Source organism: Helianthus annuus, chromosome 8, assembly GCF_002127325.2.
Source record: "Helianthus annuus cultivar XRQ/B chromosome 8, HanXRQr2.0-SUNRISE, whole genome shotgun sequence".
Classification (NCBI taxonomy): Eukaryota; Viridiplantae; Streptophyta; class Magnoliopsida; order Asterales; family Asteraceae; genus Helianthus; species Helianthus annuus.
The window spans coordinates 132,312,260-132,384,348 of NC_035440.2; the positions used below are offsets into that span (position 1 = coordinate 132,312,260).

The 72,089-nt window shown below is 38.7% G+C and overlaps 2 protein-coding genes, 2 long non-coding RNA genes and 1 other non-coding gene across 5 annotated transcripts; 2 read left to right on the top strand and 3 right to left on the bottom strand.

Annotated features, from left to right (window-relative positions):
• Positions 1–5,910: 5,910 nt before the first annotated feature.
• LOC118481595 lies at positions 5,911–6,017 on the bottom strand. Its single transcript, XR_004865805.1, has one exon. It is a non-coding gene; the product is annotated as a small nucleolar RNA R71 (small nucleolar RNA).
• Positions 6,018–22,891: 16,874 nt separating this feature from the next.
• Positions 22,892–32,585, top strand: LOC110881463 (WRKY transcription factor 72A). The gene is made up of 4 exons (XM_022129711.2): positions 22,892–23,055; positions 30,330–30,863; positions 30,963–31,076; positions 31,580–32,585. The coding sequence occupies exons 1-4, from the start codon at positions 22,978–22,980 to the stop codon at positions 32,453–32,455; spliced, it is 1,602 nt and encodes a 533-aa protein (XP_021985403.2). The 5' UTR covers positions 22,892–22,977; the 3' UTR covers positions 32,456–32,585.
• LOC110884710 lies at positions 23,071–28,641 on the top strand. The gene is made up of 7 exons (XM_022132425.2): positions 23,071–23,628; positions 25,532–25,634; positions 25,726–25,967; positions 26,054–26,388; positions 26,450–26,533; positions 26,810–27,046; positions 28,462–28,641. The coding sequence occupies exons 4-7, from the start codon at positions 26,134–26,136 to the stop codon at positions 28,576–28,578; spliced, it is 693 nt and encodes a 230-aa protein (XP_021988117.1). The 5' UTR covers positions 23,071–23,628; positions 25,532–25,634; positions 25,726–25,967; positions 26,054–26,133; the 3' UTR covers positions 28,579–28,641.
• Positions 32,586–34,515: 1,930 nt separating the features above from the next.
• On the bottom strand, positions 34,516–35,738 carry LOC110881462. Its single transcript, XR_002559743.2, has 3 exons — positions 35,712–35,738; positions 35,045–35,123; positions 34,516–34,660 (listed from the first exon to the last, which is right to left on the bottom strand). It is a non-coding gene; the product is annotated as an uncharacterized LOC110881462 (long non-coding RNA).
• A 24,822-nt stretch (positions 35,739–60,560) lies between these two features.
• LOC110881460 lies at positions 60,561–61,853 on the bottom strand. The gene is made up of 2 exons (XR_002559742.2): positions 61,608–61,853; positions 60,561–60,844 (listed from the first exon to the last, which is right to left on the bottom strand). It is a non-coding gene; the product is annotated as an uncharacterized LOC110881460 (long non-coding RNA).
• Positions 61,854–72,089: the final 10,236 nt, after the last annotated feature.

The following is a 72,089-nucleotide window of genomic DNA, read 5'->3' on the forward strand; positions in this document are numbered from 1 at the left end:
GCGCAATAGGCGCAACGGGTAACCGTAGGAGTCCTACACTGTTTTCCTAAGTCAATATACTTTAAAGAGGTTGTGGTATCTGTAGGATACCTTCCATAATGCCCGTAACGAGTTTTAGTTCATTATACGCCCCGTAGTGGTTTTCCGGTCATTTTAAAGACTTTTAAAGGGATTTCTGAGTTCTACCGGAAACCTGAGTTTCCCGATCAGTTTGATAAGTCTAAAATATCTTATTTAATATTTAAAATCAGTAGCAACTGGAATCGGGTCAAAAGACCTTGTAGAACTCAAGTTTTGGCCGAAAAGGGCATATTCGGTATTTACCGAACCGTAGCCATAACCGCAGGTTATGAGCAGGTTAAAATTAATTAAAAATCTTTAAAAATCCCAAAATATTATTTTAATACAGTGGGTAAAAGTTTTGGAGACGAAATCTTGGTTTAGGTAGGCGTTATGCTAATTGCGCCGTTTATTACAAAAGTTTCTTATAAATGCGCTATTTAGCATAACTCCCATTCTAGACCTCGGATTGGCGTGAAACTTTAGGGACATGCTTAGAATTTAGTAAGCAAGGTTATGGTCCCTTCACGTGTCCGAAATACTCGTTTTATTTTAAAAAGGGCGTTACGGTCAACTTTTAAGTAATTAACGGAAATGCGTAAAAGACTCGGACAAACGACGAACCGGTCACAGAGGGTGATACCATCACGTGACCTGGTCCTAAGAGAGTCCTAAGGCATATCTACATTGTACTAAAACGGGTCAGAACTGAAGTCAAAGCAAAATTCAAACTTTTGCGACATTCGGCTCCGAACCGGGTTAATATAGCAAATGGCCGAATCAAACGAGTCTCGACAAGTTTATATACTCAATATCATGTTTTATAAGTGCCAAAACAGGTTTCATATCATCTACATTACAAATTATACAAGAATCGCTAAAATAGCTTCCTATTGACTTTTTAAGCATTCGTTTGACTCGAAATTTGAACTAGTTAGAGTGGTGATCATGGGGAACCCTTTCAGAGGTTTATTACCCACATAAACACCAACACATAACTACCTTTGATTCGACATGAGACTGAGCCATTAAGGATTTATCTTGAAGTCAAACCGTAGTTAGGACGGTTTGATTTCTAGCTATATTACTAAGTAAAACTAAACCACAAAGGATCTAAATGACTTACAGAAGCTTGAACACGAAATAGGATGCTAGAATAAAGCTTGGAAGCTCCAGAGATGATCAAGAGAAGTGTTTGTGGTGTGGTGAAACTTATGTACACAACATGCCTATTTATAGTGCAAGACAAGCTCCTAGATCATCACACATTGGTCTACAAGTGATCATGGATGATGGGCAGGTGTCCTAAGGTGTTATGGGTCGAGTAGGGGGCACCCATGCTTCACTTATTGCCCATTTGATCCTTCACAAGTTCAAAAGGCATGCAAGTCCAAGGTTTCTGCATCTGGGCGTCTCACGCGGCCCGCATGGAAGAACCATGCATTTTGTACGCGGGCCGCCTAAAGGTTTAAATCGGACGCGTGAAAACAGAAGGCTCGCGGCCCGCTTCAACTTAACCCAAAATGTAACGCGGCCCACGAGAGGTCAAGATTTTCAGATTTTTAAATCTTTTGTAATCATGATCAGAATCTGGTAATTAATAACGAAATATTTCGTAATTATTAACCTGACCTTTCGGGTTTGAAGGGGTAACTTTGCGGTTTGGCCCTCATTTATTTACAACTAAGGGCCTCATGTTATTTACCCGCATTGTTAAGTCCCCGGTTAGTTTATTAATTATTTGGAAAGCCTTAACTTTCAGTGTTGACGCTTTTAACCCTTCTCGTACGAATTTGATCATAACTTTCTCGTTTTAAAACGGAACTTCGCGGAATTTATACAGTATATTCTAGTGAGCGTATTTTACTGTTACAAAGCGTCGGGTACGTCAAAGGGTCACTCAGAGGTATATTTAAACATGTTGACACAGTTAACCCCCGCAGCTTGTAAACTCCCACTTTCTTCCGCGTTTCGCTTCCGTACGATCCATGATTTATTCATTTGAAGGTACGAGCACCATTTAGGGTTACTATACAGTATACTTACCCTTGTTTGACATTTATAACCCTCGAATTTATATACTTTCAAGGTTTGTCAACATTAGTCCTTTATTAAATATAATACGCCATGTGTAACTTAAGACACGTGTCAATACATTATTGGACACAAAATTTCGAGGTGTTACATCCTCACCCCCTTAAAATAAATCTCGACCCGAGATTTACTCAAATAAATAAGGGTATTTTTCTTTCATCGTGGCTTCAACTTCCCACGTGTATTCGGGACCTCTACGGGCATCCCATTTAACTTTAACTATCGGCACATGTTTTCTTCGGAGCTCTTTCACCTGTCGGTCTTCAATCGACAAAGGCTTCTCCACAAACTTCAAGCTCTCATCTATATGCACATCCGTGTGTGGGATCACCAATGATTCATCGGCGAAGCACTTCTTTAGATTGCAGATGTGGAACACATTATGAATTCCATTGAGCTCTTCCGGTAAGTTTAATTTATAGGCAACTGACCCGACCCGTTCGATAACCTCAAAAGGTCCTATATATCGCGGGCTTAGTTTACCCTTCTTACCAAAACGCATCAGCCCCTTCCAGGGCGATACTTTTAGTAACACTTTTTCACCTACTTCAAAGTGAAAATCTTTACGCTTCGGATCAACGTAACTTATCTGCCTATCACGGGCAGCCTTGAGACGTTCCCGGATCTGGACAATCTTGTCCGTTGTCTCGAAAACTATCTCTGGTCCCGATAATTGGACCTCTCCCACTTCCGCCCAACAAACAGGCGATCTACACTTCCTACCGTATAATGCCTCGAAAGGCGCAGCCTTTATGCTGGTATGGTAGCTATTGTTGTAGGAGAATTCGATTAGGGGTAAGTTCTTATCCCAACTACCACCTAAATCGATAGCACATGTTCGCAGCATGTCTTCTAACGTTTGAATGGTACGCTCACTCTGACCGTCCGTCTGTGGATGGTAAGCCGTACTGAAGTTCAAACGCGTGCCCAAAGATTGTTGGAAACTCTTCCAGAAATGTGACGTGTACCTAGTATCCCTATCAGAGATAATAGATACAGGTATGCCATGTAAGGTGACAATCTTATCAACATATAACTGGGCCAAGGTATCGGAGCTATAAGTCTCCTTGATGGGTAAGAAATGAGCTGACTTAGTCAGTCGATCGACTATAACCCATATTGTGTCGTTTCCTTTGCTCGTTTTTGGTAACTTGGTGATAAAGTCCATATGATGTGTGTAAAATGCAACATATAAAACACATCAATTAAGGCATAAAACTAACCCTTTTTAAGTACTAATGTTGGAAAAAGAGTGTTTTTGTCTTCCTTTTGTATTTTCAGGATGAAATGAGCTCAAAATCACAAAAGAAGCAAAAAGACCCCTAATTCTATCATAATTACAAGAAAAGGAACAAAAGCGAACTGCCCGGACCCTCAACGGCACCTCCCAAGACAAAGAGAAGAGAACAGATGTCTGAACACGCCCCGTGTCCAGTGAACACGGGGGCGTGCCCAGGAAGCAGCAGAAAAGACAAACCAGTAGAAGCTTCCATTGCTCACCACGGGGCCGTGCCCAGCGGACACGGGGGCGTGTTGAAAGTACAGCAGGCGCATTAATTGTAATTCGCAATTACAATTAATGAAGAGAGAGAATGTCAGACGGGCACGGGGCCGTGTTCAGCGAACACGGGGCCGTGTCCAGCGTTCTGTTCAGCCTATAAATAGAGGAGCTTGGCTTCATTCTCTCTCATCCCTTGGCACACCACCTCTCTCACACTTCATCCACCACCCACCACCACCATAACACCATCATCCACCACCATCATCCATTGTCCATCATAGAGTGTGTGAGTCGTCTCGGGATCCAAGATTGATCGTAAGAGTTCTTGACAATCAAGGCCATGTTTGCCTAAGTCTCTTACATCACTTGGTGAAGACAAGTGTTTAGTATAATACTTTTTATTTTTAATCTTTTGCACTTTTTATTTGGTTTTGTATTAATGACTTTAATAACTAGTTACTTATGTTGAAGGTGATCTTTCCTTATCGTTTGTCCGTGGTGTCTTGGCGTTATTTTACTGTCTATATAAAATAAAAGATTTTCACCATTCATATCTCCACGGTCTATATGGAGGTATGTTGGCTACCTGGTCGGGGGTTAAGGGAACGGTTTGGTAAAGGTCTTGCCCTTGTTCAGCGTTTAGAGGTCCTGCTTGGGACCTGGGTCAAATTTAGTAGGATCTCCTTCAATGCCCATAGGTATTGGATGGCGGGGATCCAAACTCTTTGACCCCCTCATAAGCTAACTACTATTAATACTATAACCCGGCTATTTAGGACTGTATCCCTGCTGACTCAGACTACTTAGCCGAGGGTAACGTCACCGCCAAAAGCGGGGCCTACCATAATTTGCATTAATAACTTAATTCATTATCTTTCAATAATCCGACCCTTTAGGATTGTATCCTTGCTGACTCAAACTACTGGGTTGAGGGTAACGTCACCTCCGAAAAAGGGGCCTACTACAATAACTAAGATAATCTCTTAAACAAGTGCAAAAGTGCGAAAATAATCAAAGGTTATACTAATACACGTGTCGGATCCAAGTGATTCATCTTGTCTATCTGTTTTTATTTTATTTTATTTTTCAGCATTTAGTTAGTTTTTATTTTTCTTAGTTTAAAACATTTTTCTAACTTTTTGATTTGATTAGACGTTGAGGATAAACCGGTATTAAAAGCTCTTGTGTCCTTGGACGACCTCGGTATCTTACCAACACTATACTACGTCCACGATGGGTGCACTTGCCCATATGTGTGTTTAGTGTTAGTAAATATCGTGTTTTATAAATTTAAAACTTGGCTAAAAGTGTAAAAAGGGCTTAAATATATATCTAAAAATATAACACACTTCACGCACTTCAAGTTTTTGGCGCCGTTGCCGGGGACACAAGGATTTTAAGAAAGTTAGGAATCAACGGCCTAATCATCTTTTTATTTTTCTTTAATTTTTAGGATTTTTTTTAGACTTTTCAGCTTCTGCAGAGCTCAGCACGGGGCCGTGCCTGGTCGGACACGGGCCGTGCTCAGCAACGTCACTGGCAGTTTTTGTTTTTCAAGTTAACAGGAGGCTGACCACGGGGCCGTGTCGGTGCAACACGGGGTCGTGTCCAACGTCCAGTAACTGGGATCTGAAAAACAAACACTGTATCTCCGACCACGGGGCCGTGTTCGCTCGACACGGGGCCGTGGTGAACCTTCTGACCAACATTCTTTTTTGTTTTTATTGCAGGACTTGGAACCCGACGCCAACCTCGCGTAGTGTATGAGCTCCAGTTCCAATAAAGACATAAAGGAACCATTAGAAGAACCCGAACGCTTTCTCAGAAAAAGGTTAAAAGCCAAAAACCAAGAGAAAGTTTCGGGTGACCCACCCCCAATGGCGGACCAACGTACCCTCATGGATTACTTACGGCCCACCGTAGGTAATCTCGGCGCCGCTATCAATGCCCCGAATGTCGAAGCTAATAACTTCGAACTTCGACCGCACTTGATACAAATGCTCCAAAACTCCGCAACCTTTCACGGGCTCGCGGACGAGGATCCCCATCTACATATAACTAATTTCTTAGAAATATGTGATACATTTCGGATCAATGGAGCATCAAACGACGCCATCCGCCTTCGTATGTTTCCATTCTCACTAAAAGACCGAGCAAAAGCTTGGCTCAACACCCTCCCAGCTGGATCGGTGAACACCTGGGATGAACTAGCCCAAAAATTTCTATATAAGTATTTCCCTCCTTCTAAAACTGCTAAATTAATGGCTGAAATTAACACATACTCACAAGAGGACGGGGAATCCTTATATGAAACTTGGGAGAGGTTCAAGGAGCTACTACGCAAGTGTCCCCATCACGGCCTCGCGATATGGCAACAAGTATCCACTTTCTATAATGGATTGTTGCCACATACTAGACAGACACTTGATTCTAGCTCCGGGGGACTTTTAGGTAATCGACGCCCACACGAAATATATAATCAGATTGAGGAAATTGCTCAAACCAATTTTCAGTGGCACACCCCCCGGGGAAATAAAACTATTGCCCCGGGCGCCCATAAGGTAGACGAAAACACCTCTTTACAAGCCCAAATCGAGGCCCTTTCTTCAAAAATAAAAAAATTAGAAATGACAAAAACAGTCTCGGTCATGGCTTGTGAGGGGTGTGGTGGGTCACATGAAAATTGGAGTTGCATGAAAGAAACGGACGATCAACAAGAAATGGTAAACTACATTGATAATAGACCTAGGCCGTCGGGTCCTCCAACAGGGACCTACAACCAAGGATGGCGAAACCACCCAAACCTTGGTTGGAGGGAGCCCGGCAATAGTAGTAACCAACAACCACAACGAACAAACTTTCAGCAATCAAGAAATGAGTCACAAAATTTCACTCAACAACAAAGTGGGAGAGAAAGGCTCGAAGATACTATATCTCGCCTCGTCTCTGACACTGACAAGAAAAATTCGGAAAGATTCCTACAATTAGAATCAAACTTTAGGAATCAACAAGCTAGCATTCAAAATATAGAAAAACAAATAAATCAACTAGCTCAAAATTTTTCCGAAAGACCACAAGGCGCGTTACCTAGCAATACCGAAACCAACCCGAAGGCACAAGTTCACCTCATCACGCTACGAAACCGAACCGTAGGGCCTGCAGAAGTACCTCCAACCGCGGAAGAATCAACGCCAACACATCTGCAGGAGAAGGACCCTCCCCCATCAACAGAGCCTACCAAGGCTCCTCGAGTTCCGTACCCCGGTAGGTTAATTCGTCAAAAAACCAACGAGCAATTCGCAAAGTTCGAAAGTTTGCTAAAACAATTGCATGTCAATATTCCTTTTATCGAAGTCCTAACCCAAATGCCCAAATACTCTAAATTTATGAGGGACTTCCTTACGCATAAAAAGAAAATTGAGAATTTGCAATTAGTTAATTTAGGCGAAGAGTGCTCTGCCCTCGTACTCAATAAACTACCCCAAAAGAAGATCGATCCCGGAAGCTTCACGATTCCGTGCTCAATAGGGGAATCTCCCGTTCGCAATGCCTTGGCCGACTTAGGGGCAAGCATTAACCTCATGCCCTCTTCAATGTTTAAAAGGCTTGGCTTGGGAACCACAAGCCCCACAAAAATAAGCATACAACTCGCGGATCGATCGGTCAAGTTCCCGCAAGGTGTCATCGAGAATGTCTTGGTAAGGGTAAGCAGGTTTGTTTATCCTGTTGACTTTGTCATACTCGACATGGAGGAAGACAACGAGGTCCCCCTTATTCTAGGGAGGCCTTTCCTTGCCACCGCACAAGCAGTAGTGGACATGAATGAAGGGACACTAACGTTGAGGTATGGGGACGATGAGGTAAAGTTCGGAGTTGGGAAAAGAATAGAGGATGACGACCCGGTCCACTACATGAAGGTTATCGACTCAAGCTTGGATGCCGCTCTCCGACGGTGTAACTTGGGAAGCAAGGCACCCCAATCAAATGACGTGTGACCGGGAATTGGGTCTAGCCAAGGACCCTTATAAACGTGGCGCACCACGGAGGCATTCCGCGGACCTATCCTTAGTTTAAGTTTAATCTTTTAGTTTTTGCAGAATAAAACACACTCATGGTGGTAATGGATGAAAAAGGGAACGAGAAAAAATGGAACCATGCAGAAGAACAGAACAAACCGACAAAAATCTCCAAAACAGAAGGCTCCACACGGGCCGTGCCCAACCAACACGGCCCCGTGCTGAGCCCCCTGCAAGAAATCACCCAGTTCAGGTAACTGGACACGGGCCGTGTTCAGCGAACACGCCCCCGTGTCCAGGCTTCTGTTTCAATTCTATAATTTTTGTTACTGGCACTTGACCACGGGGCCGTGCCCGGTCAACACGGGGCCGTGTCCAGAGCGCCAGTAACACAAATCTTTGTTTTTAAACACGCTTTTACATATTCTAATCAACCAAAAACTCTAATTTTGGACACATTGAGGACAATGTGTAATTTAAGTGTGGGGGGGATGCTAAAACCTTGGAATTTTGCAAAATCCTAAAACAAGCCTTACACAAAACTCTATTGGAACTGCTAAACACCCCAAATTTTTTCAAAAACTTTTTCATTTTTTTATTTACTTGTCTTAGTTTAAGTTGGGAATAACAAGTTATAAAAGGGTTATATTTTTACAAACTTACAACCGATAGCGTCGTGATAAAAAGAACTAACATAAGAAAATTATGAAACGGTATAACAAGTCTAGCTAAAATTCGATTATATATGCTTGGTCACATTAAAAAACCCATTCCCACAAAAAGTGAGTTTTGAGCCTTTATTGAGCATAAAAATACACATATTTAGATTAAATGCTCATTTTTCGTTTCTTGTGTGAATAGCCGCTCGGTTTTTACAAATCTAGAACTTGCCACGATGATACATTCCCGGTCCTTACCAACTTAAACCCAAGTAAGTAAATGATGGAGGCATTAGGACTAACTATTTTTCTTTCAAAACCATTATTTTTCATTTTTTTTACCTACCCAAAATCCCCCTAGAAAACCCCTTTGAGCCTAAACCTTTCATTTCATTACCCCCAAAAACAATTTTTTACCCACCAAAAACCTTTTTCATTTTTTCACCTTTATTTTAGTAACAAACTCGGTTTTTCATAAACATACCCTTTACGTGACGAAAAAAAAAAAAAAAAATATATATATATATATATATATGAAGTCAAAAACAAACATAAGCTACAAAAAGCTTGTTTGAAGAAATACTTCAAAAATAAATGTCACAAAAAAAAAAAAAAAAAAATAAGGTATTTCACGAAAAACCGACACTTGTTACAATTTTCACCCTTTTTACTAACCACTAACCAACCACCCACCTTTAAACCCAAGCCTTCACCCCAAAAAAGACCTCTTGATATTTACAAAGGTAAAAGTTAAAAAGGAGGAGGATTGATCGCTTGGCAAGCATATGGAAAATGTAAATCCGTGCCGCTCTCGAGCGATTCACTTAAATATACACCTTCGGCCGAGTGATTGAGTGATCTCCCGTGAGGTATGTGAACTTGTATATAAATGGAATTTTAATAAGGCATGCTATGCCAAATTAAGTAGTTTATCTTATGAAAAGTTCAAAATAAACCATGACGAATAAGATTGTAAATAAAATAAAAATAGAACCTATACAAACCTTGGATTCCCGACACTCTAGGACAAGTTAAAAAAAAAACTTCTCTTCTACCTATTCCATTTGGGAGTGTAAGCCACATTAAAAGAGTTTTGCTTGAGGACAAGCAAAAGTTCAAGTGTGGGGGTATTTGATGTGTGTAAAATGCAACATATAAAACACATCAATTAAGGCATAAAACTAACCCTTTTTAAGTACTAATGTTGGAAAAAGAGTGTTTTTGTCTTCCTTTTGTATTTTCAGGATGAAATGAGCTCAAAATCACAAAAGAAGCAAAAAGACCCCTAATTCTATCATAATTACAAGAAAAGGAACAAAAGCGAACTGCCCGGACCCTCAACGGCACCTCCCAAGACAAAGAGAAGAGAACAGATGTCTGAACACGCCCCGTGTCCAGTGAACACGGGGGCGTGCCCAGGAAGCAGCAGAAAAGACAAACCAGTAGAAGCTTCCATTGCTCACCACGGGGCCGTGCCCAGCGGACACGGGGGCGTGTTGAAAGTACAGCAGGCGCATTAATTGTAATTCGCAATTACAATTAATGAAGAGAGAGAATGTCAGACGGGCACGGGGCCGTGTTCAGCGAACACGGGGCCGTGTCCAGCGTTCTGTTCAGCCTATAAATAGAGGAGCTTGGCTTCATTCTCTCTCATCCCTTGGCACACCACCTCTCTCACACTTCATCCACCACCCACCACCACCATAACACCATCATCCACCACCATCATCCATTGTCCATCATAGAGTGTGTGAGTCGTCTCGGGATCCAAGATTGATCGTAAGAGTTCTTGACAATCAAGGCCATGTTTGCCTAAGTCTCTTACATCACTTGGTGAAGACAAGTGTTTAGTATAATACTTTTTATTTTTAATCTTTTGCACTTTTTATTTGGTTTTGTATTAATGACTTTAATAACTAGTTACTTATGTTGAAGGTGATCTTTCCTTATCGTTTGTCCGTGGTGTCTTGGCGTTATTTTACTGTCTATATAAAATAAAAGATTTTCACCATTCATATCTCCACGGTCTATATGGAGGTATGTTGGCTACCTGGTCGGGGGTTAAGGGAACGGTTTGGTAAAGGTCTTGCCCTTGTTCAGCGTTTAGAGGTCCTGCTTGGGACCTGGGTCAAATTTAGTAGGATCTCCTTCAATGCCCATAGGTATTGGATGGCGGGGATCCAAACTCTTTGACCCCCTCATAAGCTAACTACTATTAATACTATAACCCGGCTATTTAGGACTGTATCCCTGCTGACTCAGACTACTTAGCCGAGGGTAACGTCACCGCCAAAAGCGGGGCCTACCATAATTTGCATTAATAACTTAATTCATTATCTTTCAATAATCCGACCCTTTAGGATTGTATCCTTGCTGACTCAAACTACTGGGTTGAGGGTAACGTCACCTCCGAAAAAGGGGCCTACTACAATAACTAAGATAATCTCTTAAACAAGTGCAAAAGTGCGAAAATAATCAAAGGTTATACTAATACACGTGTCGGATCCAAGTGATTCATCTTGTCTATCTGTTTTTATTTTATTTTATTTTTCAGCATTTAGTTAGTTTTTATTTTTCTTAGTTTAAAACATTTTTCTAACTTTTTGATTTGATTAGACGTTGAGGATAAACCGGTATTAAAAGCTCTTGTGTCCTTGGACGACCTCGGTATCTTACCAACACTATACTACGTCCACGATGGGTGCACTTGCCCATATGTGTGTTTAGTGTTAGTAAATATCGTGTTTTATAAATTTAAAACTTGGCTAAAAGTGTAAAAAGGGCTTAAATATATATCTAAAAATATAACACACTTCACGCACATCACCATAGTTACACACTCCCATTTCCATTCAGGAAGTTCAGGCTGTTGTAGCAAACCAGATGGTTTTTGATGCTCAGCTTTGACTTGCGCACAAGTCAAGCATTTGGCTACATAGGCGGCTACAGACTTTTTCAAGCCTATCCACCAATAGTTTGCCTTTAAATCCTGATACATTTTGTCTGCTCCAGGATGGACAGAATATTTGGAGCTATGGGCTTCCTGGAGGATAACATCTCGTAGTCCTCCATAAATAGGAACCCATATCCGCCCATTCAATCTCAAAAGTCCATCCTTGTGAAGAGTTAACTGCTCCTCAGTTACTCCCAACTTTTCCTTAGGATAATTAGCTTCCAACACAGCCTCTCGCTGTGCAGCTGATATCCTTTCAATCAAGTTATTCTTTACTTCCATCCTCCTCGCATTGATGCGGATGGGTTTCATCCTTTCTTTCTGGCTCAAGGCATCAGCGACTACATTCGCTTTGCCGGGATGGTACCTGATCTCACAATCATAATCATTCAAGGTTTCCATCCAACGGCGTTGCCTCATGTTTAGCTCTTTTTTGTTGAATAGATGTTGAAGGCTTTTGTGATCTGAATAGATCACAAACTTGATTCCATATAGATAATGCCTCCACAGTTTTAGTGCGAATACAACGGCACCCAGCTCCAAGTCATGGGTGGTGTAATTCTTTTCGTGCACCTTCAACTGTCTTGAAGCATAGGCAATCACTTTGCCTTTCTGCATGAGCACACACCCCATGCCGGTGTGTGACGCGTCGCAGTAGACTACGAACTCTTCAGTACCTTCTGGTAGCGTCAACACAGGAGCGTTGCTCAGCCTTTGTTTCAAAATATCAAAGGATTCTTGCTGCTTAAGGCCCCAAATAAACTTTTCCTTCTTCTTGGTTAGGGAAGTTAAGGGTGCAGCAATCCTTGAGAAATTCTCAATGAATCTTCGGTAGTATCCTGCCAATCCTAGGAAACTACGGATCTCTGTGGGCGTCTTTGGCTCTTGCCAATTCATGACCGCCTCTACCTTAGCGGGATCCACTTGGAGACCGTTCTCACTTACGACATGTCCAAGAAATTGGACTTCTCGTAGCCAGAATTCACATTTAGAGAATTTGGCATAGAGTTTCTCGCGATGTAGCAATTCGAGAATACATCGTAGGTGTTTCTCATGGTCAGCTTCGTTCTTTGAATAGATGAGAATGTCGTCGATGAATACGATGACGAATTTGTCTAAATACGGCTTGCAGACGCGATTCATGAGATCCATGAACGCAGCCGGTGCATTTGTGAGCCCAAAAGGCATCACTAGGAACTCGTAGTGACCGTAGCGAGTCCTAAATGCTGTTTTGTGTACGTCTTCATCTCGGACTTTCAACTGGTGGTAGCCCGACCTCAAGTCGATCTTCGAGAAATAGCTAGCCCCTTGCAATTGATCGAACAAATCGTCGATCCTTGGCAATGGGTATCTATTCTTTATCGTGACTTTATTAAGTTCACGACAATCGATGCACAGACGCATCGATCCGTCCTTTTTCTTCACAAACAGGACAGGTGCTCCCCAGGGAGACGAACTAGGCTTGATGAAACCTTTTGCTAACAGTTCATCTAGCTGGGTCCTCAGTTCCTTCATTTCAGTCGGTGCTAGTCTGTAGGGTGCTCTAGCGATGGGAGCTGCTCCAGGGATGAAATCTATTCTGAATTCCACCTGCCTATCTGGTGGCAACCCAGGTAGGTCTTCAGGGAAAACTTCTGGATACTCCGAAATGACAGGAATGTCCTCTATCCTTTGTTTGGGTTCTTCAATAATCACTTGTGCCACGTAGATGACACAGCCTCTTTTTAAGCACCTTGAAGCTTTGAGCATGGTTACGTCCTCGGGTAATCCATACTGTGTATCCCCTCGAATGGTGAGTGATTCACCAGTCGGGGTCTTTAGCAAAATTTGTTTTCTATTGCAGACGATTTGGGCTTGGTTGTGTGACAACCAGTCCATGCCCAGAACAATGTCAAAACCAGCTAGGTTAAAGGGAAGTAGAGATAGAGGAAAAGAATGGTTCTTAATGGATATCATACATCCCTCTAATATATTGGAGACGGTTTCTACAGTGCCGTCTGCTAGCTCTACTTCGTATTTCACATTTAGGGTTTTAATAGGTATGTTCAGCAACTTGCAAAATTTTTGGTCTACGAAGGATTTATCAGCTCCTGAATCGAACAGTACTCTTGCAAAAATATTATTCACGAGAAAAGTACCTGTTATTACGTTGTCGTCTTGCAGGGCTTCCTTCACATCCATTTTGAAGACTCTAGCGTTATTCTTTTTGGGTTCTTCAGTCTTCTTGGCGAGTTTGGGGCAGTTGCTCCTGATGTGCCCCTTCTCACTACAGTTGTAGCAGGTTGCGTCCTTGATCTTCTTACAGTCCACAGTTTTGTGGTCTTTGGACTTGCACAGTCCACAAGCATACGTCTTTGACTGCGACTGTGAGTTCGACCCAAGCCTGCACTTCCCGAAGTGAAATTTCTGGCAGTTCTTGCATTTGGGCTTCTCTCCCGATTGTTGCCCATTCTTTCTCGACTCGCCCCCTCTCTTGCCATCACCGTTTCCACGGTGTTTCTTTCCTGACCTTCGCGAGGTATCATCCTCACGCTTTCTCTTTTCGGCCTCTTTGTTCCTCTGCGATCTCAATCGGACCGCGTCCATCGTGAGGGACAAAGAGAGGTCAGTCACGGACCTGAAGGTCGTTGGCCGAGAGGCCTTCACACTAGCCTCTATCGCGGGTTCTAACCCCCCGATAAAACGAGCAATCCTCCTTGGTTTCGGGGTGACTAGATAAGGAACCAGGCGAGACATCGTATTGAAGCTCGTCAAGTAGGCCTGGCAGTCCAGATTCGTCATCACCAATGACACAAAATCGGACTCTATTTTCTCCACCTCATGCTGAGGGCAGTAATTTTCCCTGATGAGAGAAACGAATTCCTCCCACGTCATGCTGTAAAGCACAGCTTTCCCTGAGGCCTGAACCAGCGCCCTCCACCAAGCTAGGGCCTCGCCCTTAAATGACTGTGACACAAACTTCACAACATCCCTTTCAGCGCAGCCACTGATGTCCACCACTGTGTCCACCTCGTCCAACCATGTCATACATTCGACAGCACCCTTCTCCCCCGTAAAGTCTCGGGGTTTACAAGATACGAAGTACTTGTATGTGCAGCCCCTAGCACGGGAAGCATCAGTATACTCCCGTTCGCGACGAACACTATTTTCATTCGACGAGTGATTGTCGTCGTCTTTCTTGGGCTTGGACGAGTGTTTATCGTCGTCCTTCTTAGGTTTGGATAGTGGTTTGCTGTGGGATTTTGATTGTGTCTTGGGCTTTGATGGTGGTTTGGAAACTGTTCTGCTTCGGGATTCTGTATATTGTCGATCTAGAGCTGCTTGCACAGCATTGTCGACAAGGGCCTTGAGTTGAGCGCCCGTCAGGTTTATTTGGGCATTATCATACTCATCTTCATTTGTATGACTACTTCCTTCATTGGGATTTGCCATAGTAGCTTGTATCTGCTGCAGAAGATAACGAAAATTCTATTTAGGAGTTTATCATTGAATTGTCTTTTATGGCAATTCATTAACCATGGTATTGAAAACCATATTTGGTTAATTTGTTACTCACTTTACATTTAGGATTTGAACATACTTATCCTAATCACAATTAATATTGCTAGTGGCATAAAAGCCTAGTCACGAGGACGTTATTATAATATTAGCTAAGATTTCAGAGAATCACGGTATTAAGGTTTGAACCGTAGTCCTTTTACTCCTTCTGACAGGGAGTCATAGACCACCACTGTCTTTTGTCTTATTATGACAACAATTATGGCCCGTAGGCACTACATCACTAACGGATGTTTGATAATTTGGCCCTTAGGCACTACATCACTAACGGATGTTTGATAATTTGGCCCTTTGGCACTACATCACTTATGGATGTTTAATAATTTGGCCCTTAGGCACTACATCACTTATGGATGTTTAATAAGTGATCATCTTTATTGATGATTTATCCCATGATTTATTATATCATTAATTTGGGCTTTGGAATCCTTTAAAGGATTCTTGTATAAGAATGACGTGTGTGACTTTAACGAATCACATCTGTCATTATTTGTTAACATGCTTACAGAGGTTAACAGGGAATCAGAATCTTTTCAATTAGGTCTTACCATCTTGGTCGGATCTTAAAAGACACCTGGCTAGGTTTTACTCTAAGATTCTTTATTTAGGCAGATCAAATTAAAAGGAATGGTTTTGATTTATTTCATATATAGTGATAACAAAATGAAATTCATAATATAACATTCCAAGATTTTAATACGATTACACACCGCCCTAAACAGGACTTTTAAACAGTACATACCTACATAGAGGTTTAAAATAAGTGACAAGTCCACGCAGGGACTAATATAAGATAAGTATCCATGCAAGGACTAAAAGATAAGTCCACGTAGGGACTCAAATACTATAAATGTCCACGCAGGGACTTCTTTTAAATAACATTACATTAGAACATACATAAGGACTAATGGTCACGTTTCTTCTTTTTGCCCTTTAGTAGGTTCGCTAAGCCCTTGAGGAATCCTCGGTGGCTCTTACGTTCTTCCTCGAAGTCTCTTTCCACACGACTCAAACGGTGGAGTATTTCTTCTTGTTCAGGAGGAGAGAAACGTGGTTGTGGCGCCTGTTGCGGAACTGGAGGTCTGGGAGGTGCTGGATACCCATGTGCTGAGTAGTCCGGTACTCCCATGTTCCCATGAGCTCCGTCGGGATAGCGTGCATTATACCTTGCCGACACCACATATGGGTCGCGCTCATAATTGTAGTTGTAATGTGCTTGTGATGACGGTTCGAACGGGTTGTAAGCCGTTGGACCCGTATAAGCAGGTATGGGTTGGTCATACCCAAATGGTGGCGAATTTGGTGCAGCTGGTGCGGAGTTCGCCTCCTGTACAGGACTTGAAGGTCCTTCTTCTTGTAGTGGCGGATAGTGGTTACTACTAGAGTGTCGAGGGGCGCTGAAGTGGAAATCCCCTCCTCCTCGTGTGGACATACGAGCATTTGTCCTCCTACGCCTTGGCGGATCAGGAATTACTGGCTGTACCGGTGGCGGAGGTGGTGGCGTAACTGCCACGAAGCGTGAATCCTCGGAAGGATCTTGTGGATGCCGCGGTTGTTGTGATGTCTGCTGAGGTGGTGTGTAGTACCACTCATGTCGGTCGAACAATGCTTGGAAACTATCTGGTCCCTGATAGGGTGTGCCATGGAAGGATGACCCATCAGAGACTTCTATTGGATGCGTGGGCGTACCACGAGCAAGTTCTGTCGGATCAGTATCCTCGTCCATATGATCTTCGGAGAAATGATCTTGTGGCCCTAACGGAACAAAGCCTGAAGGTTCCTGGATGTAGTCAGCTGGATTAAACTGACCTCTGAAGTATGGAGTAGGGTCGTCAAAATTTCGGTGCGATACCGAACGTTGTAGAGGTATGAAGGAGGGTTGCGGGTTGTTGGGATCATTTTCTGAATTTGGCCCGAATGAGTGCCGGTATGATGGCGTCGAGCTGTGCGAGGTAGAATGCCTCGCAGGTTCATAAAGGTATCTTCGCCTTTGCGGTTCTTCACTCCTTGTGGTCGAAGGAGCTCGCGTATTTGAAGGTCCGGCTTCGTGATCGTGATGAGTAACGATCTCTCCTCTGCCTCTTCTTCCCCTTCCTCTTCCTCGGAAAATCACTGGCGGCATATTTCCTGCTTTATAAAACTTTAAATACCAATAATAAAAGAAAAAGACAAAATTGGAATAACAATTCGAATTTGTCCTATGTTCTTGTCTAGACTCAAGTATGTGCAATTGTGTCACTAAGATTAAACACATTAGGATAGTGTTTAATTCACTCAATGTTGGCTCTGATACCAACCTGTCACACCCCGATTTCCACGTGTATCACCGGTGGGCCCGGTGGGGGATTACCATGACGTAGTTGGCAATAATATAGCCAAATCACAATGTATAAATGCACAGCGGAAGCATAAAGATAAATATAATTCAACCATTTACTGTAATATCAATGTATCACAAGTAGTTGAATAGTATCCACAGGATGGATAAAAATAAATAAAAATGTAGTTCAACAGATAAGACATCAAGCTTGCGAGACTTCTTAATGATGCTATGGAGATAATGCCAGCCAATTACGTGTAGTACCTGCACTTAATCTTTTTGGGAAAATACGTCAGTTTACACTGGTAAATACATTCAACCGACTCTTTTATAAAAAGTTTATTAAAATTGATTTGAATGCACGAGGCACAAATTCTTTTATAACTTGGGAGAATTATTTAAAATTATAATCTTGTGAACGAATTACATGTTCCTTCTTTGCGTTCAGTAGCCCGGATCGTGCCGGGTTAAAGATCAATAGACACACCACATTTGCGTAAAACCGAGGCGGGTAAACCATCGGCTACGTCTTTTAATAGTATAGACATCAACCAGGTGTACGCCTACACCCGGGTGTCGAGGTCGTGGCCATTTCGTAAAATGATGCCAAGGATATCCGGGACATGGTCATTAACCCCCCAAAGGCTTTTAAGTAACAAGACTGTTTAAATGAGCCGATCAAACTATTCAATTAACCACCTAAGCGATGGAATTATTTGATGCTCAATCAAGCGGTATTTTATATACCGTAACCCAAGCCCGTATAAGGGAAAATAAGTTAAAAGTATTTACCTTTGCAATGTATATTCCTTAATCAATTAAGTCACTGATATCTTTTACTGGGTCTCCTTATTCTGGAACGAAGGTATTAAAATAACCTATTAGAATCCTAACGGGTCTTTATATTAGCCGTAGCTTAGACCGGTTGGTTTCAAAAGATAAATACGGTTTAATCGCGCGAAAAGGCGAAAACCGAGAATGGAATGTGATTCTGACCCAACAAGTTCGGAGACTTGTTTTATATGGGTTTAATATTCACACTCTGGATTTTGGGGTCAAAATGATATGGTTTGACCCGTATCGGCTAATTTATGTAAACTAGTTACATAAGCCGAACCGTGCGCGCAATAGGCGCAACGGGTAACCGTAGGAGTCCTACACTGTTTTCCTAAGTCAATATACTTTAAAGAGGTTGTGGTATCTGTAGGATACCTTCCATAATGCCCGTAACGAGTTTTAGTTCATTATACGCCCCGTAGCGGTTTTCCGGTCATTTTAAAGACTTTTAAAGGGATTTCTGAGTTCTACCGGAAACCTGAGTTTCCCGATCAGTTTGATAAGTCTAAAATATCTTATTTAATATTTAAAATCAGTAGCAACTGGAATCGGGTCAAAAGACCTTGTAGAACTCAAGTTTTGGCCGAAAAGGGCATATTCGGTATTTACCGAACCGTAGCCATAACCGCAGGTTATGAGCAGTTTAAAATTAATTAAAAATCTTTAAAAATCCCAAAATATTATTTTAATACAGTGGGTAAAAGTTTTGGTGACGAAATCTTGGTTTAGGTAGGCGTTATGCTAATTGCGCCGTTTATTACAAAAGTTTCTTATAAATGCGCTATTTAGCATAACTCCCATTCTAGACCTCGGATTGGCGTGAAACTTTAGGGACATGCTTAGAATTTAGTAAGCAAGGTTATGGTCCCTTCACGTGTCCGAAATACTCGTTTTATTTTAAAAAGGGCGTTACGGTCAACTTTTAAGTAGTTAACGGAAATGCGTAAAAGTCTCGGAAAAACGACGTACCGGTCACAGAGGGTGATACCATCACGTGACCTGGTCCTAAGAGAGTCCTAAGGCATATCTACATTGTACTAAAACGGGTCAGAACTGAAGTCAAAGCAAAAGTCAAACTTTTGCGACATTCAGCTCCGAACCGGGTTAATATAGCAAATGGCCGAATCAAACGAGTCTCGACAAGTTTATATACTCAATATCATGTTTTATAAGTGTCAAAACAGGTTTCATATCATCTACATTACAAATTATACAAGAATCGCTAAAATAGCTTCCTGTTGACTTTTTAAGCATTCGTTTGACTCGAAATTTGAACTAGTTAGAGTGGTGATCATGGGGAACCCTTTCAGAGGTTTATTACCCACATAAACACCAACACATAACTACCTTTGATTCGACATGAGACTGAGCCATTAAGGATTTATCTTGAAGTCAAACCGTAGTTACGACGGTTTGATTTCTAGCTATATTACTAAGTAAAACTAAACCACAAAGGATCTAAATGACTTACAGAAGCTTGAACACGAAATAGGATGCTAGAATAAAGCTTGGAAGCTCCAGAGATGATCAAGAGAAGTGTTTGTGGTGTGGTGAAACTTATGTACACAACATGCCTATTTATAGTGCAAGACAAGCTCCTAGATCATCACACATTGGTCTACAAGTGATCATGGATGATGGGCAGGTGTCCTAAGGTGTTATGGGTCGAGTAGGGGGCACCCATGCTTCACTTATTGCCCATTTGATCCTTCACAAGTTCAAAAGGCATGCAAGTCCAAGGTTTCTGCATCTGGGCGTCTCACGCGGCCCGCATGGAAGAACCATGCATTTTGTACGCGGGCCGCCGGAAGGTTTAAATCAGACGCGTGAAAACAGAAGGCTTGCGGCCCGCTTCAACTTAACCCAAAATGTAACGCGGCCCGCGAGAGGTCAAGATTTTCAGATTTTTAAATCTTTTGTAATCATGATCAGAATCTGGTAATTAATAACGAAATCTTTCGTAATTATTAACCTGACCTTTCGGGTTTGAAGGGGTAACTTTGCGGTTTGACCCTCGTTTATTTACAACTAAGGGCCTCATGTTATTTACCCGCATTGTTAAGTCCCCGGTTAGTTTATTAATTATTTGGAAAGCCTTAACTTTCAGTGTTAACGCTTTTAACCCTTCTCGTACGAATTTGATCATAACTTTCTCGTTTTAAAACGAAACTTCGCGGAATTTATACAGTATATTTTAGTGAGCGTATTTTACTGTTACAAAGCCTCGGGTACGTCAAAGGGTCACTCAGAGGTATATTTAAACATGTTGACACAGTTAACCCCCGCAGCTTGTAAACTCCCACTTTCTTCCGTGTTTCGCTTCCGTACGATCCATGATTTATTCGTTTGAAGGTACGAGCACCATTTAGGGTTACTATACAGTATACTTACCCTTGTTTGACATTTATAACCCTCGAATTTATATACTTTCAAGGTTTGTCAACATTAGTCCTTTATTAAATATAATACGCCACGTGTAACTTAAGACACGTGTCAATACATTATTGGACACAAAATTTCGAGGTGTTACAGCATGACACAAAAATCGGGAAAGAATGTTACAGAACATTGGAGATCTTTTGTTAATCGGCTAACAGATAAAAGATTGCAGGTAAATTTAGGCACATGCAATATGCCCTTGATCTTGGTGCCTCCCAGTAGGGTATAATCACCCTTTCCCTCAACCGGGATGGTATCACCATTTGGAATAGTGACAGGCGTTTCATATCGGTCTTTTCTTTTATTTGAAAGGATATCATTTAAGTAAGTGGTGTGTTCGGTAGCCTCGGAATCAACCACCCAGTCGTCCTCATCAACGAGTCTACCTGTCATGTTAGCCACTCGCTTGCTCCCTTCATCACCTGTGTCAGTTCCGTCCTTAAAGTGCTTCAAGAAAGACTTGTATTGTTCTTCGGTGAGTCCGGGAATGGGATTCGAACTTCCTTTAACATAGGAAGCTTTCGGTTTCATTTTGTCTCCTTTCATTTTACTTGGCCACCACTCCGGGTAACCTATAAGTTTAAAGCATCCTTCCCGGCTATGTCCGTCACGGTCACAGTGGCTGCAATGTTGCACTCCATCTTCTTGTCTTCCTGGTTTGGAAAATGTCTTCGGCTTTTGTTGTGAGGAAGACATATTACGGTTTTGAGGAACAGAAGCTTTGAAGGCAGCAGCTTCCATGAATGGCTTCTTATCTTCGGTAATCTGCTTTTGTCGTTCATCCTCGGCAACGAGGTGATATGCTGTTCCAAGGCCCGGGGTCGGCTTCGTCGCAAGAATTTGAGTCTTGATCACCCCAAACTCGTTGTCGAGACCCATGAGGAACTCGTACAACTGCTCCTTCTCTTGATGCTCAATCATCCGTTTACCGAGATCACAAGTACATCCATATATTGCAAGTGCATCGTGGGACAGGAAATACGGATTGAATCTCATCCCACAAAGAACGAAGTTTTGTATAATAGGCTGATATAGTGGCTCCGTCCTGGTGCGTGGCAGCGATTTTGTTCTTCAGCTCATATGCTCTTGGTGCTCTTTCTTTTCCAAACCTCTCACGAAGATCCGACCACATCTCCGCAACGGTGTTAGCGTATTTAACGCTGCTTCTAATTTCCTTCTCCATGGCAGCTGTTAACCACCCTTTTATCATGGCGTCTACCCTCATCCATGGCATGTATTCTTTGGATGTCTTTTCTGGCTTCTTAATTGAACCATCTATAAAGCCAATCTTGTTCTTTGCAAATAAGAAATTTTCCATCTCTTGCCCCCAATCTGCGTAGTTCTTGTCCGACAGTGCATCGTTAACCTGCATCTGTCTAGGGTAATCGGAAGGGTGGAGATAGAAAGGTGAGTTGTAATCAACAGCGTTTCCGCCGCTGTCCTTCATCGTCGGTTCTGCGTCTCCGGTCATGGGTTTCGTCGGAGCAGTAGGATCACTGCTCTGATACCATTATAAATTCAAAGGTATCAATTGTTTTGTTGTAATTGATATTTTCTGTACTTACAAAGGAGATGAACGACTCCCCTATATATTTTAGAATGAAAAAAGTAAATAAGGAAAAAGCTCAAAATCAGGGAACAATTCTAGGAGCCAGTTCCGTGATAATCAAGGCAAAATATATGGACCAAAATAGCAAAATCCAATAGTTTGTATGTTACTTGTTGGTCTGATCAGTAGTATAATCAATTACAACACCAGCTTATGTGAATCACTAATAATTGCGGGATTAAACTTAGTGATTCGAGATATTTGTAAGAACAATAAAAACAGCAAATTACTCAAGCTTCAGAGTATACTACTTTTAAATTGCAGTGTTTATAAATAAAACCAACACACACTTTACAATATGAGAATTGAGCTTCAGTTATAGAATGAGGTTCAATTGAGAACTCAAATATTTCATGAGAACTGCGAGAATTTAGTTAAAAGTCATTCAAGTTCAAAAATATTTTGTTTTTACATTTTTATTAGTATTAAAATAGATTTACACAGGTTTAAGTTATCATCTACACTTGTACGTTTTTTCACGATTTACATATGTGTAAAACATATAGTGATTTAAAATATCTGTCAAACTATAAGACATTTTTGCCAAAAAAATAAAAATAAAAATAAAAATAAAAACAAAATAACAAAGAAGTGAGTTTTTACAAGTTTTTTCATCTCGATATGATCCGTAACCGATTAATTTTTATTATTTTAGCTTAAATTAATGAAGTCTTGTATACAATAAATAAAATAACGAACACTAGTAGAAGTAAAATAATTCGAAGGTGATGGCATGCAACTGGGCATTGACATTTTTCCATATTTGATTAATGATGAAATGTTGAACAAAAGAAAACGTATATACATACAAGTCAAACATTGATGGCCCCCTAATTATAAGAACAGATCTATATTGGTCTCATTTATAACCTATGAAATTCATTCAAAAGCAGAAGTTGAATACTTTTGACTTTTGACACAGAAGGCAGCCATGGAAGTTGATGTGGGAAAAACAACACAAATCAAGCAGGAACACAAGAGAGATGATCGCCAGGACAGTGAAAAAGAGGTTGGTTTTTATAATATCCGTTAAACTTAAAGAAAAAATCTTGTTTGTCTTGTTTAATTTTGTATGGTTGTTATTTTCTCTGAAATAGAGAAGTTTATCTTAACATGGTGCATGAAGATTTTATCTCTTTTCTCTTCATTTTCGCGTTCAAATATGATTATATGTTATTTTCTTTACAAAGAAAGAAGTTATTCGATTGTTCTTATCTAAGCTTTATTCAATTATATATCTTTCCAAATTTCTATGATAAACTTGCTATTCACTACAAGAAATTACCACTTTTAGCGGCGACATCTAAAATGTCGCCGCTAAAAGTCTTGATCCGGGACAAGGCATTTGCAATAGATCTGGGCCGTTCTTTGCTTAACTAATCCAAGGGCTAGGGTTTATCCTGAATGAAACATGTGTAAAAAGGCTCAAATCATGTTTTAGCGGCATGTTTCCCTCTTCCCTCCAAGATGAAATCTTCACACACCGCCGGAGCACAAGCTTGAGTCTGCCGGAGTGCCGCACCGCCTTCACTCTGCCGTAGCACCTCCATCTCGCCTGATTCTCCGACGCCCTTCGAAAACGGTACGAATATTACAAATTGCTTTGTAATTTCAGTTGTTATGTGAGTAATTTGAGTAGATCTGTTATTGATTTCATGACGTTTGACTGTATTTTAGTCAAATACGAGTATGGTTAGGGTTGCAGGTCTTGGTGCGGGTTGGGTTGGGCTTTCTTTTCAGAACACAAGGGTTGGGTTAGGCTATTTATACATGGCAGTAGATGTATTTGCAGTAGGTACCTAAGAGAAGTTTAGATTAGGAGAAGTAGAGGTGCACAAATGGGGTTTTTGGCTCAAACTTGTTCAGTTGAAACCTTGTGGGGTTAGCTCAAAGAAAAAGCCAAACCCGGTTTTTGGTGAAATAGGTTCGGGTTCTGACCTGGTTTTTTTGGGGAAAGGCTCGGGTTTGACCGGTTTGAAATCGGGTACTGGTTTGGTTTGGATTTGACCGGCTTGAAATTGGGTAATGTTTTTTACCGAATCTGCGTGAAAACATAATGTTCATTTGATTTTTTGACATATAATAAAGAAGACAGTAATGAAATTGGGTAATGTTTCTACCAGTTTGTTTTGTTTTCATTTTTTCAACCTTTCGTACTCATAGTCAATTAACCCGAACAGAAGTGATGCTTTTTGAAACGTTTTTTTTACCCAGCTCATTTTCACTCAGGGACTGTTTTTGTAAATTTATTTTATTATCAGATCAACCAGTTGAGTCGCAACATCAGAGATCTTGGAAAATCCATCTTTCCACGACCTCGATGGTCTCGCGTCTCTGATCATATGTGTTCGGCCCAGAATTGACGACAGCGCTCTTAACCGTTATCATATCATCAAGGGTAAACTTAGCAGTCGCCAGTTTCCTCGGCCACAGCTCCACCCCTGCTCCGCCTCTCACGACCGTATCCTTATCCCGAACCCACAAACACTTCAAACAAAACTCCACCATTTAAACCAACATCAACCACATCATTTTCAACCAGCCACCTATTCCAGCACACTCTACTGTTCCTCACAGCCGACGACGATGTCGTTTCGACTGTCACTATCTTCTCACCATCACTAACTCTCCTACACATCGTCAACAACAACAACGATAGAAGCGAAACTCCATCACCGACCGCGTGATGGAACCGTATCACGAAACACTTGTGTGCATCCAAAATATGCATCTCCCATAACGGCTTGTACGTGCTCAACGGACAAGACACAGTTAAATTTGCTAAGCAGTCGTTGACTGCCACTTGACCCATGACCCATGACCCATGACCCGACCCGTTTGCCAGGTCTAGTGTTCGGTAAACAGAATTGGCCGTTGGCCTTAGTACTCCAAGAAAAGTTTCCAATTTCATTAACTTTACCTTTGTTTCTCCATCTTTTAAACCACCAGTTATACACAAGATGGAAAAGTGAGGATCAAATGGGTTATCTGGACATCCAGAACTGAATCTTTAAAAAAAATGGTGAAACAGAATTTAAAAGAACATCAGGAACTAAACATAGTTTGTGAAAGCAACAGTTATTTAAGCCAAATGCAAAATATGATAAAATTCTTGAATATAACCAGGCTTTAAAGCTGATAATCATATTTTCATGATCAATACACTTTTACTCTATTATTTTGACATATTATCTTGCAGTTTTTATGAATATCGGCACCTTTTTACATAAGCTTTAACTATCATTTTTTTAGTTTGAAATTGCGTGAGATTGCAAATAAAAAACTAGGTTTCATTAGGTTATGAAACCCCTTGAGGCCAGGCTCTATTAGGTGCTGAAATAGATCTTTTGTTGTAATTTCTATTTGTATTTGACTGTAGGAAACTATATGTATTTTCTTGTTGCAATATAAAACATTATTCATATAGGTATGTATCTACTCTATATCTAACTTTTCAGGAAATGATTTCAATGTGAGTTGTGTAGTTATATATCATGGCTGATGTAATGCCACGAGGCCATGGCGGTGATGGTGCGGATGAGCCACCTCCCGGGGGTTTTGGGCGAAGAGGTCATCACGAGGAGGACCGTAAGTGTTATTATAATTTATTTATTCACTATATTTATTCATTTGTTATAAAAGTATATTGTGATTAACTAACTTTTTATTATATATGTAGTTGTCCCAAAGAAGAAAACGAGGGGAAAAGCAAAAAACAAAAAACTTTTGCAGGCGAATAAGACGGGAGGGCTTGTTTCAATCCCTTTTGATAGACTCGCGACATATACCCTGGTTGGTGACGCTTGTGATATGTTCAGTCGAGAGGTGGGGATTTATATGTGGGGAAACCTTGCATTTGATAAGTACTCTTACGCTAATGTTTCTGTTGCTGAAAAGAATGCCATGGAACAACATCTCAGAGTAAATGTTTAGTTTAAGTATATTTTATATGTTCTTGGTTTATGATTCTTTTTTAGTTGACTAACTAAATTTTGTTTAATTCCTAGCGTCGCTTCAATTTTGAGGAAATTGAGCGGGATTGCGAACGTCGTCAGCTTAAGGGTGGCATCCGGTCCGGTCGGTCTACATGAAGCGATACAGAGACCGGAAGAATATGGCAAAAAAGGAGTTTATAAAATTAGGAAAGCAACATGATAATTTAGAGACAATAAGGGACAGACCCCCCACGGGTATGGGTGTGGAAAATTGGAGGAAGACTATAGACCTTTTCGGTGATCTGAAATATATAAAAAGATGTGAAGTTAACAAAAAAAATCGTGAAAAGCAACGGTTCGCAAACCGCGGGGGGTCGGCATCATATAGCAGCTGGTCTTTTAAAAAGGTAATGGTTTATACATATAAATGTTTATTCAATATAGCATCTAATTTTTAATATTTGACAGAATGTTGAAGCTTTGGAAACATACGCTCATGCTCATACTCTACCCGATGGGACCTTTGCCAGCCCGTTGGAAGAGGAGAATTTTGTAAGTGTTTATTTAAAGTATAATGCTTAAATATATATATATATATATATATATATATATATATATATATATATATATATATATATATATATATATATATATATATAAAATATAATATGCCGATTCGAATTTTGTAAGTGTTTACAAAGAATTTTCACAATAGGATGTCGATTCGTGTTGTTGCTTTCAACAGTAACGAAGCGACCAATCCGCACGCTAGTTATCGAGTTCGTGTATATTCATGGGTTGTCCTTCAATTATCTTTGAAAAATACAGAACCTATTAAAGGAAGAATTTGAAAGACAAAGGACCCAAAATAACCCATTCTTGGAAGATGAGGGTGAACTCGCTGAAAGTAGTGCGCACGCCATTAGTAATGTTCAAGTTTTTGAAAAGGTGCTTGGTGCTCGGCGCGGAATTTATAGGGGACTTGGGCGTAAACCTTCTTTATCTTCAGCCTCGGGTGACGTGAGTCCTCATGAGACGGAGAAGACGCGTCCGCAATTTTCAGAGGTAATACTAACTTTTTTATTTTTTAAACTTTTTCTATTAATAATAACTTTTAGAGTAAATTGCTGTTTTGGTCCCTATGGTTTATGATAAACTGTTACATTTTACAAATACGAAATGTGTTGCAAAAAACACACCCACGTTTCAAACCATTGCGATTTTAATCCACATGATTAACTGCCATCGACTTTGATTGTTGTTTGTGGTTGTGGTTGTGTTGTTGTTAATGATTTTGGAATGCGTCACTGATAGTTAAATCACAATCCACAGCTGTTAATTACTTGTTTATGCAGTTCATCTATCTTATGTAGTTAAGTACCACATTTGTCTTAGTGAACGCAAAAATGACGAGACGTAGAATAATGTGTATAACTATATAACTAGGCTACTTGATGTGTCATGTCGTGGTATAATACTTTTAACCATTTTTTTAACTTTGGTGATAGTTGTCTAGTCGGTTCTTATAATGGTATGGTATGTATCTTCCTCACTTTAATGAAGTTGTAGCTGCCAAAGGAATTTGACTAGAATGGTTAAGAATGTACTAAATCACCTAATTCTAGAAATTGTCTTTATGGTGTGCTATTGGTTATGATTCCCTAATACCTTGTACCTTTCCTAAACCGTAAAACGATCTTGTAATCATCCTTTACGGAATCATAACCAAGACCCTAACATAAAGATCTAGTTTTTGGAATTTGGGGATTTGGTGCTTTCTTAACTTTTATATTCAGACAACTACACCTTCATTAAAGCATTATAGCAAGGAAATATGCATACCAGACCGTTACAAGAACTGAGTAGATAGCCGTCGCTGAAGTTAAAGCCATGCACACGAATATTGTATGACGATGCGTCATGCGTCAACTAGTTCTTATCTTTGATTCTCATGTATCTCACTTGAGTTCTATGTCAAGATGGCATTGCATTCTCTTGAGACGTACCATAATTTTCATCGACCAGACCATATCTGCATCATTTTTTGTGTATTTATGTTTATAGTTTCAATAGTTTGACTTGACAATTTGTTGCTGCGGTTTTACGTGGTTCGTGGGATGACTAAAAATAGATATTGCAACATTTCATTTTTTTTTCTATCTTTAGTCCAACTTAGTCAATTTAAAAGGTATTGTGCATTTGTCTGTGTTGTTATAATTGTATGACTGGGCTAATAGTTTTAATTGTTTTTTTTTTTTGTATTATTTGAGCTTAATGCTACAAGCACTTTAGCCAAAAATAATGTCCACTTTTTATTATTCGAATTCCATACTACTTTCAGTTTATGCCTTTCGAACCATTTTTGTACAAAACGAACCATTCGAATTCCATACTACTTGCAGTTTATGCCTTCTAATAATATTAAGCGCTCCGGCAAGTGTTTAAATTGTTAAACTAATAATGTGTATCTTATTTTGTAGGAATATTTTGACGAATTGTTTGAAGATCCGAGATTTATGGAACGATTGTACCAAGCTATGGATAAGAAGGAATCAAGAAAAGGCAACGAAAATGACACGGACGAGGAGGGAGAATGATGTATTTTGTATTGAACTTAGGGGTTTCAAAACTTTAACTTAATCAAACAAAATACTTTTGTAGTTTTATGTTTAAAACTTGGTTTGTTTGAATAATTGTTTGCATATGGAAAATTAAAAGAAACAGCAGGTTACGGTTATTTGCAAAAACAGGGATTAAGCGAGAAAATAAAAGAATTTATTGGTTTTTTGACTTTTAGCGGCGACATTTGTCGTCGCTAATGATATTTGCTGACGTGTCATATATGGCTTTAACGACCAGAGATGTCGTCGCTAAAAACAAAAGTCGTCGCTGAAAAGTTAAAGGATTTGGCGGCGACAAGTACTATTAGCGGCGACATGTCAAGCATTAGCGACGGTTTACTAGCGGCGACTCATTAGCGGCGACAAGTCGCCGCTACTACTTTTAGCGGCGACAAATGGTAGTATTAGCGGCGACAAAAGTCGCCGCTATTGCTAGAATTCTTTGTAGTGATTATATGTGAAGATATGTGTTATTCTTTCATTTTTTATAACTTTTGTTTCTTGATAATATAAATTAGGTTGATATTTGGAAATATTAAGGTCTGTATTTTCAATGAAATGTTTTAATTTCTAGTCGACATAAAATTATTATTTTTCATAAAAAGAGAGAAAATTGAGTCTGTAAGGAATCTTGTGTATTTGATTCTTTCTTATATATATTCTTCTTATAATTCAATCGTGAAAACAAGAAGTTCCAGAACCAAAAAAACTATCTTATTGGTTTCTTGATATCTCGGATCTTGTGGACTATGTTTTAAACCACAAAAATGATTTTTGTTAATACACATAAAATCTTTAGGTTCTTGACCAAGGAAGTTTCTTGTTTATAGAACATCGAAAATTTTCAAGATATCTTTATTATATTTACCAAACATTTTAAAATAAAAAATATGTTGCGACTTTTACGTTGTTTATAAATCACTGAATATTTAATTAGAGATAGAACACTATATTTGAAAATATTGATTCCTTTATACGTAAAAAGAAAATACAATATAAACCCTAAGAGAAACAACTAATATAAACCCTATTTTTCTCGTAATTAATAGTAATACAAAAAAAAAAAAAAAAAAAAAAAACAAACAAACAAACGCGTATTCGTTGGCGTGTTCATAATAAATCTGTAAACAGCCCATGCCCCAAAAAAAAGGTAACTGAATTTAAAACCATTAAGTTATTAAGTCATTAAGACAAAACATAGCAACAAGGAGCATCTTTAACAAAAAGGTGAGATCTTTATTACTCGTTGATCATTAGATGTATTAATATTAACTTGTTCTTTTTTTTACAAAAATTCAACTCAATTTGAGAACTTTCACTATCAATTTGTTCTCAAGTTATCAATTTATTCATTTTCTTATCAACCTATTTCGGTCATTTTAAAGAACATCGTCCATATTCAACGTCCGGATATGTTTATGGTTTTATAACAATATCGGTACGTACATAAAGTAAACTGGTACGGATTTTTTGTTTATTTTAAATTTTTGTCGTTAGATTATAATCATGTTAATCTTTCTTAAGTTTGTCGTAGATTATAATCATGTGAATCTTTCTTAAGGATTGTTGCTGATTTAAATGTGTGCCGTACATTTTTAAGGCATGAATCAAAGGTATCCCAATAGTATAAGCATATATAGCAAGAGCAACACAATAATATAACTATAACGTATGTGTTTAAGTTTATATGTAAGCAGCTAAATTTAAACTGGATAAAATAAATTCAGGATGAAAAGCAATTTGAGTTAACTGAAGCCGAAATGGGTGCGGCGAAAGAAGAAAACCAAAGGCTAAGGGTGAGCTTGGACCAGATCATGAAGGAATACGAAACCCTTCAACAGAAGTTCAAAGATATTCTTCATCAACAACAAGAAGTTGCAACTGCAGTCACCATTGCAATCAACCAACCACCTAACCACGACGAGTCCGAGCTTGTTTCCCTTAGTCTTGGACGGACAGCAACAACCGACATGATCAAGAAAGATAAGAGATGTTCAACACCTCCTATCAAAAGTGTACAAGGGTTGGGTCTTGGGCTTGAGTGTGGGAAATATGAAATACTATCCTCCACACAAGCCGAATCTTCGATCAACCCGAGCCAAGACAATAGTCAGGAAGAAGCTAAAGATGAAGACGGAGAGACTTGGACGCCACATAAACCGCAAACTCTGAAGAGAAGTGGAGATGATCCTGAAGTCTCGCAACAAAACCCTACGAAGAAAACGAGGGTATCGGTTAGGGTTCGCTGTGAGACCCCAACGGTAATCACTAACTTCCAACATATGTTTTTAACAAAAGGTTCTAAATATGCATGTATATGAAGTTACTAGAGAGCTTAAATTTAGGGTTTTAATTCTCAGATGAACGATGGATGTCAATGGAGAAAATACGGACAAAAGATCGCGAAAGGAAATCCTTGCCCACGGGCATATTATCGTTGCACCGTCTCTACTAATTGCCCAGTGAGAAAACAGGTAAAATATAAAGAAGATAAACAAAGAGGTATAGTGTAGTGATATTCCTTTGGTAAATATCGGTTTGCATGGCCAAGCAGTCTATTGATAATTACCAACAGTGACGAAGCTTGAGATTTTCGACCGTGAGTTGGAAACGTATATATCCAAAAATTACGAGAAGGCCGGGGGTTCGAAAACGCATATACTCAAAAATTTCTATACAAAAACTACATATTCTCCACTACTGAGCGAAAAGTTCAGGGTGTCGGCCTCCCTCTCCCGCCCTATAGAAGCTACGCCCGTGATTACCAACTACTTATTTTAATTCTCATTTACGATTTTTCTTTTTGCATTTTGTTGGAATCTGTCGTTAATTTCCTACAGAAGATTGGTGATGCTTTATTGTTTTGTCTAGACAACTAAAAAGTAATATAAACTATTAACATTGGTGATAACATGTGCCATTGCTTAATTCCTTATACTATCAATTAAATTTGTTTTATCTTGATACAATTGTTTAGGTACAAAGATGTCCTCAAGATATGTCGATTTTGATAACGACGTACGAAGGAACACACAACCATCCTTTGCCGGCGTCTGCCACCGCTATGGCGTCCACCACTTCCGCAGCGGCCAGTATGTTAACATCCGGCTCTTCGACCTCAGGATCAAACTCAAACCCTAGCACGTCCTCACACTTAAACTTCTATCTCAACGAGAACTCAAAACTAAAGCCGATTTACTTGCCATATTCTTCAATATCCCCCCCTCCCTCATGCCCAACCGTCACACTTGATCTTACGTCAAACACGCTTTCGACGTCGTCACCATTCAACTACCGGTCGACACCGGTAGCCACCATTTTCCCTCCAAGATATTCATCCACAAACCTGAATTTTAGCTCTTCGGATTCTAATGCATTGCCAATTTCTTGGAGCAACGGGTCCCTCAGCTATGGCAAAAATCAAATGGGGTCCCTCAACTTTGGATCAACACAACCTCAAGAAAACATCTACCATTCTTTCATGCAAAACAAGAGTATGATGGCAACTCCAGCCACTACTCAACATTCTCTACAGCCAGACACCATTGAAGCTGCAACAAGAGCAATCACATCAGATCCTAATTTTAAGTCTGTTTTACAAGCTGCATTGACGTCAATAATTGGTGGTGGTGCGGTGGGAAGTCAAGGCGGTGGTGTTGTGAAACCGAGAGATACATTTCCTGTGTTTTCGAGTTTACCTTTAACGTCAAGCATGAATACAACAACCTTCCACAACAAATCTGTGGCAGCAACAGCGATAAACTCTCAAGCTGCAGGTTCGAGCTCATTGCTAATTCCTAGCTCAAGGAGTAAATCTACTTCTCCGGAAACTAGCCGAGACCATGTGGTATAAATATGGATATACTTAGGATAGCACTTGATTTTTTTTTTTTTGTATTTTTTCTTAGTCAATGATTGATGATCGTAAAAAGAGTAATTGTAATTAATTTATAAACTTATGTGTTGTAATATTTCTTACACGTATTGGCAAGGGGTGATGTATGGTGAACAAAATTGTCCAAGGTGCAAAACAAATGTCTTCCAGACAGTGGCGAAGCTTAGAGATTTCTGATCGGGGGTCGAAAACGTATATACCTAAAAATATTATAAAACCAAGGGGTCGAAAACGTATATACCTAAAAAATTTTATACGAAAACTAAATACCGGACACTACTGGGGGGTCGGGCACCCCCCCCCCCCCGGGACCCCACAAAGCTACGCCTCTACTTCCAAAGATGGATATATTAGTTGGCAATCTACCGTTGAAGGTGGATCCCGTTGGTAATACTTAGAAATCATGGCACTGGGTAATATATCTACCGACGGAGTTTATCAAGAGATTACCGATAGCAACCTTTATCAACGATCCCCGACGACTTCTTTGAAAATTTCCGAATGGATTATTCTAAAGTATCAGTGTCGTATTACCGAAAATTTAGACTTATATGTGTCGATGATAATCTCAACTTCTTGGATTATGATATACCTCCACTACAAGAAAGGGACACCTTTAGCGGCGACATGTGTCGCCGGTATTGGTCCAATTTGTCGCCGCTATTGACCTTTACCGGCGACATGTCGTCGCTAAAGGGTCGCCGGTATTGATAGGCCGCTATTGGCCACCTGTCGTCGCTAAAAGGTTGCGTCGCCGGTATTGCTTTTGAACCTTTACACAAATACATAGATTTTCATATACACATTTTCCCCAAATACACCTACATTATACATTTGACATACTAACATATACCTACACTATACATTTACATACCTAAACAAACAATAATTCATTTACATACAAATATACATCTTTACATACACCTACATACACATACATACACCTACATACACAAATACATACACCTACATATACTCATTTTCACCAAATACACCTACATTATACATTTTCTCAAACATTTACATACAAATATACATCCTTACATACACCTACATACACATACATACACCTACATAAACAAATACATACACCTACATATACTCATTTTCACCAAATACACCTACATTATACATTTAACATACTAACAAATACCTACATTATACATTTACATACCAAAACAAAAAATTATTCAACATCTAAACTTTGAAAAAAAAATACATATAAAACTAACCGTATTTTCAATAAGTTTCCAAGAGATGTAGACCGCGTAGACGAGGTAGTGACCGGAGAAGTGACGGTGGTGATCGGAGAAGTGATGGTGATGATCCGATTTCACTACCAAACACACAAAAATATATAAAAATTAAAGCCTATCATATGTATATAACAAAATAAAGAAGAAATGTAACAAAAACAAAGCTTTACTAACCGATTTGGGCAAAATTCGCTTGTTTCCGGCGGTAGATGGAAGTTGTTTGGGGGAAAAGTGAAGAAAGAGGGAGAAATTCGCGCTGTATAGGGACTGATGTTTTTTGACCATTAGCGGCGACGTCTTGTCACCGGTATTGATGATTGTTGCCGGTAAAGATTTGACCAGATATAAGGATTGTGTGGCTAGGGATTAAAGTTCTGACAAACGCTTTTAGCGGAGACAGTCTGTCGCCGGTATTGATTGGTCTTCGTCGCCGCTAATAACTTTTAATTCCCCAACCGTTAGATCAGGATTTTGATCAACGGCTAGGGTTTGGTTTCAGCATCTGGCACGCGGATCGACCAATAGCGGCACGTTTGGCCTGTCGCCGCTAATGGTGTCGCCGCTAAAAGTATATTATTCTTGTAGTGCTCATTGATTTGTGTCACACCCCAACCGATGGCGGAAACATCGGGATGAGACGAAAACTAGATTGCAAGAGTCTTCATAACGCTATTTGTGTCAAGTATTTAATGATTATATTTACATTGTTTGAACTAGTAATATCACAAGTTTGAAATACCTAGCATAGAACAAGTATTCAAGTAATTAAATTTCATTTTATTGATAATGGTTTATTACAAGGTTGGAACAAAATACAACAGGCTTGTAAGTAAATTACAATATAACAAGTATTAAAATTTAAATGCGTTTCTAGGCAATCCTACTAGATTCCTTGAATCCTCAAATCCTGCAACATGTAATAAAAGCATGGATCAATACAAAAAGTACTGGCGAGCATACAAGTTTGAATATAAGTATAAGAATAAAAGTTTATCTCAATCCAACGTGGCAATTTATATTCAAGTTGAATCTAGCATACACGGGCGACCTAAGCAAAACACATAACATGGATATACAAGTTGAAACTAACATGTGTAAATAACCTAAGCATAACAATTAGCGTGGATATACAAGTTGGAACTAACATGCATAAACAACCTAAACATAACATATAATGTGTTCGATGGATTGAGTGGTCGAATATATTTGATTGTATAAAGTGGATTTTGTTAGTTGATACATGTTGCACCCAAAAATGCGTTTAAGCGTAAAAAGGGTCGAGTATGCTCACCTTGGTTGCGTATGAGGATTTCTTGAAACAGCGCACGAGTAAAGATGAAGAATTTCAAGAAACGAACGAAATGGTTATCCTAACATAATAAATACGAATTTGTTAATAACTCAACTTATTAGATCGTTACCCTAACGTTATGTGTGGATTCTAATAAATTTTTAGTTCATGTAATTATCTCGTTAAAATTTTAAGATTATAAAATAAAAAAAGGATTAAAATAAATGGTTGGTTATTTACGTTTCAAATAGTTTGAGATTAAAAAAAAGCTATTTATTTTTAAGGCTTTTTAAACTAAATGATTTATAATTTAAGATTTAGAAGGGTTTTTTTTTTTAAAGAAACAGATTAAATAAGACATGCTTTATTTTATAATAATGGTTTTAAGGTTTTAACAGAGTTTTTTTTTTTTTTTTACATCTTATAGTTTTATTTTTTAAAGGGAAAGAAATTAAAGCCCAAAAAAGATTGGCCTAAAACCGCTAGACTACACCAGCTTTGGTGTTTGTTTAGAGGTTTTATTATATTTATATTGTAGTTCAGTGTTGTCTTCATCACTAAAAAGGAAGACCAACGTGACTGTTAATCTCGAATCTCAAATTCAGTTGGTTAAAGGTTACAATTAAAACACGAAAACAGAAAATTAACAAGGACAAGAACCATATACCGAAACGGGGCATTGACAGTTTCCGTCAGAAGAACCGAGACCGCCGCCGTGCGCGGTGGCGCTGCCGCCATGCTCCGGCGTCTTGAGCCGTCGATTCCAACATCTCTCCGTCATCATCATCAATCGTCTGCTACAGGGCCATCGGCATCAGAGCCTCGACCTCTCTCTCTCTCTCTCTCTCTCTCTCTCTCTCGCGTTGTACATCGCCAGAAAACGGGTTCCATTCCCGTCACCGGTTTGTCGCCGGTAACAAAACGACAGGGGGGCTGCTTGCAGGTTGGAGTCATCGGAAGGGGACCACCGGCAGCCGTCATCACCACCACTGCCGCCGCTAACGAATGGAATGAGGGGAACGATGAGAGGGGTTGTGAGCATCAGAATGTGAAGGTGAGGACACTGTGTTGTTTTGTTTGAGGGGATGGAGTTCAGCATTTGTTAGATACGGATTTTTGAGAGCTTTTGAGAATTATTAGGGTTTCTTACAAAGATGGTTAAAGGAGAAGAGGGAAAACTGTTGTGTGCGATGTTTGTAGTGAAATGATGATAAGGTAGTAAGTCCATACTCATATCTAGGGTTTACTCTAATGGGCTTGGGCTTGGGTCCAAGGCCCACAAGCCCAATCTCATGTTTAAGTGGCCCGTAATTCCTACGAGACCCGTTATCAAAACTCAAACTCTCCGTAAAGTCGTAAATTGTAATTTTAGTATTGAAACATGTAAAACATGCTCGGTAGTTGTTGTTTGTGCGCTCGATCGTCGATTACGGTAAAAATAGCGTAAAATGCGTCGTTCGCCGTTTTAAATCCGTTTTTCGATTCGGTTTCGACTGTGGTTCTAATAATTCAAAAACGCACACGTATTTTCTAAAAACATGGAAATACAGAAATACGAGCCGTTACAGTCTCCCCTACTTTAGGAAATTTCGTCCCGAAATTTATTCAAGAGGAAGACCTTGGGAATGATGGCATTCTCGAAGTGGGTTTTGATACAATGCGAGGAATAGATTGTGAGTGATCAAAGTTTGTATTCGATAAAGTCTAAGGAAACACCGAACTTCTCATGGCACGTTTTTATGAAAGTTTGGTAATATGGTAGAACACTTATATATAGGAAGTACCAGCGGCGTATCCACCATGTTCATATCATGTTACGTCCGTTTCGCGACTCGGTGTCATGTTACGTTCCGTGTCATGGTACACAGTAGGACCTACTATTGTTTTCATGCAGCTACCAATATGATCCCGTATGCATCCGCGGTAATTTTGGTATGTGCATGATTCGTATAGTTTGTACTAGTAGTGTACGGGTCAGGATACATTATTGTATTATGGGTATGAATGTGTGCGTGTGATAACGTATAAAGATTGAAGTATGTAAGCATGATTTGTGTTTAAGTATGAGTCACTATAGAGTAGGAGTGAAATCTTTGAACAATCACATGATATACTTAGTTAACCGAGATTAACGCAATTCTGGCATGTGAATAAACCGATCAAACCATCGTGTACCGCAATGTTGACTACCCAACATCGTCGCAACGAAGAGGGTGTAATGTTGTTAACTTAACATGACCACTAGAATACGGGCGGTGCGCTACTCCTATAGCGCTACACAAGCGCTATACATGTTAAGGTGTGGCTTCTTGCGAAGTTAATGATAGGTTTATCACATAAGAATGTTCCAGAAATCCCGAATCAAGTATAACTAGCATCAGCATATGAAAAAAAAATCATTGAACAATCCACACGACATACTTTAGTGAATCAAGATTAACGCATTACTAGCATGTGAATAAACAGGTCAATCCATCGTGTACCGCAAAATGTCTTAACATGACCTCAAGAATACGGGCGGGCGCTACTCCTATAGCGCTACACAAGCGCTATACATGTTAAGTTGTGGCTCTGATCAAAGTTAATGACTAATTGTCAATCCATCGTGTACCGCAAAATGTCTTAACATGACCTCAAGAATACGGGTGGGCGCTACTCCTATAGCGCTACACAAGCACCATACATGTTAAGTTGTGGCTTTGATCAAAGTTAATGACAAGTTTATCACATAAGCATCACCCAGTAATCCCGAACCAAGTATAACTATTAGTATGTATGTATTGGATGGTTGAATGATAAATCGACTCTAGTATAATACTGGTTTTGAAATGAACGAGATAACAAGTATTAAATAACATAGAAATTGAGATGGCATAAAAGAGAGGTTTAATAAAATATTTGAATGTTTCGGGTTTAGAGACTTCGACTATTCCAAACTGATTCATAAGTCCTTTCGAATTAGGGAGACATGCTTTGGCCTAATAGGCAAAATACTCTCGTCGACAGGCGATTAACGGTATTTTACCCTTCCGGTTAATACATGTCCCTAATTTGATCGAAATACGAAACTTTGGCGAGATTGAAAATCAAAGAATGGAACCAGTCATCAAGGTGTGGATATCAATCCTAGCTTGACAATTTCGTTCCCAAAATGTGGTTTATCGAACGAAACAAGATATAATCTCGAGTCATCCACAGGGATCCACTAGAATATGAAGTGGAAATTCCCATCAAGATATGGATGTCACTCCTGACTTAATGGTAAATTTCGTGCAAAACAACATGACAGATGGATTGAAATTCATCACCAAAGGCGGGAATCACCCCTATTTTGATGAGTCGTTTTGATTGTGGAACACGAGTGTCTTCAAGTTCTTAACGTGTAATTTGCGTATAATGTCTTATGATGAACGAATTGTATAATTATAACGAAAGAAATAGAAGGAAGCAAAGTAGGGAGAATTTGAGTGTCTTAAAAGCATGAAACAAGAATGGTCAAGTATGGGTACATAAACTATAGACTAGGTCAAAATCATAGCAATTTTTTTTCCTAATTCCCTATAGTTATGGCTCTGATACCAATCTATCACACCCCAACCGATGGCGGAAACATCGGGATGAGACGAAAACTAGATTGCAAGAGTCTTCATAACGCTATTTGTGTCAAGTATTTAATGATTATATTTACATTGTTTGAACTAGTAATATCACAAGTTTGAAATACCTAGCATAGAACAAGTATTCAAGTAATTAAATTTCATTTTATTGATAATGGTTTATTACAAGGTTGGAACAAAATACAACAGGCTTGTAAGTAAATTACAATATAACAAGTATTAAAATTTAAATGCGTTTCTAGGCAATCCTACTAGATTCCTTGAATCCTCAAATCCTGCAACATGTAATAAAAGCATGGATCAATACAAAAAGTACTGGCGAGCATACAAGTTTGAATATAAGTATAAGAATAAAAGTTTATCTCAATCCAACGTGGCAATTTATATTCAAGTTGAATCTAGCATACACGGGCGACCTAAGCAAAACACATAACATGGATATACAAGTTGAAACTAACATGTGTAAATAACCTAAGCATAACAATTAGCGTGGATATACAAGTTGGAACTAACATGCATAAACAACCTAAACATAACATATAATGTGTTCGATGGATTGAGTGGTCGAATATATTTGATTGTATAAAGTGGATTTTGTTAGTTGATACATGTTGCACCCAAAAATGCGTTTAAGCGTAAAAAGGGTCGAGTATGCTCACCTTGGTTGCTATGAGGATTTCTTGAAACAGCGCACGAGTAAAGATGAAGAATTTCAAGAAACGAACGAAATGGTTATCCTAACATAATAAATACGAATTTGTTAATAACTCAACTTATTAGATCGTTACCCTAACGTTATGTGTGGATTCTAATAAATTTTTAGTTCATGTAATTATCTCGTTAAAATTTTAAGATTATAAAATAAAAAAAAGGATTAAAATAAATGGTTGGTTATTTACGTTTCAAATAGTTTGAGATTAAAAAAAAGCTATTTATTTTTAAGGCTTTTTAAACTAAATGATTTATAATTTAAGATTTAGAAGGGTTTTTTTTTAAAAGAAACAGATTAAATAAGACATGCTTTATTTTATAATAATGGTTTTAAGGTTTTAACAGAGTTTTTTTTTTTTTACATCTTATAGTTTTATTTTTTAAAGGGAAAGAAATTAAAGCCCAAAAAAGATTGGCCTAAAACCGCTAGACTACACCAGCTTTGGTGTTTGTTTAGAGGTTTTATTATATTTATATTGTAGTTCAGTGTTGTCTTCATCACTAAAAAGGAAGACCAACGTGACTGTTAATCTCGAATCTCAAATTCAGTTGGTTAAAGGTTACAATTAAAACACGAAAACAGAAAATTACAAAGGACAAGAACCATATACCGAAACGGGGCATTGACAGTTTCCGTCGGAAGAACCGGGACCGCCGTCGTGCGCGGTGGCGCTGCCGCCATGCTCCGGCGTCTTGAGCCGTCGATTCCAACATCTCTCCGTCATCATCATCAATCGTCTGCTACAGGGCCATCGGCATCAGAGCCTCGACCTCTCTCTCTCTCTCTCTCTCTCTCTCTCTCTCTCTCTCTCTCTCTCTCGCGTTGTACATCGCCAGAAAACGGGTTCCATTCCCGTCACCGGTTTGTCGCCGGTAACAAAACGACAGGGGGGCTGCTTGCAGGTTGGAGTCATCGGAAGGGGACCACCGGCAGCCGTCATCACCACCACTGCCGCCGCTAACGAATGGAATGAGGGGAACGATGAGAGGGGTTGTGAGCATCAGAATGTGAAGGTGAGGACACTGTGTTGTTTTGTTTGAGGGGATGGAGTTCAGCATTTGTTAGATACGGATTTTTGAGAGCTTTTGAGAATTATTAGGGTTTCTTACAAAGATGGTTAAAGGAGAAGAGGGAAAACTGTTGTGTGCGATGTTTGTAGTGAAATGATGATAAGGTAGTAAGTCCATACTCATATCTAGGGTTTACTCTAATGGGCTTGGGCTTGGGTCCAAGGCCCACAAGCCCAATCTCATGTTTAAGTGGCCCGTAATTCCTACGAGACCCGTTATCAAAACTCAAACTCTCCGTAAAGTCGTAAATTGTAATTTTAGTATTGAAACATGTAAAACATGCTCGGTAGTTGTTGTTTGTGCGCTCGATCGTCGATTACGGTAAAAATAGCGTAAAATGCGTCGTTCGCCGTTTTAAATCCGTTTTTCGATTCGGTTTCGACTATGGTTCTAATAATTCAAAAAACGCACACGTATTTTCTAAAAACATGGAAATACAGAAATACGAGCCGTTACAGTCTCCCCTACTTTAGGAAATTTCGTCCCGAAATTTATTCAAGAGGAAGACCTTGGGAATGATGGCATTCTCGAAGTGGGTTTTGATACAATGCGAGGAATAGATTGTGAGTGATCAAAGTTTGTATTCGATAAAGTCTAAGGAAACACCGAACTTCTCATGGCACGTTTTTATGAAAGTTTGGTAATATGGTAGAACACTTATATATAGGAAGTACCAGCGGCGTATCCACCATGTTCATATCATGTTACGTCCGTTTCGCGACTCGGTGTCATGTTACGTTCCGTGTCATGGTACACAGTAGGACCTACTATTGTTTTCATGCAGCTACCAATATGATCCCGTATGCATCCGCGGTAATTTTGGTATGTGCATGATTCGTATAGTTTGTACTAGTAGTGTACGGGTCAGGATACATTATTGTATTATGGGTATGAATGTGTGCGTGTGATAACGTATAAAGATTGAAGTATGTAAGCATGATTTGTGTTTAAGTATGAGTCACTATAGAGTAGGAGTGAAATCTTTGAACAATCACATGATCGGTAGTTGTTGTTTGTGCGCTCGATCGTCGATTACGGTAAAAATAGCGTAAAATGCGTCGTTCGCCGTTTTAAATCCGTTTTTCGATTCGGTTTCGACTGTGGTTCTAATAATTCAAAAACGCACACGTATTTTCTAAAAACATGGAAATACAGAAATACGAGCCGTTACAATTTGTCACTTATTTATCGAGGGATACAAATGGAAATTTTAATTTTCTTTTTAGAATCCGTTATTTTTTATTATTAGTTATTGTTTATCGGTTTCACTATTTTTCTCGTAGCCATCACTAATCAATTTTTTCAATACGCATAATTAAGGAATAAAAAGGAAAATGACATACAAATGTAATCAAGTTTGTCAAGTATTCCAATTATGTCATTGGAATCTTTTTTGTCTCTCTAAAGTAATTCAGCTTTAATTCAGTGTTCTAACTAGTTTAAGATCCCGCGAATTTCGCGGGTGGACTAACACACAAATACATAACTTAAAATTGTTGAAATAATTCTTTGAAAGAAATAAACGTTCAAGTAACGAAATGGTTATTTTGTATAAAGTGGGGAACCCGTATGTTGTGGCTGAGTCGAGAATACATGATGAGAACATGATATTCAGAATAGATTGTGGCTCAAATTTCTCTAATTGTCCAAAAAGATGGCTCAGTTACAAATCGATATACTTCACTGTCACAAGTGCGGCCGGTTCTTCCCAGCCTCTGCTCAGCCTATAACATGCAAAATGGAGATATAAAATTTCAACTAAGCATTTATTAAGAAAAAAAAAAGTAAAAAAGTTCTAATTACCTGAGATTTAGATTGCGCGTATAAGAAGCGCATAATGCGATCACATCAACTACAATAAGATTAGAGACTGGTGGACAAAAGGCGTTTTGGTTGACCTGGCCCGTAGTATACTGGTTCGAACCTCTTAACTTGTTAAATCTGCTACAGGAGCTTTACTTTGGACAAACGCTGGTTCACCATTCACACTACATGTTTAGATTTTTAAATTTTCATGAGGCATACAATAGTTCATAACATCACATTCCTAGTAATACTCGAACACTAAATAATTATCACGCCATGGGGTGACATGCATCGTGAGAACATGTTACCACTTATACAGAATAAGATGATCTTACTTTAAGATTTGTTCCTTAATTTTACTCTAGTGTGCTACCCTTTTAAGTAACAGAGTGTTCAATGTATAAATAAATGCATATGTGAACTAAATGCTTATGCTGTGCATACTTAATTCATCACTGTAAGATGCAAATCTCACCAAGTGAAGTATGTCTTATTTTGGTGGCTATATGTGAAGATGATGAAATAAATTAGAGAATATATTATGTATATGTTTGTTATATTAATAGTTTATTACTATTTATGTTATTTAAAAAAAATAACTGTCATGTCTTTATATTTCACACCCGGTTAATATGTTATAAACATGTGCTGAACCAAACCGATGGGAAACGAATATAAATTAGTTATACCTCTTGGAAACACTGCTTCTTGTTTGAAGTGTCCAATTCGCCATTAACTTCTCGAATAAATTCAACTTCAATTTGATAAAAAAAATTATTCTATACCCTTGAACCTTCAGTGTGCCTATAAGTGACAAATAACACATTAATCTCTCAATGTGTAGCTGTTAAAAGCAAAGTTAAACCACACATCACCTTTTTTTCATGAGTGCCTTTAGTCCAAAGCCTTTTTTCCAACATTGCGAGGAAATGTACATATAGGAAACAATTTTTCCTCTTCAGAGTTAATTTTTCTAAAGAGCTCGAAATGGTAACACATACTTGGTCGCTTACATATGAACCCTTCATTTTATCAGTAGTTGTAGACGACTCCTCGAACTGCTTGTCTTTTGCAGACTTGATAAAACGCTTGCGCATGTCCGAATGCAAGCACCATTTTCAAGGTATCTATTTCGGTCAGGAGCATTATTAGTACATCTTGTCCACCGTTAACATCATGTAGTTCATAAACACTCACTTCAGGTCCGGTCTCGCTGTCAGCCTCTTGACATGTACCAAAAGTTTAAACATAAAATCACATTAACGTATCAATAAAAGTTGAAATTCCTTTCAATTATAGTGATCTGTGCATATTTTGATTCACATAATTACTCGTAAAGCATGAACCAATCTGTATATATCATGGAAAGCCAAACAAACCTAACAAACCTGGTTATTCCAAAATTTCAACGCCATCTTGTAGTAGCAAAGGTCTAAGTAATGCACACATTGGTAGACCATTAGCTACATATCAATAACATATAAACTCTTAACATTATAGCTGAAAAATCTAAAAGCAAAGCATAAAGATAAATTCTTTTGTTTGGTTTGAGTGAGCTTTCTACATGATTATGTCATACTCAGGTTTCACCAGCTATCCAGATCAAAAGCCAAGTGCACCTACCTTGAGGCTTATGTTGATGATCGAGAAGTTGGCCAGGGTAGCTACCAAGAAGTTTACTCTATACAAAATTTTCTAGGCTCCCCCTCTTCGAGCTACACCGCCAATAAAACCATACTTGAAGTTGACCTTTTCAAGTAGCTACCAAGAAGTTTACTCCCTACTTGAAAAGGTCACTTGCAATTGCATGAGTCAGTACAGCAAATTAAAACCATACACCATAGTTTATCATACCTCTTAATAGCAATAAAGTAACTAACGACAGAGAAGCAGAAGATGATGTAACAACAAACTCGAAAATACTTGTAACACAACCAAAAACACGACTAATAGTAGAAAATTACTAAATTTACCTCCGAATAGTCACCTACCGATTAATCTCTGATTGAGTTGGATATTAATTCGAAATCCAACGGCTCGTCTTTATGAACCCAAAATCATGCCCTTTTATGAACAGAGCATACAAAATTTTCATACTTTTATGAAATTGAGTGGACCAGGTCATCATAATTAACCGATTTCATGAAATTCCCATTTGGATTAATCAAAACATTAATAGTAATACACAAAAAGACATTTAAGCAATTCAAAAGTCCTAATTCACACAAAAACTCATGTATTTGTTGTTTGATACCTGAAGCTTTGTGACTCCATTCGATGAAGAAATTAAAATTTCAAAATTCGATTGCATCTGAAATCAAGAACATTAAAACATATGAAATCGGGTAAAGTTGTGTCCCAAGAATAAAAAAAAATAGAAGTTTTAGAAAGCAAAAAAAGAAACGAAAGTTTAATATCATACCTGAAATACCGATGAAGGTATGCTTCGAGGGGTGAGAGACGGCCGAGTGAAAACCTTTATTCGTTGGTCGTTCAAATAAGTATATCTGAACATGAAGTTGTTTCTATAAGTATAAACCAAAATTTAAAAGCAAAAAGTTAGAACCAGTAGGATTTGAATAAACACATTCTTAGATATTCTACTTCTAATTACACAAAACCCTAAAAATATAGAAGATTAACAGTAACGAAACAAACAAATTGCAATCTACCTACAAACATTAAAAAACATCAAATAAAACCAACAACTGCTTGAAGGTTTCAAGCCCTAATTTTAACCTGCCTACAAAATCCTCAACAATTTGGACCAAATTAAGTCACATATTAAGAGTTTGTGGGGAAGAAACATCAACTGAAACATATAAACGCAATAAAACCAATGAGGATAAACGTATTTGGAAAAGAAACATCACCGATTGTAGAACATGAATCATAAAAAAACAAAATTAACTTGATAATTAGTCATAATATCCATAATCGTTCAAGCATATTAGGAAACCTAACCTTATTCGAGAACCAAATCAACCATCACGCGAGATGAAGAAGACAAAGGGGGTGGTCGCAAGCACAAAGAACCAGAGTGTGGTGGCCATAGATGCAGCGTATGAGTATTAGGGTTTCTGCATACGGAGGCGGATGAGAAAAGAGTATTTGAGAAGCAGCTTATTATTGACAAAACAAATTGCCGCTCAAAATCAATATGTGAGGAATATCACATTGCCAGGTGGCAAGTAATGGTTTAAGCTAATGACAAGTGGCACCAAAATGTTTTGTTTTAATATACATTATAGATAATGTGTAATTATCAGGTAATCAGGTTATTAATTTCTCTTATTTGTTAATATTTTTAATGCACTAGAACAGAAATGAAACTTCAGTGATTTTAGATAGAAAAAAAAGTGTAAATGCCTTAATTGAAACACTTGTCAAACCTAGTTATATTTCTATAAAGTTATCCCAAATAACACTAGTACAAATTTGATTAAAAGATGCGGTTAAATTGGCTATGAGATGTGGTTTTAGACACGCATTTTATGGCATAGCTTTTTTGTTTGTATGCCAAATAATGCACGTCCAAGAGATGCTATTTCTTGGTGTTTTAGAGTAAAATTTTATATATACAACTTCTAGAAAATTTTAGTAAAAATTCCCAATAAATTCCTATCAATAACAAATTATCTAAAATTGAAAGTAAAATATACAAATAAAACAAAATTAAATTAGAACCAATGTAATATAACCCAAGAATATAAAATACACAGGTTTCAAAGTAACACAATTATATATATATATATATATATATATATATATATAGGGTTGGTGAAGCATGATGAACAGTGTTTTTACTTCCCTTTTTCTCTATTTGTGTTTTATCAACGTGTGTCCATGACATGTTCTATCAGTTCCCACGTGTCTTTTGCTTCCCCCATAGATCTCTTACACCTTTTGCCACCACTTTGATCTTTGACACCACATCGACATCTGTTGTGTGCTTCCCCAGGGATTACATTACATCCAAGAATAATTTTCTTTCTCATCTTTATAGATCTCTCTCCAAAATCATTCCTCAGTTTCGACCATTGGAAGAACTCAAGCTTTTACTTTTAGTTAGGGTTCTTACTAATTGAAGCAAAAGGTTAAAACTATTCTATTGCTTTAAGAAAGATGATTACGTTTGTATATTTTGTAGTTTCATTGAATCAGAAAATTATTTTGGTGCTTCTTTTCACTTATTTTACTTCTGATTTGGGTTTTTTAACTTCTTATTTTTAGGTGAAGAGTTGAGCATTTGGGGATTTTTTCCCTTTTTGATTTTGATTGATTGTTATTGTAAAATTATTAAAGACTGAATTATTATTGTTGAATGAGTAGGTTACAATATATAAGGATTACAAGTAACCATAGAAACCTAACCGAGCCCGTGGGCCCCTAGTCTAATACTCCCCCGCAGTCGTAGCAGATGGAACTAGAAGCTTGGACTGAAAACAAAAAACAATAATAAACCCTAAAAACTGTCTTCGATTTCGATCAAAATTCCATAATCTTGCAATCTTTAATCCATAATCTTCGATACACGGTCTTGAATGATCTCGTAATCCAATAAGAGACAACCAATACGGCAGTGCAGCGGCGGCTGGTAGTGTTGATACATGTTTGTAGACGCGACTCGACGCAACGTGATTCAGTTGAAGACGCGACATTCCTCCGTCGTGTACATGAAGTCTTAAAGGCGGGCCAAAAGACATAAAGGTCTTGAACTTGATATTTGGGCTAAGCAGATACGTGAAACAAGCAAACAACACTTGGGCTTGTGACTGTTTGGCGAATCATCTTTGGGCCCAAGCCCAATCCACGACGAAACAAGAATCATGTCGACGAAACAACTCAGTTTCGTCGACCATGAATGTGATACGTTGACTGCTTTCCGTTTCATCAATGATTAATGTGTTTCGCCAAGTTTCTGATTCGCCAAGTCTGATTCGCCGAGATAGTTCTGTTTCGTGGTGCTGTAACTATATAGTCAGTCTGTGGATAAGAAAAGGAGAGAACACATAGACACAAGATAGAGAGCACAGAACACACACGATAGTTTGAGAGAGTTTGCAAAACACATTTGTAAACATTGAGCTTGTAACTGATCTTTTCATACGTATTAATACAGAGGTGTTAATCGGTGAATCTTGTGTGTTTGTTTATTTGCGTGTTCTATCTCAGTTTGCCTTTCCGGTTGGATTCCGCACAACCGGGTTGGTTTGTATACAAGGATTAGGCGACTAGATCCTCCTAGCCAGACCTACAAGTGGTATCAGAACCTTGGCTCTTCTCCTTGTTAAAACCGAGTGTTTTTTGGGTGTTTTTCCGGGTGTTTGAAGCTTTTATTTTTCTTGAAAAATCTGGTCAAATATTCAAATATCTTGTGTTTTGCTTGTGTTTTGTTAAAAACCTTGTTAAATTAATGTTTATATGTTAAATATAGGTTTTTATTAAACATTATCAAGCAAAACTGCGTTTCGGAAGAGTGTCGGGTCACCGGAAAATTCATATAGTTTGCCGGAAACTCATAGTGTTCTTGACATATTCAAGTGTTCTTGATAAAAATCTACTTTTTGATCTTTGAAAAATTAACTTGAAAGTTGTTTGTGTATTGGAAGTTGAAAAAGGATTAAAATATTGTTCACCATGCTTGTTTGGTGAAATGGGTATGTCTTAGCCGAAAGTAGCATACTGTTGTGTCAGATTAAGATAAAGTTTGAAAAGTTTACCAACCACTGACAACTTTCTCGGCGAAACAGACCTTCCACGAAACATAAACTCATTTCGCCGAAGTTAACTACGAAACACAATTCCATTTCTGTTTCGTCAAGTGCTTCATAGGGCCTGTTTCGTCAAAGCTTGTCTTGGGCCACCTAATTTGTTTTGGGCCATTTCGTCGCAAGTGAGAGCCCAAAACAACGTTTCTGTTTCGTCGCTTTGAAAGCCCAAAAAGGACCATCTTGTTTCGTCAAGCCCATAAAGGATTTTTCTATTTCGTCAACTAGGTTGGGCCCCTGTGTTTCGCCGATCACATAAGTGGGCCTTGTTTCGTCAATTGTGAAGCCCAAAAACAAATAATTCTGTTTCGCCGATTTCCATAGTGGGCTTCCTTTCGTCATCTATTATTTAAACTGTGTTTCGTCGAAACGTTTATTTGTAACAGAAGGTTTGCATTTGTGGTTTAACAGTTTGCTTTAAGTGTGTTTGTCAGGAATTTATTCTTACTTATCAAACATGAATCCAAGTTGGTGGGGAACTTCGTCTCCGGATGAGGGAAAGTACAGGAATACTAGTTTATCTCCTTCGTGGGCCGAATCTCCCGTATCCACTTCTTCGCAAACAAATGGCATATCAACCGGTCAATGGGCTTTCATATCAAATCAGACGCCCAGTATTCAAAGTATTCTATTGAGCGAAAGTGAAACCGGAAGTTTGAATCGGCCTCCAAAGTTGATGCATTTAAATGAATATCCGGGATGGGTTGATCGTTTTTACACATATGTGCTGGGGCAAAATACAGAATTATGGCTACGGTTCACCACAGATTTTGATCAAACCATAGAGGTTGCCGCTTCATCTGCTGCTACGTTTGCCGATCTTCCTGAAGATCAGAAAAAGACGTATGATCTGGAAAAGAAAGCATACACCATTCTTACTCAGGCGTTAAGCAAAGATATCTACTATCAGTTTGTCAGTTTCAAGACAACAAAGAAATTATAGGACGCGTTGAAGACCAAAGGGGTAGGTAATGAAGCAACACGTCAATTGCGACACGATCTACTCAAGAAAGAATTCGATGGCTTCACATGTATGGATAAGGAATCGTTGGGAGACATGACAAGTCGGTTCTATCATTTGCTTACAGAGTTGGGTAATTTTGGGGTTGTGACAACTCCAGTGGAGGTAGTAAAGAAGTTTGCTGATGCGTTGCCACCCTAGTGGAATAGCTTCTTGGAGATTCTGAAATACAACGGATTTTGGCTACAACAAACATCAACGACTTTGTGCAGCTTTTAGAGAACAAGGATCAGGAGGAAACTCTAAAGGCAAAGAAGGTTCCAGTTCCACAGAATCCAAAAATGTATTATGGAACCTCAAGCACCTCTTCTGCAAGACCAGTGTCTCATGCTCCTCTTCAGACGGCATTTGTCACGAGTACAGACTTATATGGCAATCCGATACAGGTTCCTGTCATGCCAGCTCCAACAACAGATCTGTATGGAAATCCTCTACAGCCAGTTCCTCAACAGCAAGCCTATCGGCCATCTACTGTAGCAACTGATCTATATGGGAATCCACTTCCTGCTCAACAACAAGCGTGTTATGGAAGCACATCATCTGCTGGTCAGCAATCAAAGCCAAATACCGTACGGCTCGACACCTCAAGCTTTTCTAAAGTCAGTGTGGAAGTAGCAAAGGAACATATGGAGCTGCTGAACACTTTGGTGAGCGCGTATTGTGGGCGAGTGGAAGGTCAGATTGGCAACATTAATCTGACACAAGAAGACTATCAGCAGATTGACAAGGAAGAGGTGGATTTAATGGACATCAAATGGGCCTTTGCAAGTGCTGTGAGGAGGGCAAAGGATTTCATGGAAAGAACTGGCAGAACCAGCTTGGAAAGCAAGAAAGAGACCAAGTATGGGTTCGATAAGCAAGCTGTAAAGTGCTTTAACTGTGGTGAACGGGGTCATTTCAAAAGGGAATGCACAAAGCCAGCACAGCACGGGAACCAGAATCCTTTCAGAAATCAGGGCAACCAGCAAAATCAAAACAGGAACAATGAGCGTACGTTGATACCTGTCAATAACCCAAGTCAGGCAGGACCATCAAATGCCAACCAGGCACTTGTGGTTCAAGTAGATGAAGGTTGTGATTGGTCAATCCAGTTGAGTGGTGATGCTCTGGATGGAACAGCGTGTTTTGCTGAGGTTGTGAAGGCTTTAAATCACGCCAGTGGTGGAGAATCTTCCGCCAATGGTGGTGAATCTTCTGAGGATGAAGACTCTTCTGGTTACAGTAGAAGTTCAGATGAAGAATCCTCGAGTTCAGGCGATGATCATGTGGGTGAGACATCAAGTGCGTCAGTTGATGCAGATATTGATGAGCTTTTGGAGGAAGCTGCTGCAGGAACTGATAGAAGATCTATTTTGGTGGATCAAGTTTCTTATTCTTCGTCTTCTCTCCATTCAGCCTTTATGGCTAATGTCGACAGTTCATCAAGTCAGGTATGTGTCGACAAACCCACTGCTGTTATTTGTGATAATTGTGATAGATTGCATGTTAAATGTGCTGATTTAGAAGCAAACATGTCTGAGTTGCAAGGCAAACATGATGCTTTACAAGCTAGTTTGTTTGACTTGCAAGACAAACATGTTTCATTGAATGCTAAGTGGTGTGAATTGCAAAGTAAACACGAGGCTTTGCAAGAGAAGTATGATGTGACATTCATCCACAATCAGAAGTTGACCGTGGATCTTTCAAAGTGCACTGAAGCCAACATGTTTTATGAAAACCATGAAAAGGAGTTTAAATCGGTAATTGAGAAATTAAAGAACGATAAAACCGAATTAACTAAAATGGTTTCCAGAAAACAAACTGACATTAATTTGTATATAGCTCGCCTTGAGATAATGCAAAAAGAGATGGCTTGTGTGAAAACGGAAAGTGAGGCGATCCAGCTCAAGCTAGACAGTTCTTTGAGCTCTAGCTATGTGTTGGATCACATCATTGATGTTCAGAAAGAGAAACGGGATGTCACATGCATAGGTTACAAGAAATATCCACCACCTGTGAGACACAATTATGATGCAATGCCTGACGAGGAGGATAGAACTTTCTTTGAACCATCTGTTCCTCTAGACGTTAAGGAATTTGCAACAGGACTCGGATACAAGAAAGAAGTATCATCCGATTTAGACGTGTCAGCAGATACATGTGTGTCTTCTGCTGAACCGAATCAGGATCCTCCAGTTATCATTGAGGATGATGATTCTTCTGATGATGAATCCGATGATACTATACCAGCAAAGTCTGATGCGGAAATCAAAGAAGAGGACATACCTCTTGAGAATCATATTCTATGTGATCCTCCTGCAAAACCTGCTAAGACTGTTGCAATCGAGTCCTCGTCTGCAAACGAGTCGGAGAGTGTGAATTTGCTGTACACTCTTGTTGGTGATGATAAAATTTATTCCGACAAAGATTTTCCTATTAAGAATGTTAATCAATCTTTAATCAGTAAAGTCTTTGAAAATTCGACAAGTAAGTTTTTGGGAAAGACAAGATCGCGTGTAACAGTAACACAGTGTCCTCCTATTCCAAAGGCCGAAGTTCGAAAACAATATGGCAATAAGAAATTACCAACAGAGAAAAAGCAGCCAAGTCATACCAAACCAAAGAGAAAATCACCGACTCAGGGTCAGAAGAAACAGACCCAAAAGAAGAACAAGCAGGTGGACTTTGTGAAATCAAAGGGAACGGACAAAATCGAAACATTTGAAAACAAATCTAACTTAGATTTTGTTAAACAAGCAACAGTGTTGAAAAGAAATGAATCAAACAGTTCGAAACCCAGTACCTTGGGATCACAAAGTTCATCATCATCGACAAGACGATCACATGATACTTCGGGGTTTGTTGAACAAAGATCATGTTTTGAATGTGGTACAATTGGACATGTAATTCGAAATTATCCATATCTTCATAAACAAAAGGGCAAAGTTGATGATCACCGTGACAAAACTGACCGCAAGCGATCTGTTTCTGTAAAACAAGATCCCCGCCTTGTAAAAGAAAGGGAAAGGAAACAGAAACGCCAACAGGTCAAGAAAGTTGAAAAGGCGATTAAAACCGACGTGGTTAACAAAACATCTGTTTCTGTCAAAGCAGACAATTCAAAAACTTCAAACAACCATGAAGTTAAAATTTTAAAGAATACCACTGGTGGAACAAAACAGACCTGGAAACCAAAAACGGTTATTGAATCAGGGGGACCATCACAATTTACAAATCATCAAAGAAAAGAAGTTATTGTTGTTGATGAAAATGGAAGACCCAAGACCACAATGGCTTGGGTCCCCATATCCAACTAATCAAGTGAGTTCATGTGCAGGGTGTTCCAGGAGGAACTATCAGTAGTCATTGGATTGTTGATAGTGGGGCATCCAGGCACATGACAGGCGACATGAAGCTTCTCTACGACGTCAAATCTATTAGAGGAGGTTATGTTGCTTTTGCTGGAGATAAGGGCGGATATATTACGAGTGAAGGAATGATATCCAACAGGATTGTAAGCTTTGATAAGATCAACTTCGTGCAACAACTTGATCACAATCTTCTCAGCGTTTCACAAATCTGTGATAAGAAGTTCTCATTACACTTTGATGCTAATGGATGTTATGTGCTGAAACCCGGCTTCAAAATTCCAAAAGAATGGATTCTCTTGTCTGCTCCAAGGATAAATGATTTGTATGTCCTTGATATGAGCCAAGCTATCACTACGTCTGCACAAGCAACATGTTTCATTTCCAAAGCCACGGAGAAAGACTCAATCTCTTGGCACAGACGAATGGGTCACATTCACTTACACAAAATGAATCATTTGGTGTCAAATGAATTGGTGAATGGTGTTCCTCTTAAGAACTTCCATCTTGAAGACGTCTGTGTTTCGTGCCAGAAAGGAAAACAAACGAAGAAGCGACATCCTACAAAGAAAATCAACACGGTGGCTGTTCCGCTTGAACGTCTGCACATGGATTTGTTCGGTCCTGTCAAGCACAAAAGTATCAGGAATGACAATATTGCCTCGTGATAACTGATGATTATTCAAGATTTTCTTGGGTGGCGTTCATGGCACACAAGAGTGAAACTTTGGTATTATCAAAAACTTGATCATTCAGATTGAGAATTTGTATAAATTGAAGGTTAGGCGGATACGTAGCGACAATGGTACAGAATTTAAAAATCATGCCATGGCGGAGTTTTGCACTTCAAAAGGTATTCTTCACGAATTTAGTGCAGCTTATACTCCTCAACAGAATGGCGTCGCTGAACGTAAGAACCGCACATTGATCGAGACTGCTAGGACTATGTTGGTAGAGTCGCAGTTGCCCATTCCATTCTGGACTGAAGCTGTGGCCTCTGCATGTTATACATTGAACCGAGTCCTTACAGTCAAAAGGCACAACAAGACCTGCTTTGAGCTTCTTCACAAACGGAAACCAGATTTATCATATCTTGAACCGTTTGGAGCTCCATGCACAATCATCGATCCTAATGGAAAGTTTGGGGCAAAAGCAATTGAGGGATACTTTCTTGGGTATGCCACCCCGAACTTAAGAGTCTGGAATCTAGAGACTAAAAGGGTCGAGGAATGGTCTGAGGTCAGAGTACAAAGGCACACATTGCTAGTCAAATGTCCTGGTCAGCCTTGGATGTTTGAGTACGATGACTTTTTCAATTCGATCAATGTTGAAGCCGTTGAAGAAAATGCTGCGGCAAGGATGTTTTTCGAGAGTGACAACGAAACATTTTCACCGGTGGTTCGTCCAATTCTTGTTAATCAAGAGCCATCTTCAGTGAACAACAATGCTCTCGACTATGAGGATTTTCACGATGCTACCGAATTGAACGAATCTTTAGAGGATGATGAATTTCTAGATGCAGATCAACAAGCTCCAACAACAGCAGTTCATGGTACTTCAGATGGTACTCCTCCAGTGGATGCCCCTAGAACAGCTGAAGCTACTGCATCATCCTCTTCGTCAATTCCGGGCATTGATTTGGTTGTTGATCTCAACCTCAACAATCTGGGTACAAACATTCCAGTTCGAGATAATCTAGAAACAAGGATTCATAATACCCATCCTCAACAAAACATCATAACAAGGATTCATAATACCCATCCTCAACAAAACATCATCGGAAATGTGCAAAGTGGCATTCAAACAAGAAACATGTTGCGGAACAACAACAATGCAGGCATGTATGCAGCTATTCGAGAATCCGGGCAACAAAATGATTGGTCTTTCACGTGTTTTGTCTCACAGGAAGAGCCAAGAACTTGGAAAGAAGCCATGAAAGATAATTCTTGGGTTGAAGCAATGCAGGAAGAACTGCAACAATTCCAGAAGCTTGGTGTCTGGAAACTCATGGAGAAACCTGCTGGATACAAGAAGATTGGTACCCGTTGGGTGTTCAAATGCAAAAAGGATGACCGTGGAGTTGTTATCCGAAACAAAGCAAGATTAGTCGTTCAAGGTTTTTGTCAGATAGAAGGGATCGACTACAACGAAGTTTATACACCTGTTGCACGTCTGGAAGCAATTCGGATCTTTCTGGCTTATGCCTCATTCAAAGGATTCAAGGTTTACCAGATGGACGTCAAAAGTGCATTCTTACATGGTGTGGTTGAAGAAGAGGTGTACGTCGAACAGCCTCCAGGTTTTGAAGATCCTATCCATCCCGATCGGGTTTGGTTGCTCAACAAAGCTCTCTATGGTCTACATCGAGCACCGCGAGCTTGGTATGCAACCTTATCTAATTATCTGCTGGAGAATGGTTTTCGCAGAGGTCTTATCGACTGTACTCTTTTCATCAAAGAACAAGATGGTGATCTTCTTCTTGTACAGGTATACGTTGATGATATTATTTTTGGTTCTACTAATGATGTGTTGTGTAGGAATTTCGAGCGCATTATGCAGGATAAATTCGAGACGAGTGCTATGGGGGAGATGACCTTCTTTTTGGGCCTACAAGTGCAACAAACTGAGTCTGGGATATTCATCCATCAGACTAAATATGTTGGTGACATCTTGAGCCGGTTCCAGATGTCTGATGCAACGCCCATTGGTACCCCATTGCCACAAAATCACGGAATTACTCCAGACTTGAAGGGTGAAGCTGTTAGCCCCTCATACTATCGCGCGATGATCGGATCTCTTATGTACCTCACAGCATCAAGACCAGATATAATGTACCCAACGTGCCTACTTGCCAGATATCAAGTCAACCCGAAGGCCTCACATCTTGCAGCTGTAAAAAGGATTTTTCGTTATTTGAAGGGTTACCCTGACACCGGTCTATGGTACCCTAGGGATAATAACTTTGACTTGATCGCTTTCAGTGATTCTGATTTCGGCGGATGTAAAATCGACGGCAAATCCACAACGGCTGGATGTCAGTTTTTAGGAAATCGCCTAGTTACATGGCATTGCAAGAAGCAGACGTGCGTCGCTACATCAACATGCGAAGCTGAATACATTGCTGCCTCAAGTTGTTGCTCCCAAGTCCTATGGATCCAACAAAATTTACGCGACTACGGTTTTGAATTCCTAACTACTCCTATTTACGTTGATAATTCTGCTGCCTTACAGATCACTAGAAATCCCGTGTAGCATTCAAAGACCAAACACATCGAAATCAAATATCACTTCATACGTGATTGCTTTGATAAAAGGCTAATCGATGTTGTTAAGGTCCACACCGATGACCAACGTGCCGACCTTTTTACCAAAGCATTTGACAAAATCAAGATTTGACTTTTTATTATTGGTAAACGGCATTAAGGTCAAGCAAGAGTAAAACCAACATCGGAAAATCATTTTTGTAAATATCGTTGTGTCTTTTAAATTTATTAGTTTGTTGATTTTAGGGGGAGTAAATCCAAACTTGAAAATCCAAAAACATTGAAAATTTTCAAAAACACAAAAACAATAGAAAAACAAAAATGAGTTTCCTGGCGAGCAAAAGAGAAAATGATAGTACATCAGTGGTCTATCCAAACCTCTTTAAACCTAAACTGAAAAACGATAAGCAGCTCTATATAAGATGTATCGGTAGGCTCACAATCATTTTAAAGGGTGCAGGGTGATATAAATCTTAAATCAACTGAAGACCAGGTGGGAACCATTCATTGGCATATGGTCTTAGTACCGAAATTTCGTTTGATAGATTGCTGAGGTTCTGAGATATTCGGTCTTTATGCTGCTTATCATCTGTGTATCATGGTTGTATCTTTTACCGAAAAATAACGGGGACGCAAGTCTAGATCTTCCATGATACTATACATACGTGTACATACTACATACGACCTCAATAAGTGATCAACAATCACATGTCCAAACAAATAAGTGATAAAATATCACATTTATCCGGGAGTCAAGTTCGTCTCTCTGCTGTACGAAAGTACTGACCTGTTCACGGATTTGCTCCTGTGCCCTCATGCATCGAAAATCAAGTTCCTCATCAATAAGTGATTATATCACATAGGGCTTGTTTTCAAATCAAAATAAGTGAGAATCTCACATCATATACGGTCAAACAGATGATAATCGGTATACTCACCGGTAAGATGAACCCTCGTGCATACCTTGATACGGGAATGTGTCGTGTGTGGATGAACACCGGTTGGTAAGTATAAATCATACCTTAACGTATCCCCTTGCCATGATTACATCTGATAAGTTGAGCTTACGTGGACAACAATACCGATAATCGTTATAGGATGTTTATCTTAATGTTAACTAATTGAACAACAAGAGCGTTTTGGCGTGACCGTACACTGATATGATTCTCTTACTCTCGAAACTCGCAAAAAGAATGTCTGTAAATATTTATTTACTGCTTTCAGTCTTTACTTTCAAATATTCTAAAATACCAAAAAGATTTTAGGTGTGTTTTAATATAAACTTTATAAAAGCCAAAAAGATTTTCAATCGTACGATGTTGGAGCTCGAGTCTTCGTTACCTGAAACCTGACTGAAAACCGAATTGACTAAATCTTCATAAATGATCAAAATGTGCAAGTTTTTGAAAGTTAAGACTAAAATTGATAAATTTATCAAACTTTCAAACTGTCGGACGGTGTTTGATTGAAATATGGTCATTCGTGTGTCATTTGTTTATACTAACTATATTCCAAGCAGTTGTTCTCATTACGCGTTTAGATTTCTTGCATGTGCAGATTCTAAAGGCAAGGAGAACATGGTCGATGACAAGCTTCGGAATGAAGACACGACGTGAAGGCACTCAAATGATGAAGATGATCGAGTTGCCGCTGACCATCATCAACTCCACAAGGATCTCAAGCACTAATGATCAAGTCATTCACGAGCATAACTCAAGGGGGAGCTTATGTTAAGGGGGAGTTTGTCAACACACTTCCTACATAAAACGGGGAGTTTGTTGATACACTTTCTGCTTTCAAGACGTGAAGACTTTGAAGATCCTCCGACATAGAAGTCATGAAAGGCGAATCTCGCGAGTAGCGTCCAAGGGGGAGTTTGTTGATACATGTTTGTGGACGCGACTCGACGCAACGTGATTCAGTTGAAGACGCGACATTCCTCCGTCGTGTACAAGAAGTCTTAAAGGCGGGCCAAAAGACATAAAGGTCTTGAACTTGATATTTGGGCTAAGCAGATAAGTGAAACAAGCAAACAACACTTGGGCTTGTGACTGTTTGGCGAATCATCTTTGGGCCCAAGCCCAATCCACGACGAAACAAGAATCATGTCGACGAAACAACTCAGCTTCATCGACCATGAATGTGATACGTTGACTGCTTTCCGTTTCGTCAATGATTAATGTGTTTCGCCAAGTTTCTGATTCGCCAAGTCTGATTCGCCGAGATAGTTCTGTTTCGTGGTGCTGTGACTATATATAGTCAGTCTGCGGATAAGAAAAGGAGAGAACACATAGACACAAGATAGAGAGCACAGAACACACACGAGAGTTTGAGAGAGTTTGCAAAACACATTTGTAAACATTGAGCTTGTAACTGATCTTTTCATACGTATTAATACAGAGTTGTTAATCGATGAATCTTGTGTTTGTTTATTTGCGTGTTCTATCTCGGTTTGCCTTTCCGGTTGGATTCCGCACAACCGGGTTGGTTTGTATACAAGGATTAGGCGACTAGATCCTCCTAGCCGGACCTACAGGTAGCGGCGTGGCAGCGGATCGTAATCCTGCAGGCGGCGCGCGAAGACCGTAGTCTAATGAGCGGCGGCGGCACGGCGACAAGGGACGGCTTGACAGAGATGCGAAATCAACAGGATGAGCCGTAGCATCATCTGTGTGGTAAGAGACCGTAAGAAGACCGGGGAATCCAGAACCGAAGACAAAGCTTTATTTGAACACAAAACTGAAAAAAAAAATGGAAACGAAAAACAAACAAAGACCGGACATGGCGGCAGTGGCGGCACGCCGCCCTGTCTAGGGTTTTTTTCTCAAGTGGTGACGGCTAGGGTTTGTATATTTGTGTGTGGCGCGGCGGAAACGATATAGGCTCTGATACCATGTAAGATTATTAAAGTCTGATGATTATTATTGAATGAGTAGGTTACAATATATAGGGATTACAAGTAACCCTAGAAACCTAACCGAACCCGGGGCCCATAGTCTAATAGTCATAGTTAATTTGGGGTTTCTAAAGCTTTTGTTCGAACTTTCTACCAAGGGTTTTAAAGACAACCTCCATTTTCTATTTTCTAGATTCGTTGTCCATTTCGACTAGCTAATCTAAATCAGCCTGAGCCATTGTTAGTTATTATAACTGAAAGCAATCTATTTGAGTAAGATTTCGTTTATTAACAGTTGATCTTTGAATATTAGGGAAAGCGATCTATTTGTGATTGAGTTCTTGTTCTTCACAGGAGTAAACCTTCAAGGTAAAGACGAGGTTGTTGTCTTTGTGTTCGGCGGTGGTTATCGTTTTCTCAGCGGTGCTCCCTATTGCTTAGAATTCTCATCATCAGGTGTTTTAGTCGAGGTAAAGATATGGTTTCATCACTGCAGTTTTACGGTTTGTGTTCAAATGAACTATGGAAAAACAAAGGATTATGCAAGTTTCAGATTTTCCAATACTTTTTTTTGGATGCTTATCTAAAAAACTATGTGCGTTATTCATATACCAACATAAAGGGTGTTGCTGTTGATTGTCGTTGTATATTCTTGAACTTTAGGTTATTGGTAACCACTAGATTATTATAATATAGTTAAAATACAATTTGTGATGATTGTGTGTTTTCAGGACTAGATATTGTGATACAGAACTAACATATGCATGAAGGGTAATGTTTTAGCCTCTAAAATCTGATTTTTGATGCTTTACTCGGTCTCTGATACCAAAAATTGAAATGCATTAATCTAAATGCAAAAAAAAATATATATAGTTCATAATCTTCCATGAAATTCTAATAATGAATGTTTAAATCTTTTTAGGACAATTCAATTGACAGAATTTAAATTATGATATTTGAAATCCTTCCTAATTTATTTGGTTTTACAAATTTGTATCTGAAACCTGACCTTGAGGAGATTTGAAATTAGTGGCCACATGTGGGGAAAAGATGAGGCATTATTTCAAAAGTAATTGATTTTCAACTTTGACTTTTTCGGTCAAAATTTTCTAGTCGTTAAATATTGCAATGACTAATTAAATTTCAAGTCACTGCTTCTGATTGCACTTCCCCTTCGTGTTGTTATCATTTTAAATTGTTAGCTTTTTAGTATTATTACTTTGAACTGTTTGAAACCCATTGTCTTTTTGGGTAGAAATGCTAATGAGTATCAATGGAAATATCATATGACATTCTTTTAAACTTCTTGGTTTCTTAATTTGTTTTACACTTGCTTAAACATATATACAAGAAGGGGTACGAGTGGTGCAATCCAAATAAACTTTTAACTAATTATTTTAACATGTAAATTTAAATGAGACCTGGTTTCCTTGATCACGACACAATTAGCGTCTAGATTGTAAAGCCTTCACATCTATTTATTTTCTTTGAAACATGAATATTATAGGACTAATTTTAATAGTAAATATAAAAGTAACTTTTATATTCAATGCAACTTAAATGAACTTAAAACCAAAATGTTCATCTACTCATATTTCCACAATAATATTTGTGTAAGTCAGGATTAAACAAGGCATGTGTACGGTTATACACACTTAGTGTAGGAGAAAAAGGCCCGACAAAGAAACAAGCCGCTTCAAATAGGAAGACACAAGAAGTTTGTTAGGATGTTTACTTTTTGTCGATCCCATTTTGGATTATATTTACTCAGTCGTACACAACTCTGTTATTTTTTGTAATGCACACGTAGTAGATCGCCCCTTCAAACATGCAGATACAAGAAGTTTGTTGGGATGCTTAATTTTTGCCGAGCTCATCTTGGATGATATTTATATACCAGATTGTCAAGCTGCATTTTATTTTTTGTAATGCACAAGTAGGTAGTATATGGACTACGGTATGTAAATGTGGACTACTCGTATTCTATACTTTTTTTGTAATCCAAAGTTATTCTGCGTCAAAAGAGTGGTTTATAATTTTTGTAATCTAAAGTTATTCTACATCAAGAGAATGACATCCACTCTGCCTATTCAACCTTATTTTCCTCCGAGAAGGAAAATTTTCTCCGCCGCAACGCGCGGTTGAAATACCTAGTATTACAAAAGTTTTAAAGTAACACAAATGCATATAACTCTAAAGATAAAAGTGATATACAATTTCCGGAACCGATGTCTTCATACTTTCAAACCAAATGGGCGTCTTCAATCCATACTTGCAATCGGAACCATAGAATTTTCCTAACAAAACACAATGTTACCTTCATAAAATTATTGTAAGCTTAAAAATATATTTAAGTGTATCCTAACAAAACACAACACAACGTTACCTTAATAAAATTACCTTAATACCTTAAGCCTAAAAATATATTTGAGTGTACATATATATAAAATGCAATATTTAAATTCCAATGTCCAAATACTACATGGAGATCCAAATACACAACCTATAAATCCGTAAAAGCTACATCAACCAATACATCTAACAAATCATAAATCACAAACCATACAAAACGCATTTATCAAACCACGCAAAAAAACATTCTTTTAGTGCAAAGATATTCGGCATAAGAAATAACATCAAAGGGATGGAAACCCAAAAAAGGGCAGGGTAACCATACCTCATCAAAACCACCTTTTCCTATCTTGGTAAGTAGCTTAAAGTCATGAACTCCCATTTTGTGCGTTTAAAAGAAGGTGTATATATTTAGTATCTGTTTAGCTCTTACTTCGTATTTCTCTTAATAAGTTATCAAGGATGGAAGTATCTTTGCATCTGTAGGAAACTGTAAGCAAAACCGAAACTAAGTATATTAACTTACCAAACTCTGTGGCATTTAATCAAATAGGTTGTGTGCAAAACACCAAATAAGAATACGCATGACAATGCAATGAACAATAACTATATATCAAAATACCTAATCAAGCTGAAGCAACAAATACATCAAATCAGATATGATTTAACTGAGTTGATATGCAATGTGGAGGCTGCATTGGAACGTACCTTCGGGGATGCGATGTTAGTGCGTGGACAAGAAGAGATAGAGAGAGAATCATCCATCGCTCAAAGTGGTAGCGGCTATAGCGGTGAGCGACTACGATCAAATCACCTTAGAGAATCATCCAAACCTCACAAGTTGTCCATCGCATTCGATTATTGGGGACGGAAACAGATTTAGGGCTAAAAAAGATGCACGACGGAAATTAATAGAACAAGCAGTTAAATTTTAAAAGTGGGAAATATGGGGAGGGAATTTAAATTGAGAGAAAGTTCAATTTTTTTGGAAAACTAGTTTGGGAAATTACAAGAAATTAAGAGCTTAAACAAGCCCGAGCTTGAGTCAGATCGTAAGTCTTAACGAGCCCAATATATATAAATTTTTTAATTAATATACAAAATACATTTTAAATTCTAATGATTAATATTCATAAAATTATGAAAACATACCTAAATTATATACGAAACTAGAATTAAAATTTATATAAATTAATTAATAAATAATAAACGAGTCAAGCTCTCGGTTAAAAAGCTACCTACGAGGCGAGCTTGAGCTCAAGTTTTCATAAGTCAAACGAGAATGAGCCTAGTCGAGCTTGGGCACGGCTCAAGATCATCCGACCATACATATTTTGGCAATTTATTTTATGTTTTTTATTTAGATTTTATAGGATACATAAGTAATTACAGACCCATTTTCCTAGCTCTAATGTTTTGTTGGTGACATCCATTATTTCTTTATCGTTGCTTTTCTTTTTTCATGGGATGATGTGAAATACCTACAAAAGCCAAAAAAAAAACGTGTCTGGAAAGGTTAATATAGTCAAAGTCATTGGAATTATTAGTTTTTTTGAACGTCAAGGATTTTAACTCGCCTTCATTAACACTAAGTGACCATCAATTACCGCAAATTAACCCTATTTAACCTCAATAACCCTAACTAACTATTAAAAAATCCCTCAAATGATCACCTGTGACAACCCGTACGAACGCTCAGTTGTCTAGTGTCCGTACACTAAATTTTGGGATGAAATTTCCGTTAACATGAGGATAATATGACAACCCGCACATTCCGTTTTGTACCATCTCCGATTTTGATGTAACCCCGTTAGTTAATAAGTGACACTAATATAAAAAGGGTTTTATATTTGAGTTATATGTGGAGGTATGTTATTATAATTATTTATATTGATACATATGATCAATCACACACACAACTACCTTGTGGATCACATAAACGCACACTTCTCTGGCCCAATCGAATCAGGCCCAAAATCCCCACCCTTGTCTGTGACTTAATTTGGGTCGCACAAATAAAGTAAGATGCCTGAGGTATATGTGCTACCATTTATGTGAGGGTATAAAAAGGTCTGGTCTATTCGCACACGCTTTTGGTCTATTTAAACACTCCAAAGCGCCCCGCTATGGCCAAAGTGGGGCGCTTTGGTGTAAAGTCAACAGACAAGGTCTGACAGGTTCAGTCCTTGTCTGTTGACTTTACATCAAAGCGCCCCGCTTTGGCCTAAGCTCGGCGCTTTGGTTTTTTTTTTTTTCAAAACGCCCCGCTTTGACCTAAGCTGGGCGTTTTGGTTTTTTTTTTTTTTTTTTTTTTTACATTTTGGGCGTATTTTTGACTGGTGACTGGTCTACGTTTAAGTTCAAATTTTACATTTTTGGTCCAAATTTTACAATATTTAATTTGTTTGTGCACATATATCTAAAGGTGAAGTCTCATCTCAATATTTAATTTGTTGAGGCATCTCACTGTCATGTACAACCCTTTCCAACTCTTTGACTAGTCCCATCCGTGCTATAGTATACATTTAGCAGTTCTTGTGGGCTCCACAATGCCACTTGCCACAATGAAATATAGTATACATTAGGGTGTAGGGAGTGGTTAGACACTTGAAAGTGGTAAACTTCAAAATTAACCAATGAGAGTGTGCCACGTCATTCAGTCATAAGTGTTTAAACTATGTTGAAAAGGGTTGGCAATGGTTAGACACTTGGTGAAGTGGTAAACTTTTTTAAAAAAAAAGGTGTGATTGGTTAAAGATGGCATGGACCCCACTACCGACGGAGCTTAAATGAGTTCTTGTTAACATTTTTTGAAAAACAAAATTCATCTATAATGCCGACACGAAAAATTAATATGTTTGAAATATAACTGCTAGCTATATTTGACTAATATAGTAAGATGATAGCTAGATAGTAGAGGTGAGGGTCCATGAATGACACTACAAGAAATTTTGTCTGACAAGTCGACTTTTTTCGACGGCCTGCTGAAGCTACTCTACCTTTTTAATGTATTAGATCCCAACATTATTTAGTGAAATCTTCTAGTTTATATAATGGTTAAGTGCTTTTAGTGGCGAAACTTGAGATTTCTAACTGGGGGGCGGAAGTCACCGTACCTAAAATTTCTATAAAACTAGGGGGTCGGAAACGTATATACCCAAAAATTTCTATACGAAATACATACTCTCCACTACTGAACGAAAAGTTAAATGTGTTTAATAATATTGACGTTAATTCTTTTACAATCCAAAAGTACGTTTGTGTTTGTTCAATATATGCGTTACATCACGTTAAAAACCGAATGTCACCGACACGACCCAATCAGATTCAATACGCACTTGTACGACCCAAAATGACAATATACATCATAATACTACAATTAATGAAAAAATACGTCATATACATGTACGGTAGGCGGCTGATACACATAAAACTACTCATAGGAGTACTTGTGCTTTCAAATCAAAATGATACGATATAATGGAATACGACATCACACGTAACCAATTTGATTCGGAACTTGCAGTATAGTCCATATATATTAAAAAATGATGTATAATGGAAAAAGCGTAAAATTTAGGCTATTATCGACGCGTTTGTGAATTAAAAACAATTTTAAAAAATTAAAAAAAGACCCTAAGCGCTGCGCTTTGACCTAAGAGGGGCGCTTTGCCCCAAAATGTAAAAAAAAAAAAAAAAAAAAAAAAAAAAACCAAAGCGCCCAGCTTAGGCCAAAGCGGGGCGCTTTGATGTAAAGCAACAGACAAGGTCTGACCGGTTCAGACCTCGTCTGTTGACTTTACACCAAAGCGCCCCTCTTTGGCCATAGCGGGGCGCTTTGAGGTGTGAAAATAATTTTGGCCGTGTGTGAATAGCATGGTCCTATAAAAAACAACATCAGCCGACAACATTAGAATGTTGGCAATCATTGTGCCGCAATCCCATCACACTCACTCTCTCTAACCCTTTTTTTCACTCAAACCTGCAACCAAGCCAAAGCCAATAATATCTAGATCAAGTGGTGAAAGACTTTTATTTCTCTTGAGAGATACAAGTTCAACTCTCACTTGGTGTAGAGTGAGGTACTGGTGGGCAATAATAGGAGACCCAGGGAAACCTGGGTTGGATCCTTGAGCCAAACGGGTTTTACCGATAATTTCACCGTCGTGCCTACGGGCGGGTGGGTTACCGGGTTTTCTCTGGAATTGGTGGTGGACTCGGGTTACTCTCGGAGTACTCCGTTTTGTCCAGTGGGTGCCCCGAGAGTGCTCGGGATTGATTCTGTTGGCCGTTAAAAAAAAAAAACCCCTGCAACCACACCAAAACTTTCCACTCCGATCAAACATCCGGCGACTTCCACTCACTCCAGCCAGCAGTTTACTCCGACCGATTAGATGGCAGCTCGCGTCCTCGCTACTCGGAACTCGGAACTCCGCCTCGATCTATTCAGCATATACTCGGTTACAAACTCCGAATCCAGGTTAGAAAATCACCACCTCTAAGTGTGATGTTCAAAGATGATGTGAAAATTATGGATGATTCCTGTTAGAAATAATATGTTAGGAAATGATTAATATGTTTAAGAATTTGGTGTGTTTGATGACGCCAGTTCATCTAAATGATTTTCTAATGTGATAGTATGATACCATGGTTGTGATGAAACAATATTTGATGTTCAACCTGTTCATGTTAGATGCTTTAAATGATGGTGATGACTGTTAACTATTAAATGAAGAACAATACTCTTTGTCAAAATATGATTCATTGTTTTATTAACAATAATAAGGATTCTGTCCGAAGTGATGAATCTGTTAATCGATAGGTGGCAAAGAGGTTGATATTAAATATGTTAGTTGTCTTAAGTAATGAAAGAGATGATGATAATGTCCGTAAATTTGTTTTAGATGAACATGATGATTTCTGTTGGTGTTTAAGTATTAATGATGATAATGATGTCGGCAAATCATTAGGAGAAGCTCTGTTATTCGTATAAGTAGGGATGTTGATGTTGGGTTTTTATAAATTGTACAAACATGCATGCCTAGGGTACAACTCATCTGATCATCGTATGATTTGGAATATATATGTTATATGATTTGAAATAATGGATGCCATATGAAAAGATGATGGACTGGGTTTTGGGATTGATTTGTCTTATCTGTTTGAATCCAAAAGATGTGTATGCCATTTGAAAAGTTTGATGATTGGATGGTTATGAAAGGTACAACCTTAGGTGCTTAGATCATGGGGTATGGGGGTCGTCCCCTCCCCGTCCCGGTCCGTCCCCGGCGTCGCACACCGCACCCGGGCTCCGTCGTGGCTCTCACATCCTATGCAAGACGTTGGAGACGAGCAAAACTTGTGGGGCCCCCTCTGACTTCTCTCTCACACACCTTTATTATATATTAGGGTGGAGGGTATAGTCAATCACCCTAGGGTGTTTGAGTGAAATCCTACCCAATAATATTATGTCATGTCAACTTCTCATTCCACTCCCAATTTTTCTCTCAATCAAGGGGTATAGTCAATTATCCTAGTGTGTTTGAGTAGGTTAAAAAATAAAAAAAATTGTGATTGGTTAAAAAGGGTTGGGACCCACTATTTTCTCAATCACTCTCTCTCACCCATTTTCGGTAACAACTCACCGAATTCCCACCCTCTCTCCAACTCAAACACTCACCCACAATCACAAGGTATAGTCACCGATTCAGTGACTCTACTCACCGCACAAGTCCCCGAGGGTTATACCCTCTACCCTTTTATTATATTAGTTTTTTATAATAGGTTGGTTAGTCCTCCACATCTTTGGGTAGTCCCTAAGGGGATGGTCCTCCACCCTTAGTGAGGTGACGCCTACGTAGCGGGTAATCTCTTTGGGGACTAACCAAACCATACCCATGGGCTTATGGTAGAACACAACAAATCATGTCGCACATATGGTAGAACACAACAAATCATGTCGCACACTGAATTTGGATAGGAAAACCGTACAGTGGGGGCCACCCACATTCAATGCTTCTTTCTCCTTTTGTGAAACCATAAATTATACTCCCACACCAGTCCACAAACGCACACCCCTTTCGGCCTTGTAATGTGTTGGGCTGCTCAACCAAAACTAAGCACATTTTATTAATGTTCCAACGATGCTGTAGTTATAATGGTTTTAAACAACATGTCGCACACTCCTAAGAATTTAAACAATGTTATCATACATTCACACACATTTGGGGATTGAAACCGTACACTGTTGCTATACTCGCACACTCCAAGAGAGACCCATGTTGGGCCGTAAGCTCTGTAGTGGGCTCAGGAGTTGCCTGGGTTATACACTAAGAATCCATGTCGCACACTTGTATATGGACTTATAATCCACCATTGGAATCACATGTGTTTGGGCCGTGCACTGTTGTGTTATTATAATTTTACAAAAATCACTTAAACCTCATTATAGGCAATGTAAATGAACTAAGTATTAATTTGGATACATGATCTAATTTCTAGTTGAAACTTGCCGTGTTCCATGAAATATTGTGTTTATTAAATGTGACTATGCAAGTGTTTGGTTATGCTAATGACTGTATGCGCGCCTAGGAGGAATTTAGAAAGTATGTGCTACTTGTGAAAATGCATGAACTACTTGTATACGTGTCTGACCAATCGTGGTAACTTTAAATAGGACGTGGTTGATCTAAATAACTAAAACGAGTAAAACTATCTGCCGAGCAAACCAAGGTGAGTTCACAAAAGCATGCGTCCCGGGGAGGGACACCGACGAACTACTATCCTTGTAAAGGATACTTTTAAACTGCTATTTCCGGGGAGGGAATACATTTGGATATTATTTATAAATCACAACTAGCAAAACTAAATGAAACTCTATCATGAAGTCCCCACTTTACGATACCGATTAGTCGCCGGGGGCAAATGTGATATTAGTTGATAGCGCTATTAGGTTTCACAAACCTCACACCGTGACCCGAGGGATCAGGCGTGAACTAGTAGGCCTTAATCTTGGTAAATGACGATAGACATTGACTTGGGGCACAACAACAATGTTCAGAAATGATAGAAGATTGTTTACAAAAAGAAAATGCATTTCAAGAAATAAAAGAGAATATGATTCAATAAAAACTGCATATCACATTGACTTGGGGCACAACTACACAACGTCTCAGGATTCAGTATTGCAGTTTAGTGAGCTTACAGATGGGGTAGCTCCCCATAACGTGATTATAAATGTTTTATCTAAACAACTTACGTTTTCGAAATTTAAAACTGATTAACTTGTGAACTCGCCAACTTTTTGTTGACACCCTACTGCATGCTTTGCAGGTAATCCGTGACGGCAGGAGATTGTAGCTTAAGGAGCGTAGTGGTTGCATTAACCCGTATGTTTTAAGACTTAAGACTTAGATGTGGACTTTGGTTGCCACTAATCGTATTTTGATAAGTTGCTTATTAATTGTGAATGTTCGATATGATTGGTGGTTGTATCCTGGTCAGTCACACGCCTCGCGGTGTTACTCCGCAGGTGGAATTTGAGGGTGTGACATCACCAATAACTTAAACTAGCATCATTAACTCTAATTGACTATCAACAACACTAATTGGCCATCAATAACTATTTAGTGTATTTGTTTGTGTGTTGCGGCGGTATGTTGCTAGGCATTTGATGGAGATCGATTTGGTTTGGAACAGTATCGATCGGTTAAGATCATCATGAGTCTCTGATGTCAGAACTCCATGGATACAAAAACCATGGAGGTTTAATGAATATGTGATGATGACATTGCTTTTTGTTCATATCTTCTTGTTTATCTTCTTAGATATATGATTGTTGTTTACTCACTATCACAACACACCTATCTTCTATACTCAATGGCCCTAAGCTGCCTATCAATCATCCTAATGGACCACTAATCATCCTAAATGCCCTTTATTGACAATAATGAAGCATGAACAATCCTAGTTGAGCATTACTAACTCTCATTGGCACATCAATCACACTTAACACCCTTCATTGACAAAAATGGAGCATGAACAACCCTAGTTGACCATCACTGGTCCTAATTGGTTCATTAACCATCTTAATGGAAAGATTGATCATCCTAAACGCCCTTCGTTGACAATAATGGAACATGAACAACCCTTGTTGACTATCGTTGGCCCTAATTGACATATCATTCATCCTAATGGACCATTAATCATCCTAAACATCATTCATTAACAAAAATGTAGCATGAACAACCCTAGTTGAACACTATTATCCCTAATTGACCTATCAATCATCCTAATTGACCACTAATCATCCCAAATGTCCTTCATTAATAAAAATGTAGCATGACCAACCCTAGTTGACCTCTACTGTTCCTAACTGACCTATCAATTATCCTAATGGACCATTAATCATCCTGAACGTCCTTCATTGAAAAAGATGTAGCATGAACAACCGTAGTTGACCACCATTATCCCTAATTGATCTACTAATCATCCTAAACAACCTTAATTTAATTAATGTAGCATGAACAATCCTAAATGACCACTACGGGCCTTAATTGGTCCATCAATCATCCTAATAGAACATTGATCACCCTTAACGCCCATCATTTGTCACACCCTGGCTTTGCAAAAGCGTGGGTTTATTTGTGTGACTTCTTAATACCATATCTTAATCACAACAAAGCTATATGAAAGTAAAACCATGCAGAATCATCCATTAATTAAAGTCTTAAAAACATAATACCACAACATTGTTTGAAATGCTGACACATGCATCGAGTTTACAACACTTACAAAATAAAAACATTGTTCTTAAGATGCAACTACAAACATAAAATAAAACACCGTTTAAGACTTGCGACTCGTCCAGGTAAAAGTCGCAATCCCTAAACGTGGATGATCCCATAACTCATACGCAGCGCGAAAACGTAGCATACCGTGCCAGATCCTTAGTTCCCTGAAATACATGTAAGTTGGAAAAATCAACAAAAATGTTGAGCGAGTTCATGTGTAGTGAGTATGAAAAACCTTTGTAAGTATAAAAATCCCTGGTATGTAGCAAATAAGGAAATAAAGAGATCACCAATGGTTTGCAAGGCTATTGATATGTGTGAAGTACAGTAGGAAGACTCAAACCTAGCAGATCTTTGCGTCGGGTACCAAGTCACCCCGAGGTCCGTACTGTTGGGCCTGGGGCTGGGCTTGCTACACCCAGATAGATCTACCGCTACTGTCCCTCGGTCCAACACTGAGGATTAATGGCCTTCAGTTCCCGCCTACCCACTCACATGATCTAAGTAGTAACCCTCCTTACGCTAATCATACCATGTGTAAAAGTAGTCGTAATCATAGTAACATGTATTTCACCCCCGCAGTTTAAAAACTAAAAACAGTTAAGAGAAAAGGGGGACATGAACTCACCGAAGTGCGTCTCTAACTAGAATCTCCCAGTCAAGCTGCTGTGCGACGACCTACACGTACTAACTTCTATTAGACGGACGACCGTGTCTTAGCTTAAGGTTTAAGTTTTTGGGAAATAGTTAGACAACTATTTCGTGTTTACACTTCGTAATTATGTATTAATTATATTCCTTCCCAAGGATGGGGGTTTTAATACATGTGCGTTCGTATAACTTCGAAATATATTATTAAGTCTCACTTAATAAAGTATACTTTAATTCTATCTCCCAAAATATAAATATTTTTCCCAAAAATATTATATTTTATTCCATAAAATTTTCCAAAATAATACTTTTATCAAAATACGCGTTTAAGAGTATTTTCTGAAAATACGTAAGTTACGGTTAAAGTTCGGGTGGTAAATACAATAATACCGGTGTAACTTAAATATTATGAAGGCGTTCGTATTATTTTGGAGTTGTTACTTCTCAGTGTATACGAGTTATATTATTTTTATTCTAAAAATAATATTTGTATAGTTCACAAAATAATCATAAAAATCACAAAAGTGCTATTATAAAAATATATATTCTAAATATAAATTTTAGCAAGTTTTATTTACGAAAACCCACCTCCGACACTTGGTAATCTTGTAACAAAAATCATGGAGAAATTTATTTGGAAAACAAGTTAAAAATATATTCATAACACTTGTTGTAAAAATATTTTCCAAGTGTTATATTTCTAGAAAAAATTCGCCAGAGTTTTCTCTGTAACTGGAGGTGGCCACGCTTTCAAGCGTATCATTTTCTTTTATAAATTCAATCAACAATTTTCTTAACATCAACAAACAATATTTCAACACCAAAATAGTCAAGAATATACATAGATCGCAAACACATGAACTTGTGGGTTATGTAAAAGTGTGTAGTAATCTTCCAATATTTTTAGTGGATCTTTCTATCCTTGAAAATAAAAATCAGTTTCTTGTATATTTTATTTTTAAAGAGAAAGCAAGTTTACAACTTCTAGTTCAAAAGTTACAAACATAATTCTTTGTTAAAACCTTTCGTTAGACAAGTGTCTACACACTTGTTTGTTCACAAAAACACCTTTAGTTTAGGAAAGATCCGGCTTCAAACGTGATTTCATTTTACACTTGGTTCTTCGAAAATACCACTTGTAGATCTTTATATCTACTAGTTTAGAACTTCATTTCATAAGAAAATCACTTTTACACAAGTTCATGTTCATATGTAGTAGTGTTCATCATCTAATCACTTTCACACTTTAACATACACTAGTTCATGTTCCATGAACATGACTTAGCCGGGTTAGATGACGATCCGAACTACTACTAGCATCAAACAACATAAAAGAATCATAACAAAACAAGATCCAAGAGTTTTACACTAATATTCATTCTTTAACCAACATGTTCATCATTTTTAGTAGACTTTTAGTTTTTATCTCTAGTGTTCATGATTTTTATCCGACAAATTTCTTTTTAACCACTTTAGACAAGCTTAAGAAGGCGTTTAGAGTCACTTACTACTAGCTCGAGGCTAGGGAAGAAACTAGACGAAAAATGGGTGGTTAATAGCGTTGTGGTGAGGTCCTTGGCAATCCGTAAGCTCTGAGCTTCCTTACACGTGATCCTTCACCTTTGAGTATGCTTGAACTTGCAAGATCAAAGTCGGAAAACGATGATGGGTGGGGCTTGGTGGTCGGCCGAGAATCAAGAGAAGAGGGAGAGAGTGGTGTGATTTGCTTAAGTGTTAAGTGAAGTGG

Excerpts from the sequence above, each read along its gene's own strand:
- LOC110881463 (XM_022129711.2), top strand. The coding sequence starts at position 22,978 with ATGGAAGTTGATGTGGGAAAAACAACACAAATCAAGCAGGAACACAAG. Across the intron at positions 23,056-30,329 it reads GCCAGGACAGTGAAAAAGAG|GATGAAAAGCAATTTGAGTT; the intron begins GTTGGTTTTTAT and ends AAATAAATTCAG. Across the intron at positions 30,864-30,962 it reads TTCGCTGTGAGACCCCAACG|ATGAACGATGGATGTCAATG; the intron begins GTAATCACTAAC and ends TTTAATTCTCAG.
- LOC110884710 (XM_022132425.2), top strand. The coding sequence starts at position 26,134 with ATGAAGCGATACAGAGACCGGAAGAATATGGCAAAAAAGGAGTTTATA. Across the intron at positions 26,389-26,449 it reads GCAGCTGGTCTTTTAAAAAG|AATGTTGAAGCTTTGGAAAC; the intron begins GTAATGGTTTAT and ends AATATTTGACAG. Across the intron at positions 26,534-26,809 it reads CGTTGGAAGAGGAGAATTTT|AACCTATTAAAGGAAGAATT; the intron begins GTAAGTGTTTAT and ends TGAAAAATACAG.